This window comes from Lactuca virosa, chromosome 5 (assembly GCF_052849685.1).
Source record: "Lactuca virosa cultivar CGN04683 chromosome 5, Lactuca_virosa_CGN04683_v6, whole genome shotgun sequence".
Taxonomy (NCBI): Eukaryota; Viridiplantae; Streptophyta; class Magnoliopsida; order Asterales; family Asteraceae; genus Lactuca; species Lactuca virosa.
In genome coordinates, this window is record NC_136430.1 from 400,400,932 (window position 1) to 400,461,879 (window position 60,948).

The following is a 60,948-nucleotide window of genomic DNA, read 5'->3' on the forward strand; positions in this document are numbered from 1 at the left end:
AGCATCATGGCAAATTTTTAAATATGATGTTCATTGCAGGTTTCCTTCTGTGGTCAGAATACCTTTTCATCTTACTAATCAACAACATATTGTATATGGCGAAGACGATGATATTGACGATGTTCTGGACAAACCTTCTGTTGCTGCTTCAAAGTTCACATTTTGGATGGAGTGTAATGCAATTGATAGCGAAGCACAAGAACTTACATATGTTGAATTTTCTACAAAGTTTGTGTGGATATTAAATGGTCGGTTTTGGAAGCGAAGGAAAGTAGGAAAAGCCATTGGTAGAATTCATTCGGTTTCACCTAATCTTGGTGAAGCATATTTCTTAAGGATTCTTTTAAATAAAGTTAAAGGTCCGACATCATTTGATGAAATTCGCACGGTAAATGGCGAAGCACATTCTTCTTTTAAAGATGCTTGTTATGCACTCGGCCTATTAGATGATGACAAGGAATACATCGATGCAATTAAAGAAGCAAGCCATTATGGATCTGATTTTTATCTACGCTTCTTATTTGCTACATTGTTGATGTGTAATAGTATGTCTAAACCAGAGGTCGTTTGGGAAAATACATGAGAATATTTGGTCGTATGTTTTGCGATAACTATTAATAAAAGTCAAGGACAATCGTTATCAAAGGTTGGTTTGTTTCTCAAAGATCTTGTTTTTTCACATGGGCAATTGTATGTTGCCTTATCTAGAGTTCAAAGTAGAGAGAGATTAAAATTATTAATTTTAGATAAAGATGGTAGACCCACAAATAAAACTTTCAATGTTGTTTATAAGGAAGTTTTTCGCAATTTATAACCGACTTTTTTGTAGCATCTTTTAGTCATTTTTAGCAAATCACACTTAATCCATCATATTACTTTATTTATTTATAATTACGTATTGTATTTTTTTTATGTTAATTTCATTACACACATGGGTAAGGCATCATCTCCGTATGTTCAACGATAATCATACACCAAAAATCAATGTTTTATAAATCTTCATTTGTAATTAAATACTTACAATTTACTGTATAATTAAACACGTACAAGTCACAAAGTTATTAAAATATGCAATATTACAATTCATAATTTTTCTAAATTAATGAAATATTATTTTATTACATAATTAATTTTTAAATTCAATTTAAAATTAACATCCGTGGGCTCCACGGGTTTTAACCTAGTTCTTTAATACACAAACATTTTATATTAAATAAATTATATGTTTATAAAACACAAAATTTTAATATTAAATAAAAAGGTATCTATTTTTACACAAAAAAAAATACTAAGTTGCTGAAACTTTAAGGACCAAATGTGTAACTTCTTTATATTCCCCTTTAATTCTTGTTAAAAGAACGACAACTTTATCTTCTCCAATTTTCTGGTTAAAAGAACACAACATCAACAAAAATAACCTATTGAAGCTTGGACTATCGTCCATTGAAGGCTTAAAATCACCCAGGTTCATCATCTTTCTTATTAAAGTTACTGAAATCGTCCCTATGGTTTGGTCAAAATTACACGTTCGATCTCTAACTTTTTTTTTTGCACTCGGATCGTCTATGTGGTTTGATTTTGTTACGTTTTTGTCCCTATAGTTTGGTCAAAATTACACATTTGGTCCCTAACTTTATATATCCTAACATATAATCCAGACAATAAGCACCTAATTCACATATGACTTCCAACAAATATTTAATATTTTAATTAATACTTGTATTAAATCATGTTCATGAAAGGGACTATGCACTCACTTGACAAAATGTCTGGTGATTGGTGAATTGGGCAGAGCTTCGTCTTACACCTTTTTCCAAAGGACCTAGATGTACATAATGCTAAGTCTTAGTCTAATTTCATACTTCATGGAACTATTATCCTAAGGATTCAGATTCCTCAACAATCCCAAAGTCTACTTCAAGATCTAAATAAGGAATAACCAGGTAGGATCATATCGGAGGTAGGGTTTGTATGGTATACAGAGTATACTGTTTGGAAATCCCACTTTAAACATCTCACTAAATCCAGCCTAGACATCACTCCCATAGTAGATCAATCAGTATAACGACTTGGAGTTACTAATAAACCTTAATTATAGATTCATAATAACGACTATGACTATAATTAAAAGTTACACTTAACATGAACTAAGTGTAGCTTAATTTACAGAGGTTCTTGATGAAAACCGGAATCTAAGCGGGCATAATACTGACTCGGGGTTTTCTACTCAAAGGCTATTACTCAGATGAGTACTCAGGGGTGTTGTAGGGCTTCACCGCAGGTCAGAAACAATAGAAAAATGGCTTAAAAGGTAAGATCGCTCGAGAGAGAAGTGTGTAGGGGTGTGGAGGTGAAAGCATATACAAAGCTGGATATTTATAAGCAAGAAAAACCTTGTGCACCGCGTACTTTAAGTATGCACGCACTAGGGCCTGGGTGGCTCCATTGGGCTTCTACCACGTATCGCGTCACCATTCGCCCACCCCGCCCCCTTCTAGAAGGTGACACGTGCCACACTCTTATGGAGCCACGTGTCGCGTTATTGTGGGTCCACGTTGACATTTCTCTCAGAGGAAGTGGCTTCCGACCATGCCACGTGACGTCCTCTCATGGTGCCACGTCATGGGTGTGCGCTGCGCACTTCGTGCGTGCGATTTTCCATATTTTCAAAAAGTCGTATCTTCTTCATACGGGCTCCGTTTTCGATGTCTTTTATATCCCCAGAGATGAGATCTACAATTTTTATTTAGACTTCGTCAACTAATTTTGACTTTATTTTTAAAGCTATATTTTTAATAGGCTTAGACTGTTGAAGACCGTTAAAAATTTATAACTTTCTCATATGATATCCGATCTCAACTGTCTTTGTATCGACGGAACCATATGGACGAGATCCTCAACTCTCATTTAGATTGTTTTTACTAACAATAAACTAATCTCTACTTCGGTTTCTGAGTTGTATACTGTTGCGCTGAAACTTCGAAAAATCATAACTTCCTCTTATGAAGTCAGATTTGGACATTCTCTATATGCACGCTCTCGATTTAACCACTACTACGAGTTTAATTTAGATCACTTAGGCTAAAAAGTAATCTATCGAATTATCATTTTTTACGATATGCAGAGTCGTGCCGGTTTAATCGCGAAACTTCGAAGAAGCATAACTTCTTCATAAAAAGTCGGATTTTAGCATCTTTGTATGTACGGAACCCTTGTCACATACACTGTAACATTGGTTAAGGTTATTTATCCTAAATAATCTTCTATCAAAAAGTTATTTTTAATGTTAAATTTGTCTTAATTGACTAGCTCGAATCTGCGGGCGTTGCACGTGGCTATTGTCCGATGAATAACACAGAGTTGTGTAGTACCATGGCATGGCAGCCTATTTGCCATGGCGTGGTGGCCATTTTGGTGCAAACCCTAGATCTCCGTGTGTGTACCCTATTTAAGGGAACTAACTCCTCGGGCTGCCTCATTTGGTAGTCTCCATCCTTTGAAATCGATCCCCACCCCAAAACTATGACATCCCCATGTTCATGGCCAGAAAAGACCGGTTTGTTTATGCTTCATTTTTAAAATCAGAGTATACTTTTAAAGAAAAGTGTTGAGGAATTTTTGTTCCCAGAAAAACATGATAAATATGTTATCAAAGCATTTCCGAAGAAATGTATTTTATTCATTTTAAAACTTTGGGATGTCAACGTCAATACAGAAACATAAGCATAAACAAAACTTACATTCATTTACACTAGTGATCTACATTTCTTTAATCTCTCAGTGTAGTGCAGCTTTATATCGACACCTGTGATACAAATAAACTGAGTGGATCAGGCTGGGAAACCTGGTGAGTACATAGGGTTTTCAACCCACAATAATATAATTATTATGTTTAATCATCAAACAATCAACCTGGTTACCCATCCCCATTATCTTATTTTTTCTTAAGGATCTACCCTAAGAATCAGCTATCCTTCATTCATTCATTCCTAAGGTTTATCCTAAGGAATACGCGCGAAGTCCATTACTACGAATGTCATCTATTAGGCACAGCTGCCAATATTATCCTTTAGGCGCAACTGCCAGGATTGTGATGTTCTCAACTAGGCGTAGCTGCCAATATCATCTATTAGGCGCAGCTTCCAATGTTATCTTTTAGGCGCGGCTGCCAATATTATCATCTAGGCGTAACTGTCGGGATTATGACGTTCTTTAATAGGCGCAGCTGGCGATATTATCCTATAGGCGCATCTGCTAGGATGTTTAGAGTACATCGCGTTTCAAAATCATCTACAGGTTGTGGTGCAGCTACCAATATTCATCTATATCATCTTTCATACCTCATCATTTATCTACCCATGTTCTACCCAACATTCTTGTAGATATAAAATACATCTATAGCTTTAGATTTGAAGAAAAAGTTCAGATCTGAAAACAAAATACATCTACTGTCCAGATCTGAAGAAAAAGGTCAGATCTGTAAACAAAGTACATCTACAACATAGATCTGAAGAAAAAGAAGTTTAAATCTTTCATCTAGCACGGATCTCAAGTAAATATGCACACATAGCACGTAATTTATATAAAATACTTCATATCTATGTGTAAGATGAAAGTAACTATGCACTCACCTGATCAGGAGTGATTCGGACGGCACTTCACTTCTTAAAACAATCTTCTTTGACGAAACCGGGAGGTTTGCTTGAAAACCGGGCTCTGCGCTGGCAGAGTTTCAAACCGAAAAACTCTTTTTCTTGGAGCCTTCGGGCTCTCCGGGGCTTTCTTCTAGTGCTAGGGAGGTTTCCTAGGCTTCGGGGGTGTTTGGGAAGTTTAGAGAGAGAGAGTATAGAGAGAAAGTGATGGCAAAAAGTGTGTGTTTTGTAGCTGCCTTCGGTTCCCTTTTATAGGCGCTGAGGCCTCGGTACGCTGGGCGTACTCTTCGGAGTACGCGGGGCTTAGAGGGCACGCGTCGGGAAACCGGTTGGGTCATCGTGGCTCACTTTGGACCACATAAGGGGGAAGAATGCACAGCGTAATCCTCGGTGTACGCGGGGCGTACTTCGGTACGCGAGGCGTCCGAAGATACACTGGGCGTAGTCCTCGCATCCAGCTTGCATTTTACACCTTCAACTTCTAAAATTCGTAACTTTCACATAGGACCTCCGTTTTTGACGTTCTTTATATCCACGCGTAGGTGAGACCGAACTCTACAACTTTCGTTTAGACTCTGTCGGCTAATTTTGAGTCTATTTTTAAAGTTATATTTTTAACAGGACGGGACAGGAAAGGTCCGTTAAAAATTCATAACTTCTTCGTCCGACGTCCGTTTTCGTCTGTCTTTTTACCGTTGCGCTACTAATAATGAGATCTTCAATTCCCATTTAGGTTGCGTTGGCCAAAAAACCGTTCGATCTAAAATTCGAATTCCGGGTTGTGCACTGTTATGCGAAATCTAAGAAAAAATCATAACTCCCTCATACAAGGTCAGATTTGGGCGTTCTTTTTATGCACGCTCTCGTTTTAACGAACACTACGACTTTCGTTTAGATCGCTAAGGCTAAAAATCACTCTATTGTAAATTCACTTATTTACGTCACGCAATGTCGTGCCGGTTCTGTCGCGAAACTTCGACAGACCATAACTTCTTCGTTATAACTCGGGTTTCGGCGTTCTTTATATTCTCGGAATCCTTGTCACGACCACTACAACTTTCTTCATAGATATCGGGTCTACCTATATTTTTATTTTTGGCGCTTATTTTCATTCTTGATTTATTATATCATAATGAACAAACATAAAGCACATAAATTCACATAATTCACATAATACTCGAATAATTCCTTTTTATTACTTCAAAATGAGTTATATTTGTTCACCATAACTATTGCATCAGCGCATCAATGTTTAGCCTCAAAACACGAGTGTTACAAAAACTTAGCCTATTTGTGTGTGTTTTGAGTGTGTGAAGCCATCTTTGTGAAGTTTAAAGGAAGGAGAAGCTCATATTGTGGTTTGTTAGCTTAGATCCATCATCTACATCACATTTTAGACTTTGTGGATGTGTAAAGTCTCAACCTTGCACCTTGTTACTCTATATCTTGTTCTAGGTTTTTTATGAGCATTTTAGTCCCAATCTTCTTGTCCTTGGAGTTTAAGTGTACTCCAAATGCTTTGGATGCATATTTTGGCTTCTAGACCATGGTGTTGGTTGGAAAGTGGTCTTGCATGAATCATTTTGGTGGTTATGCCTTTGGTGCAATCATTAAAAATTTTATAGTAAATATCTTAACTTATTGGGGTGTCTTAATGGATAAAGTTGGAAGCTTTATCCATCAAGACCTTATGGAGATTCAGATCTGACCTTTGGAGCTCTTGGGATTAGGAGTTAAAAGCTTAATCCATTAATCTTTCCATGTACAGTTTCCACGACATGGTGACTTTCTTGCCACAGTGTGGAGACTGGTCTGGTCACGACTATGTTTTCTAGTTTCTGCCACGGTCTGGTAAGCAGTTTTGATCGGGATCAAGTTGAACGACCACGACGTGGCCATTATTTGGTCACGACTTGGAAGGCAGCTGGAGTTGACTTTGATCATTAACTTTTGACATGAGATGACTTTTAGTCAAATGGCTAGTTTTAGAAGGTAGACTAAGAGTTTACCTTGTATGATTCATTAGGAGGTGTATAGCATCCACATTTCGACGGTGTGAGCATGGTATGTAACATTTTAATTTGGGATTTAAATAAATATGATTAAATAAAATAAATAAAAATAAATGAACCCTGGGATGAGAAGTATATTTCATATTATTTTATTGAAGCCCTAAATCTATAATAGTTTATTAGTGTCAGCCTTGGGAGTAAAATGTTATAAATTCGGGAATTTATGGTTTAAAAGGTATCATTTGGACTTGTGTTGAATAGATTTTGGGAAGCAAGGGCTAAAGGGTAAATTCCGGATTCAGTTTGTAAAGATTTCTGTGGGCAGGGGCTGTTTGGTAAGTTTGGATGAAGGCTCGGGATTGAACCCGGCGCTTCTTCCATCTCTTTTGCTAGGATAACCCTAAACCTAAAGGCGCTATTCAACAACCGCCACCATCATGGAGCTCTCTTAGTCGCCGTCACATGGTTGTGCCCGTTCGCCGCTTTCTACCGTGTCGTTGAAGCGCCGCCACCACAACCCGCTGCCAGCGACGCAGCGAACAACCGGGAGTTACACCGAAGACCGAAGGAGGCGTTGTGTTCGTCGTGTGTGGGTCGTGAGCCACCAGAAACGCACGGTAAGTCCACCCGCAACCCACATTTTCTCTCTATCTCTCTCTCGTTCTTTTTTGTGGGTACGGCGCGCAAAATCGTCATTATAACTATCGGTGGCCTTTGGCCACTATTTTTGTATTTTTTCCAGCAACGACAGTCGCATGGAAGGTGGTTGGGTGGATGAATGTCTAGAATATATGTTGTTGTCGGTGTTGGTGTTGTCGTATAAGCCATAGTTGGCCGGAAAATCAAGGAAGGCCCACCACCGCCACGGTGAGGTGGTGGCTGCCACCGTTTTGCCGCCACTAGCCACCATCTCCGGTGGCTGTGTGTTTATGTGTATGTGTGGATTGGTGCTTGGAGTACTTTTGTCTTTTTTTGGCCTAGAATCATAACCACCACCACCGTGAGGTGGTGGCTGCCGCCGTGAGCCGCCGTCGACCACCACCACCCGAGGTGGCAGTGGGCGGTGCTTGACATAGTGAAACCCTAATCGGCCCAATAGCTTAATCTTGGACTTAGTTGGCTTGTGATTGGGTTGGAAACCCTAATTTGGGTTTAGAAAACCCTAATTTTGGAAATGTTAGTTTGGGATTTGTCGGGACCCGCATTTGGACTGTTAGATTGGAATTTTGAATTATGCCCGACTACATTGTATGAATGGCCTAGTGGAGTGATGGACTTAATGGATTAAGTCCTTATTGGGTTAAGTCTTAATGGGTTAAGTAAGAACACTTAACCCTAATTGTCATTTCATGTGAGAAACCCTAATTTTGGTTGGGCCTTGAGTTGGGCTTTTCTGTTGGGCTATTGATGGGCCATCCAAGAACAAGTATATGGACTATAATATATGGATTGGGCTTTAGGATAAGGCCTATTGGAAAGGCTTGGGCCTAATTTGGAAAATTGGGCCATAATTGGGCCTTGATGATTATGGGATATTGGACCATCGGAATGCCAAGTGTTTGGACTAAAATAAATGGTTGGGCCATAAGGTAAGACCATGTAGAAGTTTGGGCCCAATTTGGAAAATTAAGCCATATGTTGGGCCTTGGTTGAGTAATTGACTTTTAGGCCTTCAGAGTATGAGTTGGGCCTTAGAATTGGACCAAGCTATGTTAGGGGTAAAATGGTCCTTTTACCCCAAGTGTGTATTTATGGTGATGCATTGAAACCCAAATGGTTAATTGGGTTTTGTTTTGACGATTGACAGTTCGGGGACATGTCAGCCAGCAGCCAGAGAATTATATGCGGGACTTCAGCAGTGCGATGTGAGTTTCCTCCTGGTTTGAACGGGTCAAAGGCACCAATGTCGGCCCGTGTAGTTTGTATTTTCTTGATAGGAACACAGAGTGTGGGCGGGGCTCGTATCTCATTATTACCTGAGTATAGATATCAGTCAGATTTTTGGATTGTTATACTTGTTGTCTGTGTGATACATGTATGTGTTGTTAGGAATGTGAGTGTGGGCGAGGCCTGTATCTCATCATTAGTTGAGTGTGGGCGGGGCACGTATCTCATAGAGTGTGGGCGAGGCTCGTATGTCATCATTAGCTGAGTATGGGCGGGGCCCGTATCTCATAGCATTATTTGAGTATGTATATAGGACTGATTGATAGATTTGGCTATACTTGTTGTCTGTATGATACTTGTATGTACGTTTAGTAGCTGAGTGTGGGCGGGGCCCGTATCTCATAGTTAGTCGAGTGTGGGCGGGGCATGTATCTTGTAGTTAGCCGAGTGTGGGCGGGGTCGTATCTCGTAGTCAGCGGAGTGTGGGCGGGGCCCGTATCTCCTAGACAGTGGAGTGTGGGCGGGGCTTGTATCTCCTAGTTATCTGAGTGTGGGCGGGGCTCGTATCTCCTAGACAGCGAAGTGTGGGTGGGGCCCGTATCTCCTAGTTAGTCGAGTGTGGGCGAGGCCCGTATCTCCCTGAGTGTGGGCGGGGCCCGTATCTCCTAGTAGCATGATTATTTGTATGGTATGTGGTAGACTCACTAAAATTCGTGCTTACAGTTTTCAGTTTTGGTTTCAGGTGCTTTCGGTAGCAAAGGGAAGAGCTCGGGATGACTGCAATGCACACACCATGATTTTAACATGGGATGTTTTTACTCTGATATGTTTGACAGGTGTTTATGATGTTTTGAGAAACAATGACTTATTTTTTCTATGTGATGAATTGTTAACCATGGTTTTATTAATGATTTAAAACGAAATTTTTGGACCGTATTTCTGGGATGTTACATGGTAATTGTTGGTTGCATTCGTGAGGTGAGTCTTTTCACTATACTATGTAGGATGCTATTTGTATTTGTGTCTCTTGCATGTATATTAGGCGGGGCCTGTTTATATGTTGGGTAAGGTATGTTATGTGAGTTGGGCGGGGGTCGTTATGTATGATAGGTGGGGCCTGAAACATGAGTTGGGCGGGCCCCGTATGGTTATGTGGTATTTTGGGGAACTCAATAAGCTTTGCGCTTATGGTTTCATGTTTAAAATGTTTCAGGTACTTCTGGTTCCAAGGGAAATGACACTTCCTGATCGCACTGCAACCCCATATATTTATTTTGCATTACTTATTGATACACTCTGATGTTTTTGAGAATTTTATATACATTGGTTCTTTTTTATTAAATGGTTGTATGGTTTGGTGATTTGAAATCAAAAAATTTTACTTGGTATTTTTTTGGACGTTACAAATTGTTACATTTTCTTCGAGACAAAGTTTACAATCAACTAGCTAGTTTTGCTTGAATATCTTATAAAATTATCTTTTATCATTCGACAATAATCAATACTACAAGGTTGTGAAGATCATTGATCACATATATGATCGTTTCGGTTTTGTAAGATCTGAATATTTGGTCCTAAGATCCTATCAAAAGATAGTTATAATGTTAAAGAATGATAAATACATCTTCATCCATGAGTTGACCGTTAATAATAGAGATAAGCTTTAAACCCATAAATCCGATCTGGAACCGGTTTGAACTGATATACAGTTGAATTAGGTCGGGCATCGAGTATTAATATAATCCTAAAATGCGTATCGGACATAGTTTGTCCGGGTATTATGGGTTCAGTTACAACAGGTAAAGAGAACTGGACCCAGAAAAACTGAAAAGCTTTCAACTTTGATACCCCGGGTTCGGGGGGCTATAACTCATTCAATATCAAACCAAAAATGATGAAATTACAACCTAAATTGAAGTATAAACTATACATTATATGTCCGACAAGATCACATGTCAATCTGACTTCAAACGAAATGAGTTATGTAAATTTTAAAAGATCCATATATTACACATAAAAGTTGGAAAGCTGAAAAACTTTTAGCTTTGATAATTGACTTCGGGGACTGTAGCTCATTAAATATGGAACAAAAAAGATAAAATTATATCCTAAATTAAAGTACAAACTATAAACGACATGTTGGAAAAGATCTCATGTCAATATGTCTTCAAACGAATGAGTTAAGCAATTTTTAGAAGTTTTACAAAGTAAATATTACCCGAATTTTCCAATTTTTTAGTTCTAGACCCATTTTACCCAGTTCCACAATACCTACTTTGACATTTCCGGGTTTTTAGATTCTTGACCCATTTTACCCAATCCTATACTCAGAACCTAACCGGAACCGATTTCTATACACCGGTCCGATTTTTTGGTTTCTGGTTTTGGGTCGGCTTTGAACCTGGTTTCACCCCTAGTAAATACGTTATAGAAAGTTCAAACCTTGGTTATAATAAATAGGGGTGCAAACGAGCCAAAGCTACTCGGGATCGGCTTGTTAAAAGCTCGAATCGAAACCGATTTTAAACGAGCCCTAGTCGAGTTTGAGCTTAATATTAAGCTCGGTTATCAAATGAGCTCGAACTCGAGCCTATGTCACTAAGCTTGATTAGGGTTGCAATCATAAATGAGCTTGTATATAATATAATTTATTATTATTTTTATATATTAAATTAAAAACATATTTGGGGAATTAGGGATTTAGGATATTAGTGACGAACTTCTTAACAAGCTCGAACCGAGCTTAAGCTTATTTAGGCACGTTAGACAAAAAAACAAGTCGAGCTCGAGCCCGAGCCGAACTTGCATAATTCTTTATGAACTCGAGTCAAACTCAGTACAATGAAGCTCAAATCGAGTCGAGCTCGAGCTCGAGCCCGAGTCGAGCTTGGTCAGACTCGGGTTCGGCTCGGCTTGTTTGCACCCCTAATGATGAATAATGTCTTTTCAAAATAACAAATGTTGATATGAATATGTGGAACTATTGAACAAATGAATATGTTCCATAACTTCAAACATTGATGGTTGCTTCTTGACATTTTGTTCGATTTTTGAGTTTCTTTATATTTTGTTTGATTTTTGAGTTGCTTCCTGATTCTTTTTTTTGTGTTTCTTTTTGATTATTTCAATTTTTGAAGGTGTGACATGATTCTTGAGTGGCTGAAAGAAGAAAAAAAATTGTTGTTTTTTCCTTACCACAACTTAGTCATTTATGGTTAAAAAAGTGGAAAAAAAAATAGAAGGTAAAATGGTTTGAACCTTTTGGTAACCATTGAATTCAGATTTTGATGTAGTGATAGGATCATGTGAAATTCATAGTAATAGAGATTCATGTCCTATCGACACAGAGTTGTAACTTGTTATCCTCTTACCTAACAGATCGGATTCCAATCACGATCCCCGATCCTATTACAATCTTATACCAAACACAATCCTAATATGATTTGGGTCGTTTGTTCAGCTGTACGATTGTAGATTCATAAGATTTATATGTATTTATTAAATTGTCAAAAATTAAATAATAATAATAGTTTCGTATCATAAATTTATTGCATTTCATTTTATAGACATTTAATCGATTAACGTTAGGAATAAGTTCTTTATAATTAATAGATAGTATATAAACTATTTTTTATTTGGCAAACCTAACAATATTAAATGTTAGGCGTGAAACATAAGTTACCATGTATTAAAAATAGCGATACTTTATAAGAAAATTATAAAAAAAAATAAAATATGCATATTGTTATTTATGAAGTGAACCCTTGTAATTAAAGATTTGCAAATCGAGGGGCACATGATGGTGGAGCATTTAACCTTGCCAAAAATAACTATGGAGTCGAGCTACAAAAACTCTTTGGCTTTGAGATTCTAAAAACTCCTTAAATTAATCCTCACTCATTTCCTCGTGATTAGGAGCCAGCCACCTGGTACTTGATCCGTCCCTACATACACACTCTCCCCAATCACCATCTATACATTAATACATACACCCCTTTATCTCTACACTCACGAGCCTCACCATCTATACAAATACATACACCTACAAACCCAACTCACGACTGAAGCTCATGGAAGCCGTGATGGGTTCGTCTTCGTCTTCCCCATATTTGAAACTGGTTTCTTACAGCGAGAAAACCGTTGGATTTCTGTCTCTCAGGGATGATTTGTTGGGAGGCAAATCACTGTTGAGAATCCCCATTCACCATTCTCGTAATCATCTCAAGAACAAAGAAGTCGATTTCAAGCTCTCAATCTCGGCTTCATCAACACACAGAGGTGTTCGTCCTGCTTCTCTCTCATCCTCTCGCACCCAGGTCCCTCAAATTCCCTCCCTCCCTATCTAGAACTGTACTTATAATAGATTCTGATTCTTGATTGACTGGGTTAATCGTTTTATGTATAATGGATGTGTGATATCTTTGAATTTGTTAACACGTCCATCTTTCACTTTTATGTGATTAGCCTTCAAAAGTATTTCTTTGCATTTTTAATGACAGATTCTTTAGCGGGTTTTATTATTTAAGGACTGGTTTTTCATTTGGTCCTTTTCTAAGTGTTGGAAAGATGCAGGCAGAGGTCGAGAACCAGGAACTGCTGATAGAACCTTCACCAAACGGATACACAAGTATGTATGCAAATCTTGCTTTTACCAAAATCATTTAAAATGATTCCCTTTTTTATTTTGTTCCTTACCATGGTTAATAATCTTTTTACATATGGTTGATGCAAAAGCAGAAGCACCAACAGTTTGTGTAAGATTCCAGTTACAGAAAGAATGCTCGTTTGGCCAGAATTTTCTAATAGTTGGCGAAGATCCAATGTTCGGTTTATGGGATCCAAATAATGCCATTCCATTGACATGGTCAGATGGACATTTATGGACTGTGGATCTTGTAAGTTCCATGCATTTTGCGAGATAAAAAATTGTAATTTTTTTCGACCAAATACAGTACAATCTGTTCTGTTATGTCATGTCTTGTTCTGTGTCCAATAATGGCGATTATATGTTTTCTTTAATCAGGAAATACCGATCGGAAAGTGCATCAAGTTCAAGTTCATAATGCAAGAAAGCAACGGCAATTTCATGTGGCAGCCAGGACCTGACCGGATGCTTGAATGCTGGGAAACCGTGAACATTATTACTCTTTGCGAAGACTGGGAAGATCCCGATTCGAGGAGAATATTTGAGGCCGGCCCCATGTTAAATGAAGTCTTAGAATCAGCTGCAACCGCAGATATTCAGACGGTTGCAGCTAATGAAAGGATGCCAGTAGACTTGATCAATTCTACTGGCATCCCAAAACCCAAAGAATCCAAAGGATTCGCGATAAATATGAATGAAGTGTTGGAATCGGACCAAGGAGTGCCTGTTTTAGTCCCTGGTTTGAGTGACTTACCGATAATGGAAACAAATCGAGAAGGTTCGGTCCATGAAGCTCCAAAAGATGAAGTGAATGGAGCTGTTATGGCATCTACAAAGGACCTCAAATTGCCTGAGGTAAACGCTTAATGTGTTTCTTTTTTCTTTTTTGGCTAGTTTCAGGAGAGTTTACAATAAGAACCGGCTCTTTTAGGAAAATGAATCAAGATTTTTGTTTTGATTATGTCTCTTGATATCAATAATATCATTCCAGTTGTGTCCTTGAGCATATCACTAGTGGTGCTAATTCTAATTCAAAATCCTTACCCGAACAAGTAAATTTGGAACTCATAAATAAAAGAATTCGGCCATTGTTTAAACTGTCATATCTCTATATAAAAATAAATTTCTGAATAAACCAATTCAATCAATCTCAGTTAGATTCGAAAGAGGATGAAAATGCCTCTAATTCGAATCCAAGAGCAGAGATATCATCCATACATGAAAATCAAGATTCTTGCAAGAACCAATGTCAAGAAAAACAACAAGTAGGCGAACAACAAGATAGTCAAGCGACACAATCAATGAAAGGTTTGCTTCAAAACGATCGTCGGTGGGGCAATAATTTTGTGCAAAAACTCCTTAGTGTTTTTGGCATTGGATAGGCAACTGCTGTTTTTCATGAATTCGATATATTTGTTGTGTGTAAATATTGGAATTTGATGATGATTGAAACCATTTGTGCTGTAAGTTATACAGGGAGGTTTGAGTTCGGTAACTCTATTCTGTCACGCTATTTGACAGGTAATTTGGGTTAGGCCCAAAGACCGAAATAACCCATAATTTGATTAAGGAAAAAAAAATTCTAGATAGCTGATTAATACACCGGGTTTTGATACCAATTGTATGCCAATTACACTTTTAGTTATTTTTTTTTATTTTGAATCATTCTTAGGAATGATTTATTACATTATTTGATTTATTTTTTTAAATGTTTGTGTTCATGTTAAGTTTTTTTTATAATCATGGTTAATTTTTTTTTATTTTCTTACAATAATTGTTAATTTTTTTTTATTTTCTTACAATAATTGTTAATTTTTTTTTTATTCTGGATCATTATTTGGTCTACAAATGTTAAAAACCTCCATAGGACCCGGCTATGCAAAATTCTTGCTTGTCTTACTCAAAAAATAGGAGACATTACTTCCATACGGCGGGATATTTTTATAATGTTTTTGGGGGACCATGCTCCGAAATAATTACAATATATTTAATTGTTGTATTTATAAACATAAATGTTAAACTTAGAATGACCGTTGTGTAATATATCTATTGTATTAGAAAAATTAGTGTAATACTTAAGGTTAAATGAAATAAAGAAGTAAAAAGAAGATAAATACGGTTAAACTAGGGATTTCGGACCAAACAGGTTAACATGGATTCGGGGGACTGTGTGATATAGAAATTTGAGGAAAACATGTGAATTTGGGGTAACTTCTGACCTCATTTGGTATCGTTAGTATCCCTAATTTTGTCCATGTGGTAAAGGTGGCAAAAGGTGATACGTCATGCTAACCCGACATGACACGAAATACACAGGTATGGCTAAGATATTTTAACATGTTTAATTAAATGGGTTGACTCGACGGGACATGAAAATTAAATGGGTAAGGTTAGGGTTGAATATTCCAACTTCAAATGACTTGTTTATTTACGTGCAAGTTTTTTTAATTCTTTATATAAAATAGAAAGACCCAAAATCAAAACCATGTAAACTTTGGGTTGGGCCATTTTGTAATGTGGAAACGACTTAGCCGTCTAGGTCAAGACTTCATTTTTAGTTTTTCCGTTCTCTCACAAACTACAGGACCTTGTTAATTTAATTTACCTTTTTAAAATTTGTTTTAATTAAAAAGTAATAAATAAATAAATCTAACCCCCACACCCCATCTTCTATCTTTATCATAGCATTGAACCGCCCTACATCATCGGCGACAAACCACTTTCATCGCTGACCACCACCGACATTTCCTCTATTTCTGAAACTATCCATTCCATCAGAATCAATGTCACTTTCGTATGTCACCACCACCATGTCTGCCACTATTCGCAAGTCCTGATCGGACTACCCATGGAAATTGATGATCAAAATTCACATCTCAGACAACCTAAACCCTAAATCGATGCTCAAAATCTAGAATCAACATGAGCCAATTCCCAATCTGAAAATATAGGTTTTAGAATCTGAAATTTAAAATCCATAACTAACACACACAAGTGCAAACGGAAACCGGAACTCAGATCGTCAGTTAAATCTGAAACAAAAACCCTAACTTAGACCAGCGACGGTGATGCGGGTTATGATTTCCTATGGTGTGAATTATCCTTATCGTATTCTTCAATTCTTTGTTTTCCTCGATTCTCTTTTGGGTTATGTTTTCAACATTTTCAATCTAGGGGTGTTTGTTTAACACCTGGTATTTCAGGTAAATTTCTTATTTATTAAATGTTTATTTATTTTGCATGAAAACCTCGTATGCTGGGCATACATGAGGTACGATAGGCGTACCTCGAAGGATGTTGGACACAAGGTTAACCACCTGATACGTTGGGCGTACCTTTGGTACGCTGGGCGTACGTGAGCCAGGGGCAAACCCTAAGTTTTAGGGTTTGCACCCTATTTAAACACCTTATGTCCCAAGGCTCTCTCATTATCAGCCTCTATTACCCCTTTAAGCACTATCTCGAAACCCTAACCCATTTCTAGAGAGAGTTGATCTTTGTGTGTGTTTTGGTGTATCTTGAAGAAGAAGAAGCTTAGTGAAGAAGCATTCATCAAGTAAGAGCTTGTAGATCCAGGGTTTACTTATCTTCCTCAACTTTCTAGAGGTATAAAGTCTTGACCTTGGTTATTCTATGCTTGTATCTAGAATGAGTTGGGATTTTAGCATATTTTGGTCCCATGAATGAGTTCTTGTAAGTAAATGTTACACCAGAAGTTACGAGATGTTCCTTTTGATGTTTCTAAGGTTCCTAGTCCATAAAGTTTGCATCGTGATGGTTGTAGAGCAACCATGCATGAGTTAATGATCATTTGATGGAAGTAGAATGCTAAATCTAAGGTTTGAGTCTCTTTAAGCCATGCAAAGGTATCAAGTTAGTGACTTTATCGTTTAAGACATCCCCCAAGAGCCAGATCTACAAAATGGACGTTTTGACTTAATGCATTAAGTGCTTAATGTTGTTTTGGCTATCTGGGTCGTACTGTAACAACCCGTCATTCTCGATTCAATAAGATTCAAAATTTTCATTTCGATCCTTATGTATAAATACATCCTCTATTATCCCAAGGGCTTAATTATAAGCTACTAACTAAATATAGCTTAAGCCTTAAGTGAATTATGATATTATAACTTAATATAGGTGGATAGTTTAAGGTTTAAATCAATTGACTCCAAAAGGAGTTCACGGTCAAGGAGTAAACTCCAATTGGAGTTCACGGTCAAACACTTAACTCCAAAAGGAGTTCACGGTCATGAATGCAAAGAATCAAGTTGTTTATGGTTTGGCTTGATTTCAAAAAGGGTGTTTACGGTTGCTTTTAGACCGTAAACACAATCCAAAGCCCATTAAGGGCGAAAACCCAAATGGTAGAACCGTAAACACAAAAGGCCTTGGCCCATTATGACCGTAAACACTCCCTATATATGTATATATATATATATATATATATATATATATATATATATATATATATATGTATATATATATATATATATATATATATATATATATATATATATATATATTCACCCGTAAATCAATTCATTTCCCACCTTTTCAACCGTGAACCACTCCCAAAATCCTCTCAACTACCATCCGTGAACACCCCCTTTTTCTCTCAATCTTCAAGAGATTTCACCCAGATTCCTTCAAATCTTCATATTTCCATCAAGAACATTCAAACCCGCCTTCAAATCTTCATATGATATTCAAGTTTTCATAATTCCCCAAGAACACACCATGAACCCATTTATCCAACCGTAAACCCATTTTTGCCAACCAAAAACACTTTGCAACATTTCCAAATAATTCCAATTAATTTTGTAAGTATCCATTGCATAATTAATTTATTATTTAACTCATTATTTAAATTAATATATTATTAATTTAAATACGACGTCAAATATAATTATTTTTAGGATAACGTATTCGCACGTACGCTTACCGATGATCATTTCTACAGCTCGTTAATTCAAACTCAAACGCACATTCAATGTGAGTTCATACCCCTACATTTTCAACGTTGTTAATATTTTTAGGGGGGGATACAAGTAAAACACAAGGACTTTTGTTTTTTTCAAACATTTTTAAATAGTTTTAAAACCTTTGCAATTGTTTCAAACCGAGTATTCGATACACTTCATAAAAATATTTCATATATTTTTAACCCTTTTGTAATATGTCGAGCATAAGGGTATATTGCTTTCATACAATTAAATTGCAAATGTTTTCATTACACTACAGAACATTACAGTTAGACTATAATCGGTATAATTTGAAATTCACTACACTACTTCGCTAAATACAATACACGGAACAAGAACATACAAACGAAACTATAATAGGTATAGTTTGGGAAACACTACTCTAATGCATTGATACAAGTATACACTACTAAAATAATTATTTAAGTATGATTATTTTGCACTATAAGGTACATTAATACATGACAATACATACAGTTTCTAATACAAGAGAACACTACAACACTACGACACTACACGTAAACTAGTTAATACATGGTTGTGGGGCACTACTTCACTAGTATCCATAAGGGTACGGAACTAAATCTATACAGTATAACTAGAGTCTCCTGGAGGGAGAGCGTGAGATTTGTGTATAGATCTATACGGGAATGACAATCCACACCTGAACTGCTAGCTACAGTTAGGCCGACAGGCCTGGGGTGACAAATGTCATAACTTTCAGACGCCTTAAGAACATCTTAGAGGTCAGTAGGTCATATCAAGCATGGTTATATGAAACTCACAACAGTATAACTAACACATATGTTTACGGGATTAACACTACTTCAGCAGTTTTATTTCATTTAATAAAACTACAGTACTCTATGATACACTACTTTACACTACAGCTGGTGATAATCAGGCATTCATACTTAGGTTTTCATACAAACGCTATTACAGTACACTACTTTTACTACAACTGGTAGTATCCAGGTATACATACAAAGGTTTCATACAAATACAGATGCAATACACTGTCGTCTAGTACTGAGTACACTAATACAGTATACATTTACAAGGAACATATGATACATGCAAATGGTTACACCTAATTTTATATTTATAACCTAACTAACTTAACTAACTATATTGCACCTAGGCAGTGTACCTAGTCAAATTATAGAATAGTTGGGCAAGTCGGGTGTCGATCATAAGGAACGGTTTTGACTAATTAACCTATCTACTATTAAAATTAACCTAATTACTAACAAAGGAATGGGATTTATCTAATTTTGCAAGTTTAGATTAACTTAATTCTTTAACACAAATTCAATCAATAAACAAAACACTTCTGTTAGTTCGAATCTGCTTTCCCTCAATGGTTTATAGTTTAGCTATGACAAGTACTGTTGGTTACCAATTAAGATAGTATTAGCAATTTAGTTCTAAATCTACTAATATTAATTAATTCATGTAAATCAAAGTATGTTCTCACTTAATTTAACACATAATCAATTATTTAATGAATTGGAGCTATGTAAGATTGATTAACAAAGCACAATTACGGTCATAATATGAGTTCTCTAGCACAGCCTAATTCAATACTTAACTAAGAATGGTGATCCTAGATCTAATAATTTAATGTTCACTAAATTACCAAGTATTCTAATTCATGCAGATTAATAATCACTAACTACACAGAACAAGAATTAAAAGCAATTAAATACTAAATCAAACATGCTAGGTAAAATCAATCAACAGAAGGCATAACCAACAAGTACATCAAATCTAAAATATTAAATCCATGAGTTCCAGCTTCATCTAGCTAACGAATGAAACTAGATTTAGTTGGACATCCTAGCAAACAAGTTAACAAAAATCATATTGCAAAACATATTTAAAGTGTACCAAAACTAGAATCCAATTATGAACTAATCTTCTCCTTTGGTGTTGAAATCCTATTCCAGACTTTCTCCTCTTCTGAAAATCGTCTCCAGGAACTTTTTCAATCTGCCAAAAGTCCTTTAAATCGTAATGAGCAAGAGTATATATAGTTTCTGATTTTTCCGTTCTCACGTCGTGAATAGATATGCCTCACAACGTGAATAGTAGATTTCCGTGTTGGCTAAGGACTTTTCTTCGCGATCTTTATCTTTTGGAAGATTCGTGTTCACGTCGTGAATCTATACGCCTCACGACGTGAAGCCAGCAGATTATGTAAGCTTCTTCATCTTTTAATCTCCAAGCCTCCAAAGTTCCGTGTTTTGTCATTTTTAGTCCCTTTCTCCAAAAATGCTTCTATTTGGCTGCAAAGAACAATTTAAGCTTATAAGTACCATTATTCTATGCAAATAACCAAAATATTAATAAAAATATAAGTAAATATTGCTTAAAAACATGTATAAATATGGCAATATCAACATACATGACTACATTACATTCACTATAGAAAATATTGGATTTTCTGGAGAAACATACTAGCATTTTCATAGTACAAAGACAAGTTTTCCTTCACTAAAACATACTTATGAACTCACCAACTTAAATGTTGATACACTTTTAAAATCACTTGTATTCTCAGGGAACCGATAAGACAGGTACACTCACAGATTTTGAGAAGACGGAGCTTTTAGAGTCGCGTCTTTTAATACTTTTGCTATACATTTTGATGTAATACAAACTATGTATTGAAAAGATGTAAATACTTTACCTTATCAATGTAATGGTTGTGTTTGCTTTGATTCCTATTATACAATTGTTGTGATACTGTACATGACGTCCTCCGCCCCTGAACGTTTCCGCCGTTCCGGTTTGGGGGTGTGACACGTACGTCGGGCGTACGTAAGCATACGTTGAGCGTACGTGACTAAGTCCTCAATATCCTTTGGTGAAAGTTAGTACGTGGGGCGTACTCACCAGTAACCATTTTTCGGTTTTAGGACGTTTGGGCCACTATTGGGCCTTATGACTTTTTGGTCCATTGTTGGGCTTTAGGTCTCTTGGGCCTTTTTGGGCCTTAGGTCTTTTGGGTTTAGTCAATGGGTTGAGAGGCTCATTAAGGGAAGGGTAAAATGGTTTTTTACCCCTTAGCATGTTGGATGGTAGTCTAGACCTTTTATGGGTTATTACCCCCGAGTATTTACTAGGGTTAATTGGAATGTTCAGTGTGAGGAGTCGTGGTAGTAGCAGTCCGGGAGTACGATTTGTCTATCTTCAGTTTGAGGTGAGTCTCTTCACTATACTCGTGGGTCAAAGGCACCAATGTCAGCCCACTGGATCATGCTTGTAGGATGATAGTGGTCTTTTTGATACATGTTGATATGTATGTGTATGCTTGTTGTCTTTGTGACTCTTTCATGTGTATGTATGTTTATATATATTATTGTGGGTGAGGCCCGTTATGCGGTGGGCGGGGCCCGTATGCGATTTGGGCGGGGCCCGTTATGCTGTGGGTGGGGCCCGTTTATATGTATGGTATGTGGTATTTTGAGGGAACTCACTAAGCTACGTGCTTACAGTTATGTTTATGTTTTCAGGTACTTCGGTTCAAAAGGGAAGGGCTCAGTTTTATCGCAACGCATCCACCCATGTTATTCCGCACATTTATGATCTTGGGAATTGTACTCTGATAACTAATTCATTATTACATACTTTTAAGTGATTGATATGTGATTTGATGGTATTTGGATTGAATTTAAAATGAAAATTTTACTTAGATTATTGGGATGTTACAGTTTGGCTAAGCTTATTTAAGGATTTTAATAGCTTATTAGTGGTTCCACATCACTATAAGCTAAAAAAATGTTTGGATAAAAATAGCTTATTGTGGTGGGAAACCACTAATAAGCCACTTTTTCATAAGTTATATCACTCTAACTTATTAGCTTATAAGCTAATAAGCTAATAAGCAATAAGTTTTTTTTTTGCCAAACACCTTAGATGTTGTTAGAAGAAACTCAACATTAATGTGCAATCTATTATTGTTGTCATTTGAAATCCATGTCTCAAATTATCACTAAATTGAATTGTTTCTTCTTGGGTTTATGATCAGTTCCACATACAGACGCACACATAGGACAACATCATCAAGTGATTCATACCCCAATTCAGATGAATATCTGCAACAATTAACGGAACATAGGAAGAAAATGATAATGATTTCAAATTATGGATCTAGAAAGAGGAAGCAAAAACATCAAGATGATCTCATGATCTCAGGAGTCCCCTGAATCAGCTTAGTAAAGAGAACAACAATATCATTTTAAGTGTTTGCATCAATATGAGAGTTGAAACAATTACAATTTATTTTATATTGGATCATGATTAAATATAAATGAATTACCTTAGAACCTAGAAGATTTAGATTTTTCTATTTGATAACAATTTTCTAAATGATATTTGGGATTTGTCAAGTCTAATGCAATGGTGTTAGGATAATGACTTGTAAGAGTAACCAACTTTATTTTTGTGTATATATTTTGTCATTAAACTTATTTTTGTGCTAGACATACCTTTAAACTTGTTGAAATTACCGATATTGTATGTAAATTATTATTACGTGGAAATTACATGTCAATTGCAACTCAATTAAAAGAAATTACTTGCAAATTAAGTGTATTGCCCCTTGATCCTCATAAATCAGGGCACCTCTCAACGACAAGTGATTAACTTTCCAATTTTTTTTCCTTCCCTCTTAACTACAATCCCCTTATGTGCATGATCTTGAGAGTATCCGAAGCAATGAGTTTGTCGTCCGGTGAAGTTAACCATTTAAAAGTCGATGTCTACCACTTTTCCTAAGCCATTGGTGTACTTCAATCCAAATAGAGCATTGGTGTATTTTGATCTAGATAAAACCCAATATTAACGGTCATATTGGTATTTTCTTACAATTTTCAACAAGTTTCAACACAAAAAATAATTTAGTATATATATATATATATATATATATATATATATATATATATATATATATATATATATATTCTTAATAAAAGAGTGCTTTTACACTCCACGTGTCATCTTTTGCAACTCCAACTTGCCATGTATCCTTACCAGGGATCCCTTATGATTCATTTTCCCGCCCATTATTTGCACCACATAAACGAATACAACATCTCTTATAAATCAGGTCCCAATTTTTGAATATCCTGCAAATAAACATTGATATCAATCCTATTTTTATGGTCAATCGGTTATTTGTTTTACAGCAAATAATACTGAAATTAAAAACATAAAAATCGAGCAAATTATCTCCGGTAAATCAGGAATGAAATTAACACAAATCGTTGACTGAATCAAAACTATGCAATCAAATTAATTTTAAAACTTATCTCCTAAATAGCGCAATTTTAGTTTTGATTAATTATAGCATTTATCTCATATCCGATATTACCTGCATCAAAACTATGCAATCAAATTAATTTTAAAACTTATCTCTTCAAATATAAAAATTCAAAAACATATAGATTTCATTTGACTGAATCATTTCAAAGAAAGTTTTGGTATTTTGAAATTTGATTTACTATATCCCTTAAAATCTGCATTTATTTTTATTTTTATTAATCTTATACCAAATATACCTCATTTCCGTTTATTTCATCGTGTTATAAAAACTGAACCCCAAAACAAAATTGCGCTCTTCTTCTGACGTTTTATTCTTGTCAATCTGCACCTGTTCTGTGTTCAATCAATCAGGTATGTTGCTTTTTATTTTATAAAAATGCAATCAAATGTCCATTGTATATCATTTTATATTCGTGTATACGACTAACAGTAACTATGTTTGAGTGTTACTGTGATCTGAATGCTTAATGTCACTTTGTTTTTGTTACTGGTACTACACATGTTCTGTGTTCAATCCATCAGGTATGTTTCTTTTTATTTGATTAAAATGCAATCAAAAGTCTATTTTATTTCATTTTATATTCGTGTATAATACAAACAGTAACTATGTTTCATTGTATCTGTGATTTGAATGCTTTATGTTATTTTTTTTGTTATTGGTACTGCATGTGTTTGTGTGAAATTCTGAAATTCTTCCTTTATTTTTTCATATTTTACATTTTTCTAATCAAAGGCCAAAAAGGGCACGCTATACAGCAATTATGTTTTAGTTTTTCTGTGATTTGAATGCTTTATATGATTTATTTTTACATTTATAGCATCATACTTTCTGTATGAACAATTATATAACATAAATTCGTATTATTTCAATTTAATTCTCAAAGGTAAAAAAAAAAAAAAAAATTCTGTTGTCTTATTAAATGATAATTTGGATTCTTTATGTTGTCTTATTAATTATGATTTGGATTATTTCTTCATTTATTTTTTTTCGTATTTTACATTTTTCTAATCATATGCGAATAATGACTGTTTACTTTTATTTTATAATAGATATTTATTTTTACAATTATTTTTTGTTGTCTTATCAATCCATTAGGTATGTTTCTTTTTATTTGATTCTTTCTGTTGTCTTATTTAATACTCAAAGGTAAAAAAATATTTTTTTTTTCTGTTGTCTTATTAATTGATAATTTGGATTCTTTATGTTGTCTTATTAATTATGATTTGCATTATTTCTTCATTTATTTTTTTCGTTTTTTACATTTTTCTAATCAAAAGGGCATTTAAATTTTATTGTAAATTTTTTATTGACTTTGTTTTTTCTTTGCAGACCGATGGCACAGTCAAATGTTACTTTGATTGCAGATTTGGATGTACTTAAAGATGATTCGACTATCAAAGTTAGAGTGATAAACCTATGGAACCTTTTTTCATTCTATAACAAGGACGAACTTTTCTCCATTGAATTAATCTTAATAGATGAGCAGGTATCTTACAATTTAACAGTATATTTTCATTCCACATGCAAAATGTAATATGATTAAATTATAATTTTATATTTTCTACTTCTTTTAGGGTACTAAGATCCAAACAAATGTAACAAGAAAAAACATCTATCGATTCAAAAACATTCTAAAAGATGGCTTGACATTTTACATAAATTGTCCAAGCTTTGCATCTCAAAGGATGGGTGGTTTTACTTTAACTCGGCAAGATCATAAGCTTAGTTTTGTCCATGAAACTGTTGTTACGGAGTGTCATGACTTTTCTGGACCTACATTTGATTTTGAGTTTGTTGATTACCAATCTATTATCTCATTGGTCCATCCTAAAAACATCGCTATCGGTTAGTTGCATTTTATTATTTATTTTTTATGGTAAATTTTATTGTTTGAATAGAAATAGAATATCATATTTTTAAATTCATAATAATATTTAATTTATCTTTTTTGTTGTTCATAGATGTTATTGGATTAGTCGTTGCATTTGGTGAGATGTTGCGAGACAATGATGATAAGAAAAAGCACAGGCTAAACATCCAAATCCAAGATACAAAGTTTGTTATTTTATTTTTTTATTTTTGGATATTTCACGTACATATAATAATCATTTCATTTAATTTGGCACTTTTATTTGGCAGTGGTTTGCAATTAAGTGTCAATTTGTGGGGTGATTTTGCTTACAAGATGCAACACTTTCTTGATAACAATCCACACAATCTTCGTATCATTGTTATCCTTCAATTTGCAAAACTTAGTATTTGGAGAGGTATATTGTATTATTTTGTTATTAAATATTATTTTTTAATCATTATCCTAACATTTAATAAAAACTTTATTGTAGATCGTCCCACGGTTAACACCTACTTTTCCGTGTCAAAGTTGTTCATAAACACGGGCATCGATGAAATAAATGTTTTTAAGAAATGGTAATTGATGTTATATCATCCTAATTTCTACAATTAACTTTTATGTGACTAAATATTAGTTTAATTTTTATTTAAAAACAGTTTGGATGGAGATGATCGCCCTGATTCATCCACAAATACATTGACACGTATGAAGTCTAATAAAGTTTCCGAACATGATGATTTCATGGTTAACTTTCAGTTGAAGACAATTTCTGAGGTTTCTGAACCTTTGGAGGTGTGTTTTTATATATTTTATAGTAAATATAATCCTACTTTTTTTTGTTATATGATTTGGATTATCAAAATAAAATTAATGTGCAGAAAAATACATTCATTATCGTGGGCACTATAAAGGGAATTTTACAAAATGAACCATGGCATTATTTCGCATGTACAAGTTGCAACTACAAATCATTTCGTCCTCCTGGTGCAGACGATCAACCTAATGCTGATGGATTAACTAATGGTTATGAATGTCATAATAAGGACTGCACAAAAACTGAAACTTCAGTTATTCCGAGGTTATTAATTTCCTACTTAATCAGTAAAAGTTATATTATATTTCATATATATAAATAATTTTGTATTATCATTTTTTTTTAGATTTATGATTCCGTTGCGTGTACAAGACAGTACTGGTACTGTTACCTTAACCATGTTTGAAATGGATGGAAAGTATCTTTTGAAGAAATCGGCCAAGGATCTGTTTAATAAAACATTACAGGTGGTGCACCTTAATTAAAATTAATTAATACTTTCACTTAATCTAATTACTTTAACCTAACTTTTTTTTATTTTTTTTTTCTAGCTTGGTTTTAGTACTGCTTTCTATCCCGGAGAGATAAATGCACTTAAAGGTTTGAAATTGGCGTTTAAAATATCAATCAAACACTTCAACGTCTCAAAAAGGAACAACCAATATAGTATATGTAAAGTCAGCGATGATGAAAAGTTGATTGAAGAACTGGAAAATAAGTTTACCGTTTCACAGGTCATTTTATTATTATTATTATTATTATTATTATTATTATTATATTTTTACTATTTCTATGTAAACATAAACTCCCCTGTTTACTAAATCATATGGTTTATGGTATTAATGTTTACAGTTTTATATAAGATGCCGATTAATGTTCATATAATATATATTTATTATGCAGGTGGGTACTTCACAGTCATTTGATATTGGTGAAGCCGATTTTGAATCACAAGATAATCGGATTTTGAAGGTTATATAGACATTATATTTGCACCGAATTATGTTATAAATATATTACTTCACTTTATAAATAAATTAAGTACATCTGTTTTTTTAGGATGCAATTTCTAGGACAGACGACAACATAACACCTGAAACTGTTGATAAAAACTCAGCAACAAGTCCCATGAAGAGTTTCAATACACCAACAGTTTTGAAGAGAAATTTGGAAGAAGTCTTTGATTTGGAGTTGAATGAAAAGTTATCAGCAACAAAAACTCCAAAAATTTCACCGGAAGGACGCATTAACCAGATTGTGAAGGTAAAGTTGGAAAAAATTGGTTGAGTTTTTATTTTAAGTACAAGTTTCATAAGGTAGTGGATTATGATTTTAAAACAGTGATTTTGCATTTTATTTTTCATTCGGTACTTTGACATTGTGGTTTTGAAGTTTAATATTTTGTTGGGGATGATTGTTGTTTTGATGGTATGTTTTTCCTACATTCATAATATATTATGACTATGAATTTATGATTTATAAATTTTCCCTTTTTTAATTTATATTATTTAATCTGTTTTTCATGTTATCAATTTTTTAAGCTAATGGCTATACATTAAAATCATAAGGACTCAAGTTAGCACATAAAGAGATTGTAATCATGCATATAAACCCATAGGACATTATTAAGATTTAACCAAACTTACTATGTTTCTCATTAAGATTTAAAGATGTAACACTAATATTAGTGAAATTTTGAAGCCCTGTGATTTATTAAAAATACTTTTTTATATATTTTCAAATATAAAATCCTAAAAATAATAATTATACTATGATAGAATAAAAACTCTAAGTCATTTAAAATTTAAAGGCATACCTCCAAATGCAACACTTGCAGCAGAAAACATAAGCAATGGAGGAATCTGCCAAATCATGAGTTTAAGAAAGTGGTAAGTATTAATATTAAAACACAAGAAAGTTACAATTTAGTGAAAAAAAATAAAAGAAGGTCATAGAAAAAAACAGTACCAGAAATACCCCTATGAGAAATGGAAGCCATTTTCGTCCCTTGACATGCTTCTGAATATATGTCCAACTCATCAGATGAATTCTTTTAGATATAAGTAGAAATACTATTTGTATATAGAACTAAAAAACCAAACGTACATTTGACCTTTTTTTATACTGCATCATCCCATGAACAAAATCTTTATTTAAATATAAACTAAAACAACTTACAAATATAGAAACATTTCAACCTACTTTTCTTTCTTTTTCTCACAGTTGTTTAAGTTTTGAAGGACAAAAAATTTCATTCACTGTGTGTGTGAAGGAAGAATTACAACATCTAATGAAGAGTTAGTTGATTTACTGATATTTTTTAACTGCAACAGCCGCCAACTTGAGAAGCAGAGCCATCTCTTCCTCCTGAAGGCCCCGGATTGCCACCACATCCAACTTTAATTCCAAAAGACTGCCAATATGCAATTAAAAAAATATATATACACCTTAATTTAGCTCACAAAAAAATTTGAAAACGATAACTTTATATCGGAAAACAAAATTGGACTTGCCTCATTTGATACATTTCTGATTTCATCCTGAATCTTCTTGTAGATAGTTCCAGCAGTGTTGATGAATGCCTGCAACAGAAGTCAATATTGAAAAACTAGACAAAACTTCTAAATATAAACATACCCGTGATTAAAGTGGTGATATACAAATGTCATATAATTTGAAGGTATATTAACTAAAGTTACTAATATGATCCCGTGATTAATTTTGCACTTAATTAGGTATAATTTTAAGCAAATTCGAAATTCAAAATTTTAAACAATTACTCAATTTTCAAAATTGGAGCCAAATGCATATCTACCTGATTGTGTTTCCGTTGTTAAAGATTTTCAGGGTTTTCCTTTGAACAACTTCATTTTTCGCTAATATCTTCGGATACAACATTTCTGAAGAAATAAAATCAGGTAACAATTCTTCGACATAATGTATATTCTATTACAAAAACTATGATTAACAATCGATTGATCAATTCTTACCTTCAATCTTGCGCTCTTCAACCTCCAAAGTTGCGTTTATTCGGTCTCTGACTACGACATCGGCTGTTACTATATGTAAGCTTCTCTTCACTTCACTTTTCTAATCAATTCTGTATTAGTATCTTGCTTCATCGATCTAGATTGAGAAACTTTCACACCGTTTCAGAACTCGATCGGTGGTTATGGAAATATGTATTTAATCGGAATTCTAGGTCTGGGTTTCTTGTACATCGTTTGTTTGTTATTTTATATAGCTAACTCATTACACATTCTAATTTATAACTATCATTTGTTTGTTATTTTATTATTATTCAATTTCTTAATAGTTATTTTCAAATTATTAATTTCCTTTTTAAGTTTACTATTTTATTTTTATTATATATCAAACAAGAACATGGATGCCACATACGCTAGAGAAAGAAGAAAAAAAAGAAAGTTATACTTGGATAATAAAAAATTCAAGAAAAACCGTACCACAGAATCGTCTCAACGTATACCTTTTGCACATGCTATTCATTTTAGCGCATACGGTAATTCTCTTACTTTCTTTTCATATGTAATATGTTTTATTTATTTATTTTTAATCTGTTCTTCATAATTAAAATAAATAAAATTTTAAAAAATATAATATATTGAACTTTATATAACAAAACGTCTTTATTTCATTTTCTATTATTTTACAGGTTCAATTAAAACTACAGACTCTACTAATGCAAAAGAGAGGAGAAAAATTAGAAAGTTATATTTGGATAATAAAAAATCCAAACAAACTTCTAATACATCTAAGCATCAAAAACCATCTATTTCACATCTTTCTCACGTGTCGAATAACGGTATTGTTATTCATTCATTTTACAATTCTTTTTTAACTATATATGATATATCAAATTTCAATATTATTAATGTGAAATTTATAAAATTTAATATTATTTGTTTTATTACTAACTATTTTTTTCTAATTATATAATAAATGTCTACAATCGTCGTTGTCATTTACTATCTATGGATTGCTACAGAAACGTTACATCAGATAAGGAAAATATAAAGTCAGTCAAATCATTTGTATATCAACATACAAGTATTTGTTCTCCTTCTACCAATATAAATGTTAGAACTCCATTATCTAACATTTCAAATGGTATGCATTTGTTTATAGACAAATTCTAAAATGTATGTTTCACATTTATATAATTTATAAAAATTCCTAACGTTCTAATCTGTATCTTTATTTTGTCAGGAAATTATATTATCAATAATAACAATCAAACACCGCTATCTATTAACAATGATAATTCGGTGTTTGATATTGGCATGACATCCACCGGTCGTTCAACCATCATTCAAAAATCTTCATCAATCAAGTTACCAACATGAAAACATCAATTAAAAAGGAAGGCTAGACATATATCTACAATACCTATGTTTGACTTAACATTAGATGAAGAAATTAATGATGACCAAATTATTGAAGATGTTTTCCGCGGTACTTCGATAGGTGATCATAATTATACAAAATTTAATATTCTTTATTTAATATTTTTAATTATATTCAGAAATTTTTATTATTTATGGTATTCAACAGATTACTTGGATCATGGAGACCAGACTTTTATATGTCATATGTGTCATGCAAAACTATGGAAAGATGAATCGGTTAGAGGGAAACAAAAAAGGAATACATCTTATTCCTTATGTTGTGGTTACGGCAAAGTTGAGCTACCACCCTTAAAAGAGGCACCTTCATCTTACAAAAATTTTTACCGTTCCGTAGATTCTAAAAGCAAATACCTCATGAAGAACATTCGACGTTACAATTCAGTGTTTTCATTTACATCAATGGGAGACAAAGTTGATTCATCTATCAACACAGGCAACGCACCATACATATTCAGACTTAGCGGTCAAAATTATCATAGTATGGGAAGTCTTCTACCTACAGGTGGATCAAGACCAAAATTCTGTCAGTTATACATATATGATACGGATAACGAGATTTCAAATAGATCGACAAGTATTAGGTATATTTTTACAATCAACTTTAATAAATCATTTCACATCATTTAATTTTTTTTACTAACAGTAAATAATTTTTTATAATAATTTCAGTGGACCAACAATTGCTTCTACATCAAGTTCAAGATCATATGATCTCCAGATTATAGAATTTTTGAAGGTTATGTTAGATTCAAACAATGCGTTGGTCAAGTCTTATAGAATGGTAAGAGACAGTCTTCATGAAAATCCTGGCGCTAATTTGAAGTTAAGACTAATCGGAAAAAGAGAACAAGATGGAAGGACGTATAACTTACCAACTTCTTCTGAGGTAGCCGCTTTAATTGTTGGTGACATTCGTGACTCTATTGAAAAAAGAGACATCATTGTTGAAACCTCATTAGGATTACTAAAGCGTATCAGTGAATTACATCCTTCTTACCTTGCTCTTCAGTATCCATTACTATTTTCATATGGCGATGATGGTTACAGAGTTGACATCCTTCATAGAGGTATTACATCTTCAAGTAACAGCAAGCGCCCAACATGTACGATGAGAGAATTTTTCGCTTACAGAATTCAAGATAGAGATCAATCGTTCTCACTACTTCTTAATGCAAAAAGGTTGTTCCAACAATTTTTAGTTGATGGTTATACCATGATTGAAAGTGAGCGATTATTTTTCATACGTAAGCAACAAAAAATTCTTAGATGTGAGTCTTATGAGAATTTGCGTAATCATCAAGCACGTGGCAGTACAGATATTTCGGACGTTGGGCAACGTGTGATCTTACCTTCTTCATTTACCGGTGGTGCACGTTATATGATGCAAAACTATTTGGATGCCATGTCGCTATGTAAATGGTTTGGATATCCAGATTTTTTCATAACCTTTACGTGTAATCCAAAATGGCCAGAAGTTCAAAGGTTTCTTAAGGACACTCCACTTCATCCTGAAGATAGACCGGATATATTATGTAGGTTATTTAAGATTAAGTTGGATGCATTTATTAAAGATTTAAGGGAAAATGAAATTTTTGGCATAGTTCAAGCAGGTATTTTAAATTATACTTTATATATATATATATATATATATATATATATATATATATATATATATATATATATATATATATATTTCTATATCTTCTTTAGTTGTTAACTTGTATCCTTTTTGTATATTTTTATATGCAGTGGTTTACACAATTGAATTTCAAAAAAGAGGTCTGCCTCATAGTCATATATGTTTGTTTATGCATTCTGACTGCAAGCTTCCTACAGTTGAATATATCGATCCAATCATTTCTGTTGAGATTCCAAATATTGATGAAGAACCAGAATTGTATTCACTTGTCAAGGAGTTCATGATTCACGGTCCATGTGGAGCTCAAAATTTCAATTGCCCATGCATGGTTGACAGAAAGTGTTCTAAAAACTTTCCAAAATAATTCTGTAATCATACTTCAGTTGATTCAGATGGTTTTCCCTTATATAGGAGAAGAAATGATGGAAATTTTGTTGAAAAATCTGGTGTTCAGTTAGATAACAGAAATGTTGTTCCATACAACAAATATCTGTTAAAAAGATATAAGGCACACATTAATGTTGAATGGTGCAATCAAGTATCTTCTATAAAATATTTATTTAAATATATAAACAAGGGTCCTGATAGAGCGACTGTTGCTATGGTGCAAAGCAATAATGATTCTGATAACAGCGATGCAGTGGATGAAATCAAAGAATACTATGATTGTAGATATATATCTGCATGTGAAGCATCATGGAGAATTTTTAAATATGATGTTCATTATAGGCATCCTGCTGTGATTAGACTACCTTTTCATTTGCCTGGTCAACAACAAGTTGTATATGACGCAGACGATGATATTGAAGATGTTCTTGACCGGCCTTCAGTTGCTTCTTCAATGTTCATATCTTGGATGAAGTGTAATGAGATCAATAAAGAAGCACGAAAACTTACATATGTTGAATTTCCTACCAAGTTTGTTTGGAAACCTAAACTTCAAACTTGGAAGCCAAGGGAAGTTGGATTTTCTATTGGTAGAATTCACTCAGTTTCACCTAAGCTTGGTGAAGCATATTTTTTAAGAATTCTTTTAAATAAAGTGAAAGGTCCAAAATCCTTCGAAGAAATTCGCACGGTCAATGGTGAAATTTGTTCTTCTTTTAAAGATGCATGTTATAATCTGGGCCTTTTAGATGATGACAAAGAATACATCGAAGCAATTAAGGAAGCAAGTCTTTCTGGATCTGGTTTTTATCTACGTTTCTTATTTGCTACGATGTTATTATCCAACAGTTTGTGTAAACCAGAGATTGTGTGGGAAAACACATGGGAATACCTGTCAGATGGAATTCTTTATTCTCAACAAAAGAGATTAAAGTCTCCAGGTATTATATGTTTGTTAAATTATTATTAAAACTGTATCATATAAATTTCCAATATGCACTCAATTACATTTTACCTCCCACTTAATCTTTTTTTTAATATGTTGTAAGTAATATAGTATTTATCATACAAGTTTATCACAAAACGAAGATCAAATTAAAAACTTGACTTTGTTTGAGATAGAACAAATTTTACTCCGAAACAATTCCAGTCTAAAGGACTATAGAAGGATGCCTTACCCAGATGCTGATTTGGTTTCATCTTCAAACAATCGTTTGATAGCCGAGGAGCTAGATTATGACATACCAAATTTGAAGAATGAGTTTGATCAACTCTTTGTTTCATTAACCGACGAGCAACGCAACATTTTTCTTGATATAATGGCTAAGGTTAAAAATAATAAGGGAGGTGTATTCTTCATTTATGGTTATGGTGGAACGGGTAAGACATTTCTCTGGAAGACTATTTCCGCAGCAATTAAATGCCAAGGAGAGATTGTTTTAAACGTTGCTTCAAGTGGGATCGCTTCTTTATTGTTGACTGGAGGCAGGACAGCACACTCTCGATTTATAATTCCCATAAATCTTACCGAGGATTCTTTTTGTAGAATAAATCCAAAGAGTGATCTTGCAAGTTTAGTAAGAAAAGCCTCATTGATTGGGATGAAGCACCGATGGTACACAAGCATGCATTTGAAGCTTTAGATCGAACTTTGAAGGATATATTAAGATTTGTCGATCCTACAAACTCAAATATTCCATTCGGAGGAAAAGTGGTTGTTTTTGGAGGTGATTTCAGACAAATTCTACCTGTTGTTCCGGGTGGCAGTAGACAAAACATTGTTAACGCTTCTTTAAGTTCTTCGTATTTATGGCAACAATGCAAAGTCCATAAATTAACAAAAAACATGAGGTTAACTGTTGGAAGCGATTCATCTGCTGTTGATCGAATAAAGGGTTTTTCAAACTGGCTTTTGGACATAGGAGAAGGTAATCTTGGTGGTCTGAATGATGGTGAAGCAATTGTTGATATTCCAGAAGATATTCTCATTAATGATCCATGTGATCCTATTGGTTCATTAATCAATTTTGTATATCCTTCCATTCTTGAAAACTTCAACATTGCGGGTTATTTTCAAGAAAGAGCAATACTTACTCCCAAAAATGAAGTTGTTCAAGAAATAAATGATCGGTTGCTAAAATTGATTCCAGGAGAGTAAAAAGAATATTTAAGTTCAGATAGCCTCTGCCAGTCTGAGTTTGTCTATGATCAGTTGATGCAAATTTATACTCACCTGATGTTTTAAATGGTCTTAAAATCTCAGGTATGCCAAACCATAATCTCATTTTAAAAGTCGGTGTTCCAGTTATGTTATTGAGAAACATTGATCAGAAAAATGGCTTATGCAATGGCACTAGACTACAGGTCAAAACTTTGGGCAAACGTGTTATCGAGACAGTTATCATATCTGGAAGTAATATTGGAAAGCGGACTTTTATTCCAAGAATGTCTTTAAATCCTACTGAAAACAAGATCCCATTTAAATTCCAAAGAAGACAATTCTCATTGGCTGTATGTTTTGCAATGACAATTAACAAGAGCCAAGGACAGTCTTTATCGAAGGTTGGATTGTTTGTCAAAGATCCTGTTTTTACACATGGCCAACTGTATGTTGCTTTATCTAGGGTTCAAAGTAGAGAATGATTAAAATTGTTAATTTTAGATAATCATGGTAAACTATCAAATAAAACATCTAATGTCGTGTATAAAAAAGTTTTTAGAAATTTATAAAAACTTTGTACAACTTTATTATTTATATCAATTTATGTTTTTTGTTTTATTTAAATTTTTGCATTATACAAAATGATTATTTTGTAACATATCTACAAATACAAATTGCTGATTTGATATTCAAACGATTATCATTTCTTAATTTCAACCAATCATTATATCATTATGCAATTACATACAAACATTGCTAAATAATTAAGTTATAATTTAATTGAAATTATTTTTAAATTTCTTACCCGTGGTGTCCACGGGTTATAACCTAGTATATATATATATATATATATATATATATATATATATATATATATATATATATATATATATATATATATATATATACTAAATTGAAAAAATTGGTTATTCATGAGTCATTATCCATTTTATTAAATTGATTAAAAAAATAATAATATCTTTTTAAGATATATGTTTGTACACTTCATTTATGGGCGTGACCGAGAAAAGAAAGAGAAGGCACAACAATAATTGGTAGTGCAAAAGCTGAGGTTCCCCTTCGACCACCATCACCACCAAACAGTTACTCTACAGGTCAGAACTCCATAATCACTACGCCCTTCTTCTTCTTCTTCTTCTTCTTCTCTTCACTGCTTTCCGATTTCAATCCACCATCTATGATCTAACCTACCCTTTTTCTGGGTTCATGTTTCCAAAGTCAACTTCCCCAAATTCCAATTTGCTTTCCTAAAAAATCTAACATACCAATTTAGATTGTTGGGGTTTTCGCTTCTTTCTTCAAATTAGGGTTTTTTCGCCCTGTTTTTACACGAAATCGATCTGGGTTTTTGATCTAGTTCCCGAAAGATCATGAATTTTAGGAGCATGGAGGAATTCTGGCCGTTCTACATGAACCAACACTCGAAACCAGCGACAAGGAGATGGCATTTTGTTGGCACACTGTCGAGTATTTTGTGCTTGATATATGCAGTTTTATTTAACTGGTGGTTCTTCTTCTTTGCTCCTTTGTTGGGATATGGTATGGCTTGGTATAGCCATTTCTATGTGGAAGGTAACATCCCTGCAACTTTTGGTCATCCAGTTTGGTCATTTCTCTGTGATTACAGGATGTTTGGTTTGATGATCACTGGTCAGATGGATAAGGAGATCAAAAGACTTGGTAAAAGGCCTGTTTTGCAGGCCTATTGATGCTTCTTTTTTTTTTTTTTTTCAATTTCAATCTGTTTAACTTACTCGTATACATGTAAGAATGACATGCTTGATTTCGTCTTATTTAAATACTCTGGTTTGAGATAGAAGTTTGTTTTTTTTGTTGTGTATTGTGTGTATCTTGTATAAAAGAATCTCAAGTATTTTGAAGTGAGTTGAAGCCATTGTTGATTATGAATTGGACAAGGCTAAATTACCAATTTGAGATGACTCGATTTGTGTTTTAAGATATGTATATAATGTAATGTCATTGTCATTGATATTTGGTTGAGGAGTTTTTGTTATTGTTTTAGACATTTGATCAACAGTTAAATGTTTTTGTTGAATTAGAAATGTTATCATAGTCTATGGCTAAAACTGCCAACTAATCCACCTAATTGTACTTGTTTAAGGAATAAAAGTTATATAATAACTTAAATTAAATACACTTTGTAAAGAAATTAAATATGTCTCATTTAAAATAATAGATAAAATAATAATTGATGTTTCCTGCCTCACGTCCCCAAATGTTCATAGACAGAATTATAATCAAAGATCCGTTCTCATCTCGCCGATTAAACAAGATTCGCAGACAACATATATTCTTAGGCAAATGAATTTAAAAATCAATTGTTTGGTTGTCAAAAAAGTTCAAGGTGTTTATGAGAAGATCCCTTTTCAACTTTACATGTTTGTCTACTAACAATAATTATAAGATATTAACAAGATTGATTTAACTTTATTTTATCAAAAGATATTACAGTATTTAATTTGAGGATTACAGTTACAGAAAATTGCATCAAGCAATGAGCAATATTATGATTCATCTGTAATGATTAAAATACTAGTTTATGCAAACCCCATTTTATCTTTTTTCCTATGTAAGAAATTTGTTTTAGACAAAATATGACCATGTTTCATTTCATGCCAAAATTTACTAAAAGCTTGTGAGCCACATCACCAATATTTACTAATTTTGAATAATAGTTGATTGGCACTAATTGACCATTATTGTTATTGTTTGGTAATTAGTTACTAAAAAGCAACGAAATAAATCATGGTTAAAACTAACTAAAAAGGTATAACGTTTTTTTCCACCTAAAAAAAAACGTCACTAATTTGAAGACGGATAATATTTTACCAAAATGAACATTCTTGATAAAACCGAAGACACAACAATGTCATCAATTTATGACAAAAAAATTCAATAATTACACCACTACCGAAATTATATAGTTTTTAGATTATCCCAATAAATAGTTGTAAATTATTATTCCAAAAAAGTCTTTCTCTATCTCATAATACAAAAAATTATAGGGTTCTCCTTTATTAGAAACGGAAATAGGAAACCTTTAATGACTTACAAAATGCTTTTCCTCATTATATTCAAGGCGACTCCATGCTTTTAACAAACTTTTTAGCCTGTCCAACAAATGAAAGTGTAACCCAAATTAGTTCCTAATAAGCAATATTAAAGTTTAGGATTAAATGCAAGAAATAGCAACCTACTTTCATTTATTTGTTTATTATTATATCATCCTACTTTTCAACTTTTTTATTGCATTTTCCATCACTGTACTTTGAAAAAAATGTACCAAAATTATAGCAATGTCATCAACTCAAAAATAATTTTCATTTTTCACAGCTATAATTGGATAGTTTTTTCGAAGTAAACAAGGAAAAAAAATCGAGTATAATAATTTGCAAAGTCCAATACCTTGACAGTGATTATGTGAAACTGAATAATACAATAAAATTGATGTGTTTGTGTGTGTGCATATACCTGTTCCAGAGTTAAAAACATGATGACATTCCAAGAACCTAATCGTCCAAAATTTGGGATAAAGCCTTTGTAGAATGCTAGAGGTCCCTGGTAACATGAAATTGAAGGAAAAGTTAGTTGAGGGTAAATTCGTAAAAAGGTAGGTCTGACTTAACGAGGAAACCCACATTTCCCTGACTTTCTGTATTAAGTTGTTCTTTTTACATTAAGTCAAGAAGAAGGGGAAAAAAGAAATCAATGGAGCTTACATCATTCTTTAAAGTCTTGACAAAACAATCAATGGTGCTTGTGTAACTTGGATCTCCCATCATTCTTGATTTGACCTGAAAAAAGTTAAAGAAAGCAAAGTTTTTCACTCTAAGGAACTTACAACCAAAAATAGAAAGCTATTTTGTATTGTATGATGGAATTAAATGAATATGTGATAATAATGATGTGATTAAAATTTAAATCAAGTACCACATCCACAGGGGACCCAATGCAAACTGCAAAAAACCCAGCTCCTAATCCCGATAAAAGATGGGTGAGAACATTGTCAGTGAATCCAGGGATCTTCAAAATTGTCTGCATTGTAGTATCAAGTATAAATATAGTTAAGAAAATGTAAGTGGGACCCGAAAAGGTGAATAAGGTGGAAATAAGTACCTGTTTGACTTGATCATAACTGGCTAATTCAGCAGCATTTATTATAGCATTACGTGCAACATTGGGTCCAATACCCGTCCATAGAGCCCGAACCCCTTCCTGAAATATCCAAATTTTGACTCATTTTTCAAACAATTGGGTTGAAATAAATTATAAATTACCAACAAACAATTGAATTGATGGAAAGTTCCACCTGTTTGATAATTGTTGAATAAGCATTTAATGCCCCAGAGTAACGCCTTGGAACACCTGCTGCAAGTTTTCCTTCCGCTTGTAAACGGACCTTCACTAGATCAGTAGGATTTGCTACAGCAATTGCAAGACCACCTACACCTCAAAATAAAATGCTCATATTTTAATTTCCTAACTCGATAATAAAACATCACTACTGGCTATTGCATCATTTAGGATAACTTTTCTCCAAAAAAAAAAAAAAAAAACTTATAGTTATCACATAATCTCACCCGTTGTGAGCCCCGCAAGTATTTTTGTCGTCAAAGGAACGTCCCCAACAAAGTTTTCACCCACATACAAGTTCTTAATCTGGTTCACACACAACAACAACAACAACAATTCTAATTCCCCCTTTGTTTCTCATAACAGAAAAGGACAACACTGAGACTGATGTGAATGGGACAAGAAAACTGCATTTTTTAGTCCCACCTAAAAAGGTGGAACAGAGACTCGTTTTTGATCTCTCGTTTGTGTAAAAGACATGAATGCCCTTATAAAAGCTTGTCCAATGTAGTCCCATCATGCTTAACAAACGTAGCCATTCGGCTACGTTTGTTACACATGACGCGATTGGACAAGCTTTATAAGGCTTTTCCGATGAATGAAGATGAGAAGGGCATTAATGTCTTTTGCACAAAGGAGAGAGTATCTGTTCCACCTTTTTGGGTAGGACTAAAAAATGCAGTTTTTTGTCCCATTAATACACGACCAAATGCTGTACAACCAAGAGTAAGAGAATGTAGATAATGATTAAAATTGAAAAACCCACTGGTTCATAAAGCCCTATTCTTAAACCTCCATACAAGCATTGACGATGTAATCCTGGTACAATTCCTTTCCATAGAGAAGCGAGACCTTCTTCCTTGGCAATGGTTCCTACAGTACCCAGCATTCCGCGATATTTTGGTAAACCCATTCCAATTCCATCTCCTGCAATTCCTTTCTTTTGCAATTGAAGCCTGACTTTTGCGGTGTCCAATGGAATCGTACAAATCTGTATAAAGTACAAACTAACTTATATCAACAGAAATTCTAAATAACAATCGGAATGAAAATCGATCAATCTAATTAGCGGTTGATCAATTACGCGTACTAAACATGCAATCGATCTTTATATAGAATTAAACTCTAAGGGCGATCTTAAGCAACAGATCAGCACGAAAGCGATCAAAGATCGAAAACGAAAAAGGTATGAATGAACACATAGTAACAGTAGGGCTGAAAGAATTACCTCGGCGAAGCAAGCAGCAAATGCACTACTAGCGAAAGTACCAGCGAAAGAGATGTCCGATTTAGAATTAGAGCCAACCATTATTGTTGAAGAGGGAGAAAGATGCAGAAATATAGTAGGGTTTAAATGGTGGATTCTGATGCAAACTATTTTTGTTGCAGGGTGTACTCAGGAAAGGGTTTGCCTTGCGTTACAAAAAGAAAAAAAATTACATTGGGATTCAAATGGAAAGAGCAGCGACAAGTTTCTGAATTTTGGAAAACCTCCGGAAAAGCTGTTCGCAACTGGGTTTTAGTTTCTACTATAGGTTACTTACACCACCCTCATACTATGTGATAATGCTGAAACGATCCCAAATATTTTAGATTTATTGATTTAAACTAGACAAATCAAGCTTGTTACTACTAAAAGAAAACTGTAAATTTGATTTTTGTATTTGTTCAAAAATTGAGGCTCAGGTACTAAAGTTCAAATAGAACTTTTAAGAGTATGTTTCGTCCTTATATTTAACTTTAGTTTAATTTGAGTTATTTGTTAAAACGTGTGTCCTGATATAAGGGTAATTTTGTCTTTTTCACGTATCATATCTCTCCTATTTTATATACAAATGTTTCCTTTTAATTTTATCTTTACTTCTGCTTTCATCTTCCTTACAGATACGTTAATGGGCAAAACTTTCAACCTTCCACTTGTAATCGACCACGGTTTTGTTTTTTTGGTAGATTGGAAGTAATTTGCACCTCATGGACCGACAATAATCCAACTTCATTGAAATTTGAAGGTAATTCTTTCTCTTAAAGTAGAGATTTTTCCATCTTCATACTGTCAACCTAACCTATATTTTTTGAACATGAAAGGCCCAAGTTGTTACTTTATAGGATAAGTATACCCTCTTATGCGTCCTCATTCCATGGCCATCATACCTAGTTTATTGAGAATCATAAACATATTAGAGGAATTGGTTAATCGAGCTGAAAGGGGATCAACGAACTTCAAATTATGACTCATTCTTAGTTAAGTTTTGCTTATGAGGGTATGGGGTGTCGTAAAGGGTTTACCACCGATATTCCTATGTGGCAACTTGTAACACTTGGTCCCAGTATAAGTTTATTTCTCCAATTGTTTGTATTTCCTTTGGGACCCGGCGAGTTTGAAGCTTCAACTCGGCGTGTCGAGAGGGCTTTGGCCGCGGAAATTAATGAACCTACTCGGCGAGTCAAGGTGTCTCAACTCGTCGAGTTGGCGGCTGAAAAGGAAACCCTAATTTTTAGGGTGTTGCACCCTATTTAAAGACCTTAAGTCCCTTGGTTGGCCTCCCTACTAGCCTCCTATGCCCAGAAACCCTAATAGTGTGTATCACCTTCCTTTATGAGTGTGTGAGCTTGTGGAGGGCCTTGAGTGTTGATCTTTTTGTACTCATTTGAAGAAGCTTTGAAGTTGAAGGTGTATAGCTTGGAGGGAAGACTTAGATCCAAAATCTCCCCACTTTTTGCAGTCCCTTGGAGGTATCAAGTTTATACCTTGCTTTGTTATCGTTTAGATCTCTTTGTTTTGGGGTTTTATCTTGATGGGTTTTACACATAATAACATCCTATGTGCTCATGCAAACCCTAAAGCTTGGATCTAGGCTTCTTTATTGTACATGCAATTCATCCAAGACTTTCTAACCCTAGATCTAGTGTATACAATTCGAAATTAGCATAACAAAACAGATCTAGAATATACCTTGATTGTTAATTGTAGATCTTGAAGCCTTGAGAACTTGAGCACCTCAAATGTTGTGCCTCTAATGAATCACAAACACCAAAAGCAATTGGATGAAACAAGAGAGAGAGGGGATAGGAGAAATTCGGATCTAAGACTTCTAGGGTTAGGTGTAGCCGAATTCTCATGCCCAAGGGGTTCTTATATAGGTGTAAGAATTAGGGTTTTAGTCATTATCCTCATCTGGTTACTTAGTCAGCAAGCAGCCCATAAGATAATTCTAGAATCCCCATTATGGACGAATTGTTAAGGCCTTATCCTTAGAATTCGTCCACCCTATCATTTAGGGTTTCCTTGCCCAACCTTGTAACTATCACATAATTACAATTTAGTCCCCCTAGTTCAATTAACTTCTTTTGATCACAGAATTAATTCTCAATTAATTCTTGACCAATGTTAATTAAACAAATATGATTTTTTCCTTTTAATATATTATTCTTATAATATATTAATAAACCATAATAACCTCTTTCTCTAATATTCCTCCAGTCAAGTTACTTTGGTTAAGGCAACCCAAAAGGACCATACACAACCGGGTCAAGTACATATCAAATATAGTTATGGACTTAAACACTAATTCAACAGTCTCCCACTTGGATAAGTCTAATAACTATAAATGCAAATGCAACTTTTGGATCCGATTAGCAATCGCAGTTCTCAAAACTCTTGATCTTATCAATAACCTGTCCTTAAGATAAGGGATCGTATAATCCTCTGTTCTAGATATATATCATGCGGACAATTACATGGAACATAGTCATACTTATTGTCCAACAGTTTGTTTCTTGATCTCAGATTCATTTGACATAGAACTTAATTGAACACATCAATTTAGTCCTGACCGGGCCCGGCACATAAGTCAAATCAAATCATCGAGGGGCCCTGATATCGCTTTTACCCTCTTAGGATAAAAGGAACAGATAAACTTTGACTTATATGCATTTTGTTGGAGATAGTGTCTAAGTCCATAACTATATTTGGTATGTACTTGACCCGACCCGGCATGGTCCATTTGGGTTGCACTTCACCCGAACAATTTACGGATAATCTTTTGAGAATAGTATAAGTTATGATTTATTAATATATTATAAGTTCTAATATATTAATATAAAATCATATTATTTAATTAGTGTTGATCTATAATTAATTTAGAGATCAAAAGTATGACTAATTAAATATGGGCTCTTGTATTTATATAGTGTGGGCTAATGCTTATTTGGAATGGGCTAGGCTTGCATGGAAAGTCCATGGATACTTCATGGAGCTTTAACCCATGGATCTCATGGAAATGAAAAGACATGGGTATTAGGGTTTACATGGATGTAACCCTAATCCACCACACTATATAAAGGAGGCTTTGGTTCTTGAAATTGCACTAGTTGATGTGTGTAAACTAAGAGGGCCGATTTCAAGAAGTTTGTGACTATTCTCTCAAGTTTCCAAGTTTGTGGTGATTTGTGACTTCCATTTGAGGCATCCACATTATTGGTGCTAGGCTCTCAAACTCCAAGCAATCAACTACTACTACAAGGTAAGTAATTCTACTAGTTTTATTTGATTCAAGTACCCCATGCCATGCTAGTTAGGATAAGAACCTTGGAAAAATAATTATTTGCATGTATCTTAGTCAAACATAGATCCAAGGTTTCTAGGGTTGCATGTACACCATAGGAGTGTTAGAATGCTGAAAACCCATCGGTGGTATCAGAGCCTGGTTTGTTTATTTGATACTTGATGCAAAAAAAAAACTTGAAAATCGAAGTTTTGTTCAAAAGCTCGTATCAAAATTTCAAGTTTTTTTTGTATATGTACTTACGATTCTTGAAATTTTTGATATGAACATTCATAAACATATGAGTTTAGAAGATCATAGAAATTATGTGCTAATAATTGATTAGATTAATTCTTGATTTTTATGTGTTTTAATGGAGTCCATAACTAGTTCTTAAGTTATGGATAACCAAAAGTCACATTTATAAATAACCATTAAAAGAACACATAGGTTACAAAAAAAATGAAGAGTCTTCATTTTTAATAACCATTAACTCATAAGTTATGAGAAATGAAAAGTTTTGAAAGTTTACAAAACTTGCCCTCAAGTTTTGGAACATGTAAAGTCATATTAAAAACTTTAGTTCCAACCCCTAGAATTTTAAAAGTTAAAATTCAACCCTTATACTTTATAATATTATAAGTTTAATAATATTTATATATGTATAAGATCAAGTCGTCTTACCGCTAGTACGCCTCATTCACGAAGCCGGTCTATACGGGGGGTATAAGGTTGTTGCCTATAAAATGGCAACTTAATGGGTGTCCACTCTCACCCACCGCTTCCTTGATCGGTGGAGGGTCGTTAGCCGAACGGGTAGGACAAGGACTTATAAATTCTCATTAAAAGTATAATGATAATACTAAAGTAACTAAACTTTATTGAATTCCCAATCTTAGTTATTTTAGGAAAATGTGAATAAGGTGTTAATCCATGAAATTACACTTTACACTTTGTTTAAGTCGTTAGTGGAGCGTGTGTGGTTAACCGGCACACTAACTTGAACTTAACAAGGTAGGTAAAGGGTGACTTAATGTTTATCATAGTATCGATGGAGCGTGTTTGGTTAACCGGCACATCGATTGAGGGGTAATACATTAAGGGTACCAAGTAATTTGCATGGTTACTTCACACCTTGTTTTGTGATCCTCGACATCCCAGTCACAAAACTTGAAGGGCACACTCGAGATTGAAACATGCCATTGAAGAAAGTTCAATGAATCTCAAAGAATCTAGGAGTTTCTAAACCAATTAAAACCTAATTAAATATTTCGTTTTTCATGGTGGAAATTGGTGAATCGTCATTCACCTACCTTCAAATATCTTATAGCTTAGATTACGGCATCCCTCTTCTAAGTTATAAAATATTGTGTTGGGTCCTAGCCTTAATATTACAGTTGGGTGTTTTGTTAAGGACTATCTCTATATCTAATCTAATCTATTCCCTCTTTTCTTCATATGTCTTCCAATAACAATGCTTCTGGCTCAAACCCTACTAGCTCCTTCTCTCTCATGAATCTTTGTGGGAGAGTCATCTTTGATGGGTCCAACTTTACAGATTGGATCAGAAACATCAGGATGGTCACTCGGTATGAGAACAAAGAATATGTTCTCGACAAGGAGCTGAAGGTACCCGAGCCAACTGCTACTCCTGAAGAGCTTGCTGAATATGAGGTACATGAAAGAGATGCTACAAAAGTGGCATGCATCATGATGGCCACCATGACAACCGAGCTCCAAAAGTCCTATGAGGACTATTATCCTTTTGAGATGCACCAGGACTTGATGGACCGCTACCATCAAAGTGCTCGTCAAGAGCGATATGAAATAATCTCCTCCATGATAACAACCCGAATGAAGGATGGTGAACCCATCACGGGCCACATGCAGAAAATGCAAAGGTATATGGACCGTTTACTGAAGCTGAATGTGAACTTCCCTGAGGAGTTAGCAATAGACATCACTTTGCACTCCTTTCCATCGTGTTATGATCAATTCCGCATGACATATCACATGAACAAGGAAGAAGTCACCCTCAGCAAACTTCAAGGACTCTTGAAGACCGCCGAAAGTGGTCTAAAGGGTAAGTCGGTTGTTACTACTCCTACTCCTACTCCAACTGCGGCCAATGTCTTGGCAATCGGGCATGGCAAAGGGAAGAAGAGAAAGAACCCTTCTAAGGGTACCAAGGGTAAGACCCTTGAAGGCTCCTCTTCAAGCAAACCCAAGAAAGGTTTTGTCACTCCTTCTGCTAACCCTAATGAGGCTGAATGCTTCTATTGCCATGAATAGTCGCACTGGAAGCGAAACTGCCCAAAGTACCAACAAGATTTGAAGGATGGGAAAGTAAAACCCAACCATGCAGGTATATACACTATATTGTCTAATAACTCACCTTATTCTAAGTCTTGGGTCCTTGATACAGGTTGTGGTATTCACATATGTTGTGATTTGTAGGGACTAAAAAGAAGTGAGAATGTGGAGCAGGGAAAGATAAACTTGATCATGGGAAACAGGAAAGCTTCACCTGTCACCAAGATAGGAGTTTATTCCTTAGTGCTAAATAGTGGGTTTACATTAGATTTGAATAAATGTTATTATTCGCCAGAAATGGCAAGAAATGTTATTTCCTTTCATGCATTGTATAAACAAGGTTTTACCTTTTATTTTGATAATAATAATGGTAGTATTGATGCTTTCTTTAATAATGTTCTTTATTTTAAAGCATTACCTTGTGATGGCGTGTATGAAACTGTATCTGTTGTAGATAATCTAGGAAATAATGTATTGTGTATTAACTTTTCCACTAGCTTAGATAAAGCATCCTTATGGCATTGTCGTCTTGGACATGTAAGCAAGAAACGCATAGGCCAACTCCAAAAGGATGGAGTCTTGGAGTCATTTGACCTAAAGTCAGATGATAGTTGTGAATCTTGTTTGCTTGGTAAAATGACAAAGTCACCTTTTACTGGCACTTGTGCTAGGGGTGAAGGTTTTTTGGACCTCATACACACGGATGTGTGTGGACCCTTCAGAACCGCCACAAGAGATGCTAATCGGTTCTATGTGACTTTTACTGATGATTTTAGTAGATATGGATATGTCTACCTAATCAAGCATAAGTCAGAAACCTTTGAGAAATTCAAAGAGTTTAAGCAAGAAGTGGAGAATCAGTTGGGCAGGAACATTAAGATGCTTCGATCCGATCGTGGTGGTGAGTATCTTAGTACTGAGTTCCTTGACTATCTTAAGGAATGTGGGACTGTCTCACAGTTGACACCTCCTAGGACACCACAGTTGAATGGTGTAGCTGAGAGGCGCAATCAGACCTTGTTGGACATGGTTCATTCCATGATGAGTCGAGCTTCGCTACTAATCTCATCTTGGGGGTATGCCTTTGAGACTGTCGCCCATATCCTTAATCTAGTCCCTACAAAGAAGGTTGCCAAAACACCTCACGAGGTGTGGACTAGAAAAGTTCCCAATCTAGACCACATCAAGATTTGGGGTTGCGAGGCTTTCGTGAGACGCGAGACTCATGATAAGCTCGAACCCCGAAGCGAAAGGTGTAATTTCATCGGCTACCCACAAAAATCCTTTGGTTACATCTTCTACAGACCCAGTGATAATGTGGTCTTTGTAGCAAGAAGAGGATTCTTTCGAGAGAGAGAATTCATGAGCCAAGGAGACAGTGGGAGGCAAATTGACCTTGAGGAAATTCAAGAGTCAAGTGGTGAAGGAACCTCAAACCCTAGCCCTCAACCTGAGGAGGAAACTCCTGTTGAGCCGACTGAAGAATCTATACCTCTGAGGCGTTCCACCAGAGTTAGGAATGCACCTGAGCATTATTATGGTTTTCATATTACTGCAGAAGGTGAGACACTTATCAGTGATAACACACTGGTAAATCTGGATGAGCCTAACAGCTACACGGAAGCCATGGCAGGCCCTGAGGCTGCTAAATGGAAAGAGGCTATGGATAGCGAGATACAGTCCATGTATGACAATCAAGTTTGGAACTTGGTTGACAATGTACCTGATCGTAAGATAGTTGGGTGCAAATGGATCTTCAAGAAGAAGACCAACATGGATGGTGATGTACACACTTATAAGGCACGACTGGTTGCAAAGGGTTATTCTCAAACTCCAGGAGTTGATTATGATGAGACCTTTTCACCAGTGGCCAAGATTAAGTCTATTAGGGTTTTGTTAGCCATTGTTGCATTTCATGATTATGAAATATGGCAAATGGATGTCAAAACCGCTTTCCTTAATGAAAAGTTGGCTGAAGATGTTTACATGGTTCAGCCAGAGGGTTTTGTCAGTACAGAGTACCCTAGTAGAGTGTGTAAGCTCGAGAAATCCATTTATGGATTAAAACAGGCACCTCGCAGATGGAATCTTTGCTTTGATGAGAAAGTCAAAGAATTTGGCTTTTCAAGGAGTGAAGATGAATCTTGTGTCTATATCAAGGCTAGTGGGAGTATAGTCAGCTTCTTGGTACTGTATGTGGATGACATACTACTCATAGGAAATGACATCCCAACCCTGCAGGAAGTAAAGTCCTGGCTTGGGAAGTGTTTCGCTATGAAGGACCTTGGAGAAGCTGCCTATATCCTAGGGATAAGGATTTTGAGAAACAGGAGTAAAAGACTAATTGGACTTAGTCAAAGCACCTATGTGGACAAAGTGTTGAAAAGGTTCAACATGCATAACTCCAAGAAATGAGAGTTACCCATCCAGAGTAACGCCAGATTGAGTAAGACACAAAGCCCTAGTACTGAGGCTGAGATAGCAGAAATGAGTCGAATACCTTATGCTTCAGCTGTAGGATCGATCATGTATGCTATGACGTGTACTCGACCTGATGTAGCCTTTGCTTTGAGCATGGTTAGCAGGTATCAGGGGAACCCTGGCAAGGCACACTGGACTGCGGTAAAGAATATCCTCAAGTACCTACGGAGGACTAAGGACTGGGTCCTTACCCTCGGTGGCAGTGAGGACTTGAGAGTTGTAGGGTACAGTGATGCTAGCTTTCAGACTGACAGGGATAATTTCCGCTCTCAGTCGGGCTGGGTCTTTACTCTAACCGGAGGAGAAATTACTTGGAAAAGTTTCAAGCAGGAGACAGTGGCTGATTCCACTTGTGAATCAGAGTATATAGCAGCAAGCGAGGCAGCAAAGGAGGCTATATGGCTAAAGAACTTCATCGGAGACCTTGGAGTTGTACCAGCTATAAAGGAGCCAATGGAGATTTTCTGTGATAGCAATAGTGCGGTTGCCTTAGCCAAGGAACCAAGAGATCATGGGAGATCCAGACACATTGACAGAAAATATCACTTCATCAGACATCGAATAGAAGAAGGAATCATCGTGGCAAAGAGGGTATCATCGGATGAGAACCCAGCAGATCCCCTCACGAAGGGACTGACTCGGGCTAAGCATCTCCAGCATGCTCGGAGCATAGGGCTGAAGGATGATATTAGTTTTAGTAGTTAGATAATCTTGAAATTTGTAAAATGTAATTGACATTTGATGATAAATAAAAGTTGTTATTTATGAGTAAAGTGTTGCTATCTCTTGTCAATTTTTTACTATTATTTCTTTTTGCATGTTTTGACTTCCAGAATAATTATGTTATGGTTTATATCATATTATTCAAACTCTCCACAGTCGGTCATATGTTGGAAGTAGATATGAATCAAGACTGTCATGGGTTGGCTTGTAGAGGTCTAAGATGTTAGACAAAGCGGGGCTACAGCACTCATGAGTGCTCATAAGTTCTGAGTATTGGATTCAACCCATGCTCACTTGTATCACTTCATGGAATTTATCTCGAGTGATCGTGAGACGGTAATATCATATAAGTCTTCAAACCTAGAGATATGATTTGTTGCCTATGAGTTGGTTATGCATTGATTGCACGAAAACGCATTGGTAACTCGATGTTATAAACCGTGCCTTTGTGTGTAGTTCAACAAGTAGTAGAGCAAACATATGAGTCGAAGTTTATCTGTTCCTTCTAGGATTAGAAGCGATATTTGGGCCCCTCGATGATTTTGTTTTGACCTATGTACCGGGCCCGGTCAGAACTAAATTGATGTGTTCAGTTAAGTTCTATGTCAAACAAATCAGAAATCGGGAAACAAAAGCTGGACAATAAGCAAGACCATGTTCCATGTATTTGTCCGGCTGATATCTAGAACAGAGGATTATATGATCACTTATCTAAAATGGCGCTTCATAGTTCAACAGAGTTTTAAGAGCTACGATTGTTGATCGGTTCCTGAAGTCATACTTGCAACTATAGTTATTAGACTTATCCAACTGGGAGACTGTTGGAGATAGTGTCTAAGTCCATAACTATATTTGGTATGTACTTGACCCGACCCGGCATGGTCCATTTGGGTTGCACTTCACCCCAACAATTTACGGATAATCTTTTGAGAATAGTATAAGTTATGATTTATTAATATATTATAAGTTCTAATATATTAATATAAAATCATATTATTTAATTAGTGTTGATCTATAATTAATTTAGAATTAATTTAGAGATCAAAAGTATGACTAATTAAATATGGGCTCTTGTATTTATATAGTGTGGGCTAATGCTTATTTGGAATGGGCTAGGCTTGCATGGAAAGTCCATGGATACTCCATGGAGCTTTAACCCATGGATCTCATGGAAATGAAAAGACATGGGTATTAGGGTTTACATGGATGTAACCCTAATCCACCACACTATATAAAGGAGGCTTTGGTTCTTGAAATTGCACTAGTTGATGTGTGTAAACTAAGAGGGCTGATTTCAAGAAGTTTGTGACTATTCTCTCAAGTTTCCAAGTTTGTGGTGATTTGTGACTTCCATTTGAGGCATCCACATTATTGGTGCTAGGCTCTCAAACTCCAAGCAATCAACTACTACTACAAGGTAAGTAATTCTACTAGTTTTATTTGATTCAAGTACCCCATGCCATGCTAGTTAGGATAAGAACCTTGGAAAAATAATTATTTGCATGTATCTTAGTCAAAAATAGATCCAAGGTTTCTAGGGTTGCATGCACACCATAGGAGTGTTAGAATGCTGAAAACCCATCACATTTACCATTCACAAATCAAATCATACACAACAATGCGTTTTATAACATCAAGTTACTGATGCGTTTACGCATTATCAATGCGCAACCAATTAGTAAACAATAAACCACATGTCTAGGTTTTAAGACCATATGATATTATCGTCTTGCGATCACTCGTGATAAATTCCATGAAGTGATTCCAGCAAGCGCGGGTCTAATCCAATGCTCAAATCAAACTCATAAGCACTCATGAACGTTGTAGCAAACCTTTGCTATGTCTAATACACTTTAGACAATCTACACACCAATTCATTACAATCTTCTTTCACACCTACTCCCAAAGTATGAGCGACTGTGGAACATTCGAACAATCTTATTATTCAGGAAGTCAAAACATGCAAAATGAAACAATAGCTAAATAATTAACATAAGACAGTACTTTACTTATAAATAATACTCTTTTATTTAATCATCAAATGTCAATTACATTTATCTATTACACATTTCTAAACTATCTACTCTAAACTAATATCGTCCTTCAGCCTGATGCTCCTAGCGTGCTGCAAGTGCTTAACCCTACTCAGTCCCTTCGTAAGGGGATCTGATGGGTTATCCTATGACGATACCCTCTTTACTACGAGGAGTCCTTCTTCCACCCGATGTTGAATAAAGTGATATTTTATGTCGATATGTCGAGATCTGCCATGATCCCTCGGTTCCTTGGTCAAGGCAACCACCCCTTCATTATCACAGAAAATTTCCATGGGCTCCTTTATGGCTGGCACAACTCCAAGGTCTCCAATGAAGTTCTTCAACCATATTGCCTCCTTTGACGCTTCGCTCGCCGCTATATACTCTGATTCGCACGTTGAATCAGCTACGGTATCCTGCTTGGAACTTTTCCAAGTCACTGCTCCTCCATTCAAGGTAAAGACCCAGCCCGACTGCGAACGGTAGTTGTCCTTGTCGGTTTGAAAACCGATGTCACTATACCCTCGCACCCTTAAGTCATCACTTCCACCGAGGACTAGAAACCATTCCTTGTCCTCCGAAGGTACTTAAGAATATTCTTGACTGCGGTCCAATGTGCTTTGCCAGGGTTCCCTTGATATCTACTGACCATGCTCAAAGCGAAGGCCACATCAGGGCGAGTACAAGTCATAGCATACATAATCGAGCCAATTGTGGAAGTGTATGGTACTCGACTCATTTCTGCTATCTCGACTTTGGTACTCGGGCTTTGAGTCTTACTCAACTTGGCATTACTTTGGATTGGTAACACCCCTTTCTTTGAATTCTCCATACTAAAATGTTTTAGCACCTTGTTCAAGTAAGTGTTCTGACTAAGTCCTATTAGTCTCTTACTTCTGTCTCTCACTATCCTTATACCCAAAATATAGGCAGCCTCTTCGAGGTCCTTCACAGCGAAGCACTTCCCAAGCCAGTATTTAACTTCCTTCATGGTTGGGATGTCGTTTCCTATGAGAAGTATGTCATCGACATACAATACGAGGAAGCTTACTATACTCCCACTGGCTTTGACATATACACATGATTCATCCTCGCTTCGCAGAAAACCAAACTCTTTGACTTTATCATCGAAACAAAGATTCCATTTGCGAGATGCTTGTTTTAGTCCATAAATGGACTTCTCAGGCTTACACACTCTATTAGGGTGCTTCGCATCGATAAACCCCTCTGGCTGAGCCATGTAAACATCCTCAGCCAACTTCCCGTTAAGGAAGGCGGTTTTGACATCCATCTGCCATATATTCATAGTCATGAAATGCAGCAATGACTAGCATCACCCTGATAGACTTTATCTTCGCAACTGGTGAGAAGGTCTCATCATAATCAACTCCGGGAGTTTGAGTGAAACCCTTCGCAACCAATCGCGCCTTATAGGTGTGTACATTCCCATCCATGTCGGTATTCTTCTTGAAGATCCACTTCACCCGACCGTCTTACGACCTGGTGCATTGTCAACCAAAATCCAAAACTTGGTTGTCATACATGGACTAAATCTCGCTGTTCATAGCCTCTTTCCATTTTGCAGACTCCGGGCCTGCCATGGCTTCCTTATAGTTGTTAGGTTCGTCCAGATTCACTAGTGTACTATCACTAATGAACGTATCCCCTTCTATAGTAATATGAAAACCATAAAACTAGGGTGGAACACTAACTCATTCGGAACGTCTAAGAGGTAAGGACTCGTCAATCGGTTCAACCGGAGTTTCCTCCTCAGGTTGAGCGCTAATGTTAGAGGTTCCTTCATCACTCGACTCTTGAAGCTCTTCAAGATCGATTTGCCTCCCACTGTCCCCTTGGCTTATGAGTTCTCACTCTCGGAAAACCCCTCTCCTCACAACGAAGACAACATTGTCACTCGGTCTATAGAAGAGATATCCAAAGGACTTCTACGGGTAGCCGATGAAAATACACCGCTCACTACGAGGTTCGAGCTTGTCGTGATTCTCTCGTCTTACGAAAGCCTCGCAACCCCAATCCTTGATGTGTGCCAACAAGGGAGCTTTCCCTGTCCACATCTCGTGAGGTGTTTTGGCAACCTTTTTCGTAGGGACTAAGTTAAGGATATGGGCGGCAGTCTCTAAGAAATACCCCCAGAATAAGATAGGTAGTGAAGCACTACTCATCATGGAACGAACCATGTCTAGCAATGTTCGATTACGCCTCTCAGCCACACCATTCAATTGTGGTGTCCTAGGTGGCGTCAATTGCGAAACAATTCCGCATTCCATGAGGTAGTCGTGGAATTCAAGACTTAGGCACTCTCCACCTCGATCGGATCGAAGCATCTTGATTTTCCTGCCCAACTGATTCTCTACTTCTTGCTTGAACTCTTTGAACTTTTCAAAGGTTTCTGACTTGTGCCTGATTAAGTAGATATAGCCATATCTGCTATAATCATCGGTAAAAGTCACGTAGAAGCGGCATGCATCCCTTGTGGTGGATCTAAAGGGTCCACATACATCGGTATGTATGAGATCCAATACACCCTCACCCCTCGCACAAGTGCTAGTGAAGGGTGACTTGATCATCTTTCCAAGTAAACAAGATTCGCACACGTCGTCGTCCCTAAGGTCGAATGACTCCAACACTCCATCCTTTTGGAGTTGGGCTATGCGCTTCTTGTTGACATGTCCAAGACGACAATGCCACAAGTATGCTTTATCCAAATCATTGAAAGAATCAATACACAACACATCATTTCCTAAATTGTCTACAACCATCACAGTTTCATATATTCCATTACAAGGAAATGCTTCAAAATAGAAAACACCATTAAGATAAGCATTAATAGAACCCTTTTCATTATCAAATGAATATCTAAATCCTTGTCTATACAAACCATGAAATGAAATGACGTTTCTTGCCATATCTGGTGAATAGCAACAATTATTTAAATCTAATCCTAATCCACTACTAAGCATTAAAGAGTAAACTCCGATCTTGGTAACAGGCGACAATCTTCTGTTCCCCATGATCAAATTTATCTTCCCATGCTCCACATCCCTATTTCTTCTTAGGCCCTGCAAATCAGAACAAATGTGAAAACCACATCCTGTATTAAGAACCCAAGAAATAGCATGTGATGAATCATTAGATTTAATAGTGTAAATACCTGCGTAGGACGGCTTGATCTTTCCATCCTTGATGTCTTGCAGATATTTCGGGCAGCTTCGTTTCCAATGCCCTATTTCATGGCAGTGGTGGCACTCTGCCTCCTTGGGGTTGGAGTTGGGTTTAGCAGGACGAACCTTGGTTCCACTAGAAGAGGAGCCATTTTGGGACTTTCCCTTATGGTGGCTCTTTGAGGGAGCCTTCTTCTTCTTTCCCTTTCCTTGCCCAATTGCCAAGACTGGGGCATCAGTAGGAGTTGGAGTTGATGCAACAGATTTGTCTTTGAGGTTGCTCTCAGCAGTCCTCAACAAGCCCTGAAGCTTGCTCAAAGAGACCTCCTCCTTGTTCATGTGGTAGTTCATGTGGAACTGGCTATAGCAGGGAGGCAAGGAATGAAGGATGATATCGATTGCCAGCTCTTCATCAAAGTTCACATTTAACTTTAGCAGGCGATCAACATATCTCTGCATCTTTTGCAGATGAGTGGTAAGGGACTCTCCATTATCCATTTTGGTAGTGATCATCGAAGTGATGATCTCGTACCTTTCTTTCCTAGCGCTCTGGTGGTACCGGTCCAGTAGATCTTGATGTATCTCATAGGGGTACATGTCCTCATAGGACTTCTGGAGTCATAGTCGCTAGCATGATGCAATGGACTTTCGTGGCATCACGCTCATGGGCCTCAAAGGTCGCGATCTCTTCAGCAGAGGCAGTGTTGATGTCAATCTCCTTTAGCTTCTCATCGAGGACATACTCTTTGTCCTCGTAGCGAGTGACCATTCGAATGTTGCGGATCCAATCATTGAAATTGGACCCGTCAAAGATCACTCTCCCACACAAGTTCATGAGTGAGAACGAGTCAGAGGAATTTGAACCGGAAGCGTTGTTGTTGACGTTCGACATCTGAAAAGGTAAAAGAACAAAGTTTGATTAGAAATGAATCCCCAATTAAACACCCAAATGAGAAATCAGGGCTAGGATCCAACAACATTATTTACAAATTAAAAGAGGGATGTTGTAACATCCGGTTCCTTGTACGCAGTTAATTCAAGCATTTCTTGTGTTTTCTCTGGGACTCGACGAGTTGGAGGCCCAATTCGTCGAGTAGAGTCGAGATCCACGGACAGTTTAAGTGACCTACTCGACGAGTCGGAAGACTGACTCGGCGAGTAGGTGCTGCTTGGGTAAAACCCTAAATTTAGGGTTTGCACCCTATTTAAACACCTTATCTCAGCCTCCATCGTCCCTTATACTCCCAAAGGACATCATATCGAAACCCTAGCCGTTTTTGTGTGTTCTAAGGCCATTTTGGTGCTTTTTGGTGGGTTGTGAAGCTTGAGAAGAGGGAAGGAACTTGTGAGACCAAGGGGAAACAAGAAGATCCAGAGTTTGAAGCTCATTTTCAGGTTATTGGAGGTATGAAGTTGAACCTTTGTCTATAGATCTTGATTTTTGGACCTTTTCCTTCATCTTTCTAAGCCCTAGAGAGGTTGTATTCAGGATTTAGTGTTGGAAGTCAGTGTATGCTTTAGATCCAGGTCTATTGGGGGGTTTTATGGCACAAAGGTGCCCATTTTGTTACCATGAACACCCCATGCACTTTGGAAGCCATCTTTTATGGCTTTTTGGGCCAAAGACCCCTTGCATGTGTACCAAGTTTGGAACTTTACGTGTAAAATGGACATTAGGAGGCCAGATCTATGGCTTTGGTGTGTTAAGACCCATTTAAATCGACTGTATAGTGTTGGTCAAGGATGGACTCGACGAGTTGTTCTTGGGACTCGGCGAGTCGAGGTGTATTGACCACCAAATCCTTTCTGAGGATGGAACAGTTGTTAGGGAGGAAGTCCCATGGATGTTTAGATACGAAAAGGGACCTAGGAATCATGGGACTCGACGAGTGTATGAGCAGACTCAGCGAGTCCAAGGCAATCTCCCAATCTTTGAAGATGGACTCGACGAGTGCTTCATACAACTTGGCGAGCCGTAGTCCGGACACATTCTTATGAGGGAGATGAACTCGTCGAGTTCAAGGAAGAACTTGGCGAGTCGGATGAAGATGGTCCCGATGGTTTGAATGAAGGAGAACCCGTCGAGTTCTTGCTAGACTCGATAAGTGGAGTCGAGGTTGGATCGGGTTAGTGGAGTATGGACTCGACGAGTTGGTAGACCAACTCGGCGAGTCAGGTCAACTGGGTGTTGACTTTGCCTGGTTTTGGTATTGACCCTAGTTAGGGTTGTATGTTTGGTTTGATGACTTGAAGGTTGTCGTGTAGGGATTGAGGAGTCGAGGAGAGCCGACCTTCACGTATAGGACAGTTCAGACACTAGACGACATCGAGGTGAGTTACCTTCCAGTAGAAGTGGGTCTAAGGCACCAAGGTCGGCCCACTAGTAGTTGATTAGTTGAGATGATTGTCTTTATGATAATTGTCTTGTCTGCTATTGCTTGATATGTGAGTATGCTAGTTTGCTATGATATGTGAAATAGTATCAGTAGAAGGGGACTAGTCCCCGAATCGGTCGTTAGGACCAACGGGTAGGTCAGACACCCCAGATATGTCTGACAACGTGATTGGGATATGATATTATGTGTTAGCAGTAGGGGGTGAAATAGTCCCCGTGTTCGGTTGAAAGACCGGAGGGTAGGTCGGCACCCCAGAATAGCCTGACATGGGTAGGTCAGCACCCCAGAATGGCTCAACATGGGTAGGTCAGCACCCCAGAATGGCTTGACATGGGTAGGTTAGCACCCCAGAATGGCTTGACATGGGTAGGACGGGCGCCCCAGAATTGCCCGGTAGTACATATGCTATGTGATTGTATGGTATGTGGTATGATGGGGGAACTCACTAAGCTTTGTGCTTACAGTTTTAGTTTTGGTTTCAGGTACCTCTTCGTCTAAGGGGAAGGAGTCGGCGGTGTGGCAGCGCATCACACACACACATGGTTTACGCATGGAGTTTTCTGGGAATGTACTATGATTTATTTTACTTTTGACAATATGATTTTCAGACACATTGTCATGTTTCTTTTTACAAATGACATGGCATGGGAAATGTTTTGGTAAACTACGTTGTGAATTACTTAATTAAAAATGGAATTTTTAGGCTTGAAATTTGGGATGTTACAAGTTGGTATCAGAGCCTTGGTTTGAGGGATTCGGACACACCATCGGGGGTGTCTGGACTCAAACCGAGGGATTAAAAGATTTTTCGCAAGAAAACAGTTTTCTAAAATTTAAGTTAAAGAATTTTGAGAAAGAACAAGGTGTGTGATGCGTGCGACCGGCCGAGCTCAAGTAAGTTTTCCGCAAGATACCCATACTTGTTATGTTATGTTATATGATTTATGTTTCTGAGAACTGCATGCTAGATTAGGGCTAAGGATCTAGGAGGATGCCTTGTATGCCTGATATATATGATTCTGAGAACTGCATGCTAGAGTAGGGCTAAGGATCTAGGAAGGATGCCATATATGCCTGTTGTATGAGCTGTATGCTAGGACTATTTAGTCAGCAGTAGGATGACATATATAGGTTATGCCTGATTTGGTTACTCAATGCACGAATGCTGCTTGCTTTGTGCTATAAGGGTTCTGGCTAACATTAACTATCTAGTGAGTGAATATGTAACAATATTCACAAGCTAGATAGGGAAGGATAGTAGGGACCCCTTGTGCAGTTGATGGCGGAGAATAGGTCGGAGGGTGCCCTAGGAACGCCTAGGATGAGATTAGTTGGAAAGGGATATTGGTTAAGGGACCTGGTGAAGTTGAGGCAACCCTTGAGGAAAGTGCGGATAGATGTGGAAGGTAGTATGGGCCCGTACTACTGAAAGCAGAGGATACGTAATCGAGTCAAGGACGGCCAAGATGGAACCAGGAAACTTGGAGTGTGAGACCTCTCGGGAGTATGTATGATCCTGACGTTTATGTGTTTATTTTCAGTATGGTGACCACACGACATGGAGCAGGAGGTTCTGGATCTGGGTCAGGATCAGGATCAGGCTCGGGTGCAGGATCCGAGCGGGTTGATGACGGACTACGCGAGTTTATCGCGTCTGAGATCACGAGTGGTATCCTTGATGCAACCCCGGTCATTTTCGGGTCGATCAAGGAAGGGATCGTTGAGTTGATGGAGGATCGCCTTCGGGCATTCAGGAGAGATCTGGCGTCTAGCTAGTCGGGTACGCACACACTGTCCTTCAAGGTCTTCCGGGGGAGTGGTACGCCAGATTTCCACGGGGCGAAGGTGTTGGATATAGTGTCTAAGTCCATAACTTTATTTGGTATGTATTTGACCCGACCCGGCATGGTCCATTTGGGTTGCATGGCATTGCAATACTTGGATAGACTAGATGAGAGAATAAGGCACTTATGATTGTTAATATATTATATGTTCTAATATATTAATAATAGTATTATTTAATTAGTATTGATCAAGTATTAATCTAGTATTAATTTGGTGATCAAAGTGAGACTAATTAAATATATAGGGTTGATTATGACAATCATCAATTCTTTTATGGTGGATTAATGATCCATGGTTTATGGGTTTGGTTATAACCATATGGAGCTCCATGGATAATCCATGGGAGTTACAAACCCATGGGTCATGAGAAATCAAGAGTCATGACAATTAAGGGCATTCATGTGTAAACCCTAATTGTGACAACACTATAAAAGGAACCCTATGGCTAGCAAAATCATGACCTAGTGTTACTAGAGAGGGCATAACCGATTTTGAGGCTAAGTGACATTCTCTCAAGTTATTCCAAGTCTTGTGGTGTTGTGTGAAGCATTTGAGGCACAACATTTGGGGTGCTAGGCTCACAAAGTCTTGAAGGAATCCAAGCAACAACAAGGTATGTATTTCTACTAGCTTTTATGTTTTATGTAATCCCCATGCCATGCTAGTTAGGAAATAACCTTGAAAAAGAAATTTGCATGTATATAGAGAAAACATAGATTCAAGGTTATTAGGGTTGCATGTACACTTAGGAAGTGTTAGAATGCTCAAAAACCCATCAGTGGTATCAGAGCCTAGGATTGTTTTCTGTATACCTGATGCAAAACTGCTTAAAAATCGAAAATTCTGCACTCTGACGACTGGACTCGCCGAGTCCATGGGGAGGACTCGCCGAGTCCATGAACAAATTCATCCTACTCGACGAGTAGAATAATGCACTCGGCGAGTAGGAGCGTGCTGGGCAGTTTTTCCGAGTTTTGTTGCTGGAAATGGATTAAGATCATTATCCCAATCTGTTTTGGACTTGTAAAATCTGTTTTTCAAAATGATAATGATTATGTTAACCCATTTCACATGACTTTTATCAATTTTCAAGTATTGTATATGTTTATATGATTTTCTTGAAATTGCTTGACATGAATTTGTGTTCATATGAGTTTAGAAGATCATAGGAATTATGTGTAACCTCCATGTGTGTTTAATTCATGATCTTAATGGCTATGATGGTGTCCATAACTTGTCCTCAAGTTATGGATAACCAAAAGTCACTTCTTTTAATTATGATTAAAGAACTAAAGAGGTTTCATAAAATGAAGAGTCTTCTTTTTATGAACCATTAAAACTCATAAGTTACAAATTGAAGAGATTGAAGAGACTTGGAATAGTTTTAAATCTTGCCCTCAAGTTTTGGAATTTGAAAAGTCTTACACTTTAATACTTTAATTCCAAATTAAACCTTAGATTTTTAAAAAGTTTAAAAATCAACACTTATACTATTATTATAATTTTATTATATAGATATGTATAAGAATATGTCATTCTTACCGTTAGTAGGCCTCATTCACAAAGCCGGTCTATAAGGGGGGTATAAGGTTGTTGCCTATAAAATGGTGACTTAATGGGTGTCCACTCTCACCCACCGCTTCCTTGATCGGTGGAGGGTCGTTAGCCGAACGGGTAGGATACGACTTTAAATACTCGTTAAAAGTATAATGAATTATAAAGTAACTATACATTATAAATTCCCAATCTTAGTTACTTTAGGAAAATGTGAAATTGGTGCTATCCCATAAAATTACACTTTGTACCTTACCAAGTCGTTAGTGGAGCGTGTGTGGTTAACCGGCACACTAACATGGACTAGTAAGAGTGGCAAAGGGTAACTTGACCTTATTATAGATCGGTGGAGCGTGTGTGGTTAACCGGCACATCGATTAGGTAATATTGTTGAGGGTACCAAGTCAATTTGTATGGTTATTCACACCTTGTTTGTGATCCTCGGCATCCCAGTCACAAACTTGAGAGGGCACAATCGAGATTCAAACATGTCATTGAAAAGTTCAATGTATCTCAAAAGATCTAGGAGTTTCAAAACCAATAAAACCTAATAATAAAATATTTCGTTCTTATGGTGGAAATTGGTAAATCGTCATTTACCTACCTTCAAATATTTTATAGTATGGATTACGGCATCCCTCTTCCAACTATAAATAGTTTGTTGGATCCTAGCCTTAATATTTCATTTG

The 60,948-nt window shown here is 36.1% G+C and overlaps 5 protein-coding genes, 1 long non-coding RNA gene and 1 pseudogene across 12 annotated transcripts; 5 read left to right on the forward strand and 2 right to left on the reverse strand.

Annotated features, from left to right (window-relative positions):
- Positions 1-12,424: 12,424 nt before the first annotated feature.
- LOC145111033 (Carbohydrate-binding-like fold) lies at positions 12,425-14,691 on the forward strand. Of its 4 annotated transcripts, none has more exons than XM_079047332.1 (5): positions 12,425-12,867; positions 13,051-13,178; positions 13,286-13,446; positions 13,575-14,051; positions 14,351-14,691. In XM_079047332.1, exons 2-5 carry the CDS (start codon positions 13,118-13,120, stop codon positions 14,576-14,578), a joined length of 927 nt encoding a protein of 308 aa, XP_078903458.1. In that variant the 5' UTR covers positions 12,425-12,867; positions 13,051-13,117; the 3' UTR covers positions 14,579-14,691. The 4 variants fall into 4 exon arrangements, with proteins under 4 accessions (XP_078903458.1, XP_078903457.1, XP_078903455.1 ...); XM_079047331.1 differs by having other exon boundaries at positions 13,124-13,178; positions 14,355-14,691; XM_079047329.1 differs by having other exon boundaries at positions 12,428-12,867; positions 13,124-13,178.
- A 7,991-nt stretch (positions 14,692-22,682) lies between these two features.
- LOC145111037 (uncharacterized) lies at positions 22,683-29,399 on the reverse strand. Of its 4 annotated transcripts, XR_013710160.1 has the most exons (9): positions 29,167-29,399; positions 28,992-29,076; positions 28,690-28,758; positions 28,488-28,589; positions 28,145-28,195; positions 27,993-28,038; positions 23,746-23,837; positions 23,219-23,313; positions 22,683-23,009 (listed from the first exon to the last, which is right to left on the reverse strand). It is a non-coding gene; the product is annotated as an uncharacterized LOC145111037 (long non-coding RNA). The 4 variants fall into 4 exon arrangements; XR_013710158.1 differs by lacking the exon at positions 23,746-23,837; XR_013710159.1 differs by lacking the exon at positions 22,683-23,009 and having other exon boundaries at positions 23,142-23,313; positions 23,746-23,842.
- Positions 25,664-26,530, forward strand: LOC145113873 (uncharacterized). The gene is made up of 5 exons (XM_079049919.1): positions 25,664-25,777; positions 25,853-25,937; positions 26,019-26,154; positions 26,241-26,463; positions 26,523-26,530. Exons 1-5 carry the CDS (start codon positions 25,696-25,698, stop codon positions 26,528-26,530), a joined length of 534 nt encoding a protein of 177 aa, XP_078906045.1. The 5' UTR covers positions 25,664-25,695.
- Positions 26,551-27,600, forward strand: LOC145111035 (uncharacterized). The gene is made up of 4 exons (XM_079047333.1): positions 26,551-26,643; positions 26,728-26,910; positions 27,080-27,148; positions 27,236-27,600. Exons 1-4 carry the CDS (start codon positions 26,575-26,577, stop codon positions 27,461-27,463), a joined length of 549 nt encoding a protein of 182 aa, XP_078903459.1. The 5' UTR covers positions 26,551-26,574; the 3' UTR covers positions 27,464-27,600.
- A 1,186-nt stretch (positions 29,400-30,585) lies between the features above and the next one.
- On the forward strand, positions 30,586-35,272 carry LOC145113874 (uncharacterized; annotated as a pseudogene).
- A 536-nt stretch (positions 35,273-35,808) lies between these two features.
- On the forward strand, positions 35,809-36,803 carry LOC145111492 (transmembrane protein (DUF962)). The gene is made up of 2 exons (XM_079047759.1): positions 35,809-35,905; positions 36,169-36,803. Exon 2 carries the CDS (start codon positions 36,182-36,184, stop codon positions 36,518-36,520), a length of 339 nt encoding a protein of 112 aa, XP_078903885.1. The 5' UTR covers positions 35,809-35,905; positions 36,169-36,181; the 3' UTR covers positions 36,521-36,803.
- A 937-nt stretch (positions 36,804-37,740) lies between these two features.
- On the reverse strand, positions 37,741-40,693 carry LOC145111039 (mitochondrial uncoupling protein 1-like). The gene is made up of 9 exons (XM_079047336.1): positions 40,414-40,693; positions 39,952-40,176; positions 39,413-39,491; positions 39,142-39,275; positions 38,949-39,047; positions 38,763-38,867; positions 38,552-38,626; positions 38,304-38,390; positions 37,741-37,942 (listed from the first exon to the last, which is right to left on the reverse strand). The coding sequence occupies exons 1-9, from the start codon at positions 40,492-40,494 to the stop codon at positions 37,907-37,909; spliced, it is 921 nt and encodes a 306-aa protein (XP_078903462.1). The 5' UTR covers positions 40,495-40,693; the 3' UTR covers positions 37,741-37,906.
- Positions 40,694-60,948: the final 20,255 nt, after the last annotated feature.

What these genes read in the sequence shown, in the direction of transcription:
- LOC145111492 (XM_079047759.1), top strand. Translation starts at nt 36,182, where the DNA reads ATGAATTTTAGGAGCATGGAGGAATTCTGGCCGTTCTACATGAACCAA.
- LOC145111033 (XM_079047329.1), top strand. Translation starts at nt 12,622, where the DNA reads ATGGAAGCCGTGATGGGTTCGTCTTCGTCTTCCCCATATTTGAAACTG. An exon ending in TCTCATCCTCTCGCACCCAG is followed by an intron (nt 12,868 to 13,123) that starts GTCCCTCAAATT and finishes GGAAAGATGCAG; the next exon opens with GCAGAGGTCGAGAACCAGGA. An exon ending in ATTTATGGACTGTGGATCTT is followed by an intron (nt 13,447 to 13,574) that starts GTAAGTTCCATG and finishes TTCTTTAATCAG; the next exon opens with GAAATACCGATCGGAAAGTG.
- LOC145111035 (XM_079047333.1), top strand. Translation starts at nt 26,575, where the DNA reads ATGTTTGAAATGGATGGAAAGTATCTTTTGAAGAAATCGGCCAAGGAT. An exon ending in ATAAGTTTACCGTTTCACAG is followed by an intron (nt 26,911 to 27,079) that starts GTCATTTTATTA and finishes TTTATTATGCAG; the next exon opens with GTGGGTACTTCACAGTCATT. An exon ending in AAGATAATCGGATTTTGAAG is followed by an intron (nt 27,149 to 27,235) that starts GTTATATAGACA and finishes CTGTTTTTTTAG; the next exon opens with GATGCAATTTCTAGGACAGA.
- LOC145111039 (XM_079047336.1), bottom strand. Translation starts at nt 40,494, where the DNA reads ATGGTTGGCTCTAATTCTAAATCGGACATCTCTTTCGCTGGTACTTTC. An exon ending in GAATAGGGCTTTATGAACCA is followed by an intron (nt 39,492 to 39,951) that starts GTGGGTTTTTCA and finishes TGTGTGAACCAG; the next exon opens with ATTAAGAACTTGTATGTGGG. An exon ending in ATTCAACAATTATCAAACAG is followed by an intron (nt 39,048 to 39,141) that starts GTGGAACTTTCC and finishes TGGATATTTCAG; the next exon opens with GAAGGGGTTCGGGCTCTATG.
- LOC145113873 (XM_079049919.1), top strand. Translation starts at nt 25,696, where the DNA reads ATGCAACACTTTCTTGATAACAATCCACACAATCTTCGTATCATTGTT. An exon ending in AAAACTTAGTATTTGGAGAG is followed by an intron (nt 25,778 to 25,852) that starts GTATATTGTATT and finishes ACTTTATTGTAG; the next exon opens with ATCGTCCCACGGTTAACACC. An exon ending in AGGTTTCTGAACCTTTGGAG is followed by an intron (nt 26,155 to 26,240) that starts GTGTGTTTTTAT and finishes ATTAATGTGCAG; the next exon opens with AAAAATACATTCATTATCGT.